A 60,948-nucleotide genomic window follows, 5' to 3' on the forward strand; every position below is an offset into this window, starting at 1 on the left:
GATCCTATACTAGCTCCTCTCACAGAACAGTATAGAGACCAGGCCTGAGCAGAATACAGAGCATACTGGAGCACAATCTGTTAAGCAGCTCTGTGTGAGCCAATACTTCTCATTTGGTCTCTTGTATATTAAGGAGACAATAATAAGGGGGCACCTGGATTTGAACCAGGGACCTCTTGATCTGCAGTCAAATGCTCTACCCCTGAGCTATACCCCCATCTGCTTCATGTATATCTCATAAACATCTCTGAAGCTGTATGGCCACTCCCAACATGTGTACTTTCCAGTACTCTGAAATCATCTGCTTTGTCCTGGTAGGCCCAGCCCTAAGCCAACTCTGCAACCTGTCTGTTCCCTCCTGATGACCAGCACCCTCCTATCCTGTTTCACAGCTGAGACAGAACACAAACACCTGGAAGTCTGCATTTATGTCATCCTGCAGACTCACCTACACAAGCCACCCTCAGAGGGCTGGGTGTTAATCAACTGATGGCTTTGAGCGAGAGAGAACTGTTTTCTTTAAGGGAGTGGCTCTTGGTAAGTCAATTTATTGCAGTAGAACACTTCTGCCCCAGAAGCAGATGGACCGCACAAGTAGGAGGACACAGAGCCTGGGGTACAAAGGTGGGATGGCTCTGCATAACGGAGATAAAATAAGGAGTTGAAGGTGAATATGATCAAAATACACTGTATGACATCTCAAAGAATTATTGAAAATATCATAAAACAAAGTTTTTTTTTTCTCAGCAATAGGTTCTTACCAGTAGGTTATGGAGAAGAACCAATAGCCTTTGGAAGAGCTTGTGAAACAATGTCATAAGTTTAACCATAACTTTTAAAAATCTGGCAAAAAGGCCTACTAAATTAGATGGTACAGATATGTAATCCTGCTGTCCTAACCTTGATCCTGGGTCTAGCTAGGTCATGGATCCTAGAAGAAAAATTTCTACTAATGTTCTGCTAAAGGAACACTGCAATAAAATGACTGCTAATGATGGACTGCTCCACCCACAGATCAGTGCTTTGGTCAGCTCACATTGGAGGAGCTTCTTCTTGCAGGAGATGGAAGTTAACAGGGAGACCCACAAATGGGCAGTGTACAGAGGGTGAGAGACTGTGCAGCACTCAGTAGTAAATGGGATCCCTTCCTCAAGCCCCTACACCCAAGGTCAGAGTGCTGTGCTGAAGAGGAGGCAGAAAGGCTGTAAGAGCCAAAGCTGGTGGATAACTCCAAGGTGCAGTGTCATCTGTTTTGTGTTTCATTTTGCCCATCTTTTCCTTTCCACTTCAGATCTGCCAAAGAGTGATAAGTCGTAACCATATGAAAGAGTCAACACTAGGTTGTCTTGAAATCTCCTCTGCTAACAATATTGATCCAAAACTGTTCTATTTAGTCCATTGTAGATATTTAAAACAAGGACAATTTCAGACTGTTATTTTGCCAAAATTTGTTAATAATGCTAATATTCTTCCCCTCTGACACATTTGTAACTATATAAAACAATCTCATTTCGATGAGCAGTACTTTCCAAGCTCCTGCTAGTAAGGCCAATTACATCACAAGTATAGCATTCAAATGTTCTTCATTACTTTCCTACTTTTTTTTTTACTTATTTATTCTATATCTCGCTCACTGCCCCCTGCTAGTCACTGCACCCCACAATCCTTATCTCCATTTTCCTTCTCCTCTGAGCAGGTGAGTGCCCCCTCTGTATCCCCCACCCTGGCATATCAAGTCTCTGCCAGGCTACATGCATCCTTTCCCACTGAGGCCAGACATGGCAGCCCACCTAGGGGAGCATATTCCATGTACAAGCAACAGCCTTTGGGATAGCCCTGTCTCCACATGGAGGCTAAGCTGAACATCTGCTGCATATGTGAGGGGAGGCCTAGGTACAGCCTGTGCCTTTAACATCTTCCTAATCTAATGTCCTGTCATCTCCCACATTCTTCCAACAAGAAGCATCGTTAGGGTCCTGTTATAATAACAACACAGGCCCCAGTATCAACTTTTCTCTAACTGTTTTCTGTTACTATAGTGGCACATACATGGTTATTATACTACACTATTGCCATGAACACACATCATGATCAAGGGAAATTATCGTCAAAGGAAGCACTTAACTGGGGGATTGCTTACACTTTTTAAGTTTAGCCCTTGATGGCCATGGTGAGAAGCATGGTAGCACGTAGGCAGCCTTGTCACTGGAGCACAAACTGAGAGTTTACATCTGACACACAAGCAGGAAGCAGAGGGTCTGGGTCTGATGGAGATTTTCAAATCTCAAATTATACACTCAGTGACAGATTTCCTCCTACACAGTCCCACCTCTCAAATGTCCCTAAATAGTTCCAGAGACTGTGGACCTAGCATTTAAATATGTGAGCTTATGGGGGCCATTTTCATTCAAACCACCATATTATTGTATGAAAAATATTTAAATTAAATGTACAGACTATCAGTATAGCATGAGGGAAGAAGTATAGGTCTTATCACACATAGAAGGGCTAGACATTTTACTTTATTCACCTCTTATCAGAAGCGTTCTCCTCCCAAAGGAAGCAATGTCATTGTGATAAGAAACATTGAAGAACTAGAAATCTGAAAAGAGACACTTCCACACAGAAGAGATGGTGGAGAGGAAGAATTACCTGGTGAAGGTGGAGGGAACCACAGTGCCTTGGCTGTGCAGGATGGTTTGTGGGAAACCAGAACAGAAGGAGCAGGAACCTGGGTCACTACAGGAAACAGAAAGTACAGATGTTTATTATTGATGGTCTGCGCTTGGAAAATTGTTCAGAAAGACATTTCATAGAAAACTCAACATGTGTGGAAGATGTTGCAAGAAATGGAAAGGTTTAAGCATGAGGCTGCCATTAACTCCAGGAAAAGCAAAAGTCCCACCAGCTATCTTGATCCTGTTTAGAATGACTGACGTCAGTGAACAAATCATTGTAATATAATCACAGAGTCATCCAACCAAAGGCTGGGACACAACTGAATCTGGAAAGTCAGAATGGAAGAGGATATGAAGTTATGATCTCATCCACAAGTCGGTTAGTTACTGATGTGTAGACAAGATGACATAAGAGACAGCACACTTTGCCTGTTTTTCCCTTAGTGCACAGGCTAGACAGCAGAGATGGCTAACCCTATGGGGAATGGATCCCATTGGATGACAGGAGCAATGAACTGGATACGTGTGGATGTTTTCCTAAAATCTTTCAAAAATAACATTGAGTTTTCAAAATAATAAAATTGTGCATACATTTTGATTAGCAAATAGATGAAAACAAGATTGTGTACTGTTGACTGGTTTGAAGGCTAAGGGAGAGGCCACAGTGTCAGGATTCTCTGTGCTTTACTCTGCTGATGTAGCTCCTCCGGAGGCCAGCTAAGTAGCCCTTGTGTTGCATGTGGGTTTACTTGAGTTGAAGGCTGAAGCAGCACCAGCTGAAGCCTCCTGCCTCAGGGAGGACCTCAGCAGGAGAGTGCTGGTCATTCATGAGGACATGGCAGTAGGATGAGCAAAGGCAGCTCAGGGCTGGGCCTCATAGGAGGAAGCAGATGATGACAGAGCACTGGCAGGTGCACATGCCAGATGGTAGCGGGCAGGGAGTGGCCATGCAGGTTCTGAGTGCCCATGAGACATTAATAAACAGGTGGGGATATAGCTCAGGGGTAGAGCATTTGACTGCAGATCAAGAGGTCCCTGGTTCAAATCCAGGTACCCCCTACAACAAGCTTGTTTTGACTCATGAAGATATCTCACACTCAGTCCAGTTTCTTCCAATCACTCCAGTCATGGACCTCACCAGACCTGGGAGCTCCTGACCAGCCCATCATGTGAATAGATAGCTTTCTTAACTCTCTTCCTTCATGCTGACTGTCCTTCCCATTCTTAGTATCTGTCTCCCCTGTTCTTGTAGAAACTTAGTTTCTCTGGTTCTGTTGACTTGTAGCTATGTAGATATGATGTGAAATAGAAGGCAGGAACTATAAGGTAGAATTAGGGAGTTTCTAGGCACAGCAGTTTTAGTGACACCCAGTCTCCCAGGAACAGAAAGGAAAGCCTAACCATAAAAATGTGTGGCTCTATGGCTCTCTGGTGAATCTGTAGTCAGAACTGAGGATGCTAGTAACAGAATCAGCTTGTCTAAGTAGGGTAGATATTTCCCTTGTGAGCTTCTCTCCCCCTTCCAGGCTGCTCACTGGTTTCATGCTTAGAGGCTAAAAACTGGCTGAACTGCTATCCCTGGAAGACAGGGATCCTGCAGTGATGCTGCTGACAATGCCAGGTAGGGTCCTAAGAGGACTCAGAGAGGCAGCTCATTTGTCTTCAGGGAAGGAAGAGAGGGGTGTCAGGGGGCTCATATTAGAAGGCAGTTGGCCAGCTCGGGAGCTAAATAAGGTCAGCAGTGTGAAGTGGGCTCAAGGTCTGCAGTGTTAGTGGGCTCTGGGTCTGGGGTTGCTCTGCTCTTTTTCTTGAGTGATGATGCTTTTCAAGGATGGGCCTGGAAAGCTGCAGAGCTGAGGAAGGCATCTCACCAATCAGGCCTGGCAACTTCTTGAAAGTAGGTCTGTGAGCATCTGTAATTTAACTTTATAGTCAGTCATAATCTATCACCACTCTGATGAAGATTATTAAGTGTGTATACTGTTACTAGTGGGGGTATAGCTCAGGGGTAGAGCATTTGACTGCAGATCAAGAGGTCCCTGGTTCAAATCCAGGTGCCTCCTTTTCATGGATTTGGAAACTATTTTCATAGTATATATCTAATTTCTCTTTTACTCAGGTGGCTTGAGCTTCACCTCCATGTGAGCTTAGCACTGTTATCACCCATCAGATCCCTTTTGTGGTAGATGGCTGTGTGTGTTCATGTGATCTCAAGTCCTCCTGGTGAACATGTCTCCAGTATTTTTAGACTATAGATTGAGTTCTCAAAACCTAGAAAAGCTATGATTTATTAGATAGGACCATCAGTGGTTCTTAGAATATAGAATTGAACATGAGTATGTATTGGGCTGCATAAAATACAGTAAATAAATGAAATGGGGGAGACTGGGATGATGTTTGCCCATAGGTTGAGACATTCAGTAGGTGCATCAGGAAATGTGGGATTCCCGGCTCTCACAGGGAGAATAAGAGCCATAGATTCCACAGATCACAGCGTTTCCAAACTACCTGTGGACCTGGATTGTGTCCAGTGGTGGCCATGACTGACATCTCTTCTATATGCTCAATATCTATTCTGTAGCAGCCATGTCTCCCTGTTTTAAGTGCTACCCCTTAGAATGAGTTTTCCAAAGAAGATCCTTACTTTCTTGGCAGCTGTTGCTACAACTCAGTGTAAAGGGCCAAGAAAAGCCTCATCTTGGTAGAACTCTGCTTTGTAACATGGACAGCTCCTCCACCTGTCCATTTACTGAAGACCCAGGGAACATGCAGACCCCCACTGTCCTCCACTGGGCTGAGCTTCTCAGCTCTTTCTACAGTGACAGAGATTCCAAACTAAACACAGATTCAAATCAGCAGAGTGATGGGGTCATAGTGTCTCTGTCCTCGGTGTGCATTGCCACATCAGTAACAAACTCCAGTGATGTTTTGGAGGATACCAGCCATTCTGCACACTTGACAAATAAGTTCCATGAGTCACTTGAGTCTTTATTGTCATATTTTTCTGTTACAAGTAACAGAAGCTAAGAAGATCCAATGTTGAATGCAAGAATCTTCTCGAATATTCAGCTGAAACCTTGTAGTGGGTTGGTGGTTAGTTCTCATAAAAACTAATTGTGTATATTTCTAAAAATACAGGTGCATGTTCTAAAAATAGGTCATATGAGCACCCCCCCCCACTCCAGTTTTCTCTCAAAACTGGATACTAAGCTTGTGCTGAATTTTGTGGTGAAGTGATCAATAGTAAACTCCTGCACAGTCTCTGCAATGCTTGTGTGAATTTTCTGTTATCTGCTAATTTATCTTTTAGAATTTACCAGTGAGGCCTCTAAGCTTGTTCTTTTTTGTGTGTAATGGTTTGACTACTTTGCAAAAGTCCTTGTCCTATGAGTAAAATATAAAGCAGATGTATATTTACTAGGTGAAATCTGAATGAATATTTTCCCAAGAAGAAGCATTCTGTGATTTTACTCATCATCTTATGCAAATTACAGAAATTGTTCTAGGGCCTCTGAGTCACCTCAGACGACCTCTTTTGTCTATGATCCTCTCTTACATATTTGTATCTGTGTGGCTTTTTGATGGTTTCTAGAAGAAGGTTTCACATGGCAGAAATTCATGTGAAGTAAACTTTCTCATTTCTTTGAAGACTGAGTTATGTCAGGAGATGTCTTGCTGAACGAGGCAGATGGGCAGATGCTTCAGTGAAACAGGTGAAGGATGCGTGACAATTAGGAAGAGAATAAATATAACCCCACAGATGAAACTGTTGCATTGGTTCACCTTGCACCACGTTTCTCACCTTTGTTTGTTGTGCCTTCATATAGAGTAACTTGCCAAAGAATTTCTCATGATACTTCTGCTGCCCTTGACACATCCAGAGACTCGTGTAGATTTGACAGAGCCTCTCAGCATTTTCTGGATCAATGTGTCCCTGCTGATTTGTGTTTTTTATTCATTGAGTATACTGGACTGCTAACACCAAAGGTTGAAATTGTCCCCAAAGAATCACTTTTAAACAAGTATACAACTCCTGTGTCCTATTACTCTCATTTTCCAATACCTCTGGTAGGTGGGCTAGAAAGGAGGTTGAAACATTTAAGAACCCTAATTAAAGTAGGTTTTGAAAAAAACCCAAGCCTACATTCTGTAGGCTATGCTCTAACTGGTCAAATAAGCAGTCTTTGTACCTGGTTCATGCTGATGCTGAGCTAATGGTTTGGGGTCAGAATGGGGTTAACACTCTCTCTCAAATTTGGAGATTTTCATTCAAATTTGGGACCAGAAAATAAAAGGCAGGAGATCAGAGGGTGAAAAATCAAGGAAAAGATGCCCAATACACAAATGTGCATTGCAGAAGGCTAGAGTAGAGTGGGGAGTGAACCAGGGTGAGGAATTTGCATGAAAAACCACAGGAGGTAAGCAGAGCAGGACTCTGGCTCTGTACACTGGTTCTCCAATTGAGACTCCACAAATGCTGACCAGCAAAGGGTTGAATGTGCTGGGCATGAACGGATTCAGGGAGTCCTGTGGTAGGTGCATGGGGAAGAAAATGGTAAATGCAAGGCTGGTGAGGCCCAGTATGAGGGAGGTGTGTCAGGTCATCTATCACCTTGGAAATCAAACATCCCCATGTATCCTATATCCTAGGGTGAGGCAGTGCAGGTGACCTGTGAGAATGAGAAATTCTGCATAGTTTACAAGAGCAGAGCATAGGAACTTTATCTGAATCTGCTCTAAGACTCTGAGTCCTGCTGATCATTTGCTATCATCATCCAGTGTCCTGTCTCATATTTCAGTTACCATATTCTCCAGATGTCCTTCATCATATCTGTAGACTCTGCTTTCCCTTGGTTATTAAGAAGGGGTGTTTTCTATGTCCCTTCTAGAGAATCTGATCAAAGAGTCCTAAGCAGATGGAGATCTTTCCATTCTGTCCACTCCTGTCTCCCAGTCACCTCCAAAGGTCAGCTTTTGGGTTTGCATATGGCTCTTTTAGTTGGGTTCTAAGTTGAAGTAGCACCAGCTGAAGCCTTCTGAATTTAATGCCCCTGCCTCAGCTAGAATCTAAGCCAGAAAATATGCCAGATGTTCATGAGGACATAGTATTCAGATGAGCAGAGGCAGCTCACGGCTGGGCCTCATATGAGGAAGCAGATGATGACAGAGAAGTGGCATATGGACATTCCAGATGTTAGCAACCAGGAAGTGGACATGAAGTTTCTGAGTGCCCATGAGACACTAATAAACATGCGGGGGTATAGCTCAGGGGTAGAGCATTTGACTGCAGATCAAGAGGTCCCTGGTTCAAATCCAGGTGCCCCCTTACCAAAAGGTTGTTTTTGTCATGGAGATATAAAAAACTTAGTCCTGTTTCTTCCATTCACTCCAGTTATGTACACACATTATACATGCAAACACATTATACATACACACCTGTTGCGGCCTGCCCGCAGTCCACAACACGAACGGTTCAACTGAGAATGGCAGTTCGAGCTGAAAAGAGAGGAATCTAGACGGGGCGGAAGAAAGAATGGAGCTAAGACAACATTCTGATCAAAGCTCAATTTTACTATTTCCAGACACTCAATTATAAAGGAAAGGGGAGGGAACCCAATTTCCCGCCAAGTAACTCAGGGTCCAGTAGCAGGACGAACACGTGTGTGCCTCCAGGCAGCAAAGGCAGGTTCCAGCAGTAGGCGTGGCAGGACGAATGAGCAGGAAGCTCCACCCTTGAGCAAGCAGGTTCCAGGCTGGGGGAAAGGAGGCCACATCTCCTCCCATTAGTTAACAAAACAAACAAACAAACAAACAAACAAAAAAAGGAGGCTGGCCTGAGACAGAAAAATTATTTATGTTCAATAGTTCTGCCTGAGTTCTTAGGGCTAAAGAAAAAACCTGTTTCCGTGGGATTCCCTAACTTTACTAATGGTAAACTGTATCTGGCTAAGACTGTCCTTATTATCTTAGTAAACCACTAACAGAATAGGCTCTGACTTTATAATGCTAATTAGTGCTGAATAGGTAACTACCTGTTTGCATTTTAAGTAGGGTGTTGGAACCCTGGCTGAGTTTAACTAAACAAATTTAGAATAACACTGAGTTGATAATCCTCCGCAATTTTGGATGGCAGGCAGGGAAACAGGGAGAAGGGGTAAGACTGGCTGGCTCCTAGTACAAGGCCAGTTGGCTTTTTTTTATTTGGGTGGGAGGCAGTGAAGGGCTTGCTCTTTCGACAGTAAGGTCTCCAACCTCTCTCCCCCCTATTAATTAAGTTTAAATAGGCAATGCTTAACAGAGGTGATCAAATGATTTTTTTCATCCATAGATGAGTGGGCCTTTAACCTTGACTTGGGTGGACATTGACCTGATTCCTCCCGTGAGCTTTATAACAACTCACATCTGTGGCTCTTGGTATCTTTTGGGGAGGGGAGGCAGAGCCTTAGGTATTTTTGGTTTTTAGCTGGAGTCAGATACCAACCTCCTTCAAATCAGGTGTGTTGCACAGGGAACTCAGAAACGGTCAAGCTGGACCTTCCCTCCGCAGTAATCTCCTGCGCCAAGCGGTACCCATACTGTATTCATATGATTATGAATCAGTAGCGCAGTTCTGAGCGATGCGCGGTCTCTATATTAGACTTGTCAACCTCAGATCTAGCAAGGCCTAGACAAGAATTATGTCAGTATTAACACCATGGATTGTGGTTAAAATAGGAGCTGGAGGTCTTTCCTCTTCATCCCTGTTATTCCCTAGCCTGAGGAACCAAGGACACCTTGCAGTAACAGCAAGGGTGAAAAGCCAGAGGCCAGCTAAGGGACTAAGCCCATCTCTATCAAAATAAGAACTAATCTCTGTAAATATATGAAATTTCTACTTCCCTAGCTCTCCTGGTAAATCTAAATCCTATCTCAGACTGAAAGCCACGTGCTGGGATGTCCTTGGAAGGGAGATTAGCAGTACCACCTGTTTGCTCTTAGGGGCGGAGAACTGGAGAATGTGGATTGACCTGCTTGAGAAAAGAAAGAAATCTAAACAATGAGAGAGTAGCACTGTAAATTTTCTGTTTGGAGAAGTAAAGGTACTTTATTTAGATGCAAATTGTAAAACTAAAGCTAATCTCCGGCCTCCTGTAGGGGAATTGGCTCAGAGGAAAACAGCGTTTCTGGGAGCTTCCACTCCCAGCTGAATTCTAAGCACAAGAGGAATTTTAGTCTTTAGAATGATACTTACGAGAAGAGACAGAATCTGTGTTTACCTGACGAATTAATCTCTCTGGTAGCCACCGTGCTCCATCTTCATCTCGTGAAAAAACACAAACCGAGCCTCTTCCCCAGATTAGAACTGGATCCGGACCCTTCCATTTATTAGTCAGGGCGTCCTTCCATTTTACCAATGCATAAGAATTAGAAGTAACTGGGTGCCAGTGGCGTTCCGCTGCAGACTGACCTTTAATGTCAGTTTGCAAAAAGTTTAGGACAAATAAGGTGAAGGCAAGATGAGCCTTTGGTGACCTTGGGGGATATAGATGCCCCTCTTTTGTTTTAAAAAGCCAATTCTTTAAGGTGCTATGAGCATGTTCAACTATTCCTTGTCCCATGGGGTTGTAAGGAATTCCAGTTTTATGTTTGATACCGAATTCTTTACAGAATGCAATAAAGTTTTTACTAGAATAAAATGGCCCGTTATCTGTCTTAATAAGTTTAGGCAACCCCATGGTATTAAAGGCTTGTAGGCAATGATCAATTACGTTTTTTGAAGCCTCCCCTGTATGCAGAGAAGCAAAGAGAAATCCTGAACAGGTATCAATGCAAACATGTATATATTTTAGTTTTCCAAATTCTGCATAATGGGTTATATCCATTTGCCAAATATGATTAGGCATACGGCCTCTAGGATTGACTCCTAGATGTGGAACTGGAGATAATGTAATACATTTAGGACATTGTTTTACAATCATTCTTGCTTGCTCCTTAGTGATCTTATGTCTGAGCCTTAGGGTATGGCTAGAGAGGTGAAACCTTTCATGATCACGTTGGGCCAGAGCAACTGGATTCGAAACTAAAGCTTCTCCTATTAGAGCTCTGTCAATGCAATCATTACCCTCGGCCAGAGGCCCAGGAAGACCAGAGTGAGACCGTATATGGCCAATATAAAACGGATTTTTCCGGGCAAGAATGATGTTTTGCAATTCTGAAAATAAGGATCCTGATGGCGTATTGAAGTTAAACGTACCACAGGTTTCTAATAAGGGTACTGACTGAGCAACATATAAACTGTCAGTAAAGATATTAAAAGCCTCATGTACAGACTGAAAGACCTTTAGCACTGCTGTTAATTCGGCTAGCTGAGCCGAGAGACCAGGAGTCTCTACGATAACCTGTTGATCATTAATAAGATATCTTAAGGTAATGGGCAATTCCTCTATCTGAGTGATTTTTGTTAAAATTCAGTCCATCATCAGAGTTTCCACATTTATCAATTTTTGAGTTAAGAAGATCTTTTTCTGAGGAGGCCTTCTCTGATAGGCACTCCTCCTGAGATACCGCAAGCTCCGCCTGAGGGCAATTTAGCCCTGGAAAAGTTGCATCTTTTATAGCATCATTTACAAGCGCCCAGAGGCCTAGGGTAAAATTATCTGTCTGAGCGATATTCAAGGCCTCACCAACTTTCTCCCAGGTTCCACAATCTATCATTTCTTCTTTCTTGAACCATGGACAACAGCTATCTATCTTATCTAAAAAATTTCTTACTAATTGTACTTCAAGCCTTACTCCTCTGGCCTGAAACAACTCCTGAAAACTAAAAACAACCGCCTGATCCATGACTTTAAACCCTTCCTTCTTCCACCTAAGCAGCTTTCTAAAAAGCTGCGGCACACCGCCTGTCTCCGTATCTAGTTCCAATTAACGAGCTGCTGACCCAAGCAGAAACAGTGTTGGGTTAGCACTGATTCAAACTTGATTCGTATCCTACCGCATCCTCAGCAACACTTTACAAAACTGAAATTTTAGGCTAGCGCTAGCATGTGTACCTGTCCGTTGCTCCGATGCTCCGATACGAAGATCCTTTCCTTTCTTGTGGAGCTCCACACAGTAGTCGTTTCTCTTAGCATCCCTCTGCCATTCTTCAGGTCCCAGTTCTGGCGCCAACTGTTGCGGCCTGCCCGCAGTCCACAACACGAACGGTTCAACTGAGAATGGCAGTTCGAGCTGAAAAGAGAGGAATCTAGACGGGGCGGAAGAAAGAATGGAGCTAAGACAACATTCTGATCAAAGCTCAATTTTACTATTTCCAGACACTCAGTTATAAAGGAAAGGGGAGGGAACCCAATTTCCCGCCAAGTAACTCAGGGTCCAGTAGCAGGACGAACACGTGTGTGCCTCCAGGCAGCAAAGGCAGGTTCCAGCAGTAGGCGTGGCAGGACGAATGAGCAGGAAGCTCCACCCTTGAGCAAGCAGGTTCCAGGCTGGGGGAAGGGAGGCCACACACACCCACAAAAAATACTCACAAATACACACACATACATTCCCAAAAGCACATACGCATTCAGAGCCACACACACAAGCAATTATATGCACACACACACACACAGATATCATCAGCATTTGGTATTTTCAGTATTCCTATCTTTCTTTAATACTAATTTTCATTAGTGGTGAGTCCGGTTTCCTAGGGCACTCGAGATGAGCACTCATAGAGCATCCCTGGTGAGGCAGTTTAGGTATGTGTTGCTAATGAGGAGAGTCTACACAGGTACCAGGGCATAAGTCACTGGCAGGGCAATTGCTTACAGTTCATGCAATCCCTGAGTAAAGGCCATGCCATGCTGGGCACACTGCTAACCATGTCACACTCCGGAGACCATCCAGTCTCTATGACTCTCACTTCTCCACAATTTTGAGGATGGAGCCATTCTTCACATTATTTCTTCTGCTGCTACATCTAGGGATTTCACAAGAGGGAGGAAGATGAGAGACAATGGAGGCTGCTCAATCCCTGCACAGGAAGACTGGCAGAAAAATCCCTGAATCATTAATGTGAACTTTGCTATGACTTGGTCACTATGAGTTGCCTGGGCCTGATTTAAGCAATGACTTTTCACATCTTTAGCATGAAGTGGCTTATATAAAATAAATAGGTATAAACAAGTATATCTGAAACATCCCTAGAGGTGTTTTGGGTCACAGGTAGGTCATCTTAAGTACTGTTTCCAGTGAGCTTGCTGTAGGTTTTCTCAAGTGGGCACTGAGGACATTTGCTCCTGGCCAACCCTATTCCACTTGCCATGTGTTCTTAGAACACATGGTGTTTTGAACCCAACAAAAGGGAGCTTTAGCCTCATAACCTGCCATGCAGGTCATCATTGCAGTTCACAGAGCCCACAGCTGGGCAAGACTGTTGGTTACTTTACAAAGCACCTTCCAGTTCAACCAAAGCTAGCCAAGAAGGAGGATGCTTCCTGGTCAGTGCCAACTTGGTTCACCCTGTCCTGTGACTAATATGTGTGGTGTCTTCATCAACAGCATTTAGTGAGCATATGCTAGAGGGCATCTGTCTTTGAGCAATGGCAATACCTGTATTGTTCTCAGAACACCAGGGTTTGACTGAAATTTCCCAACACAGGGGTTATGCTCATCCAAGAAGGCAGAGATTGCCAGAGACGATATTCTGTGCAAGGTCTGGGATATTGCCTTTGAGTTGTTGTTCCGGGGTGTCCTGGAGCCATGAAGATTTCTTATTTTCTCTTAGTGTCAAGTACTACTGTTGACAAGTTTACCACCATGATGTTAGCTTATGTTGTATATATCACCTGCTCCATGTAGGCTATGATAGACTATAAGATTTTCCCTTTGGTGTAAAATTATTTGACACTTCCTGGGACACTCATCCATTGTAAAGAGGATTTGCAGAAACTTAGGATGGAAGCCCACATCTTCCTTTATGGGAAAATTTATTATATTTTGTCCTTTCATCATTTTCTGTTTCTAATCATTGTGTAAACCTGAGGAGGGGGGTGGGTGTTGAATAGATTCAGAGTCTTGTGAGTTTGTGCCTTTGTGTGAGAATTCTGTTAAGTACTCTTAAGGCTAAGTCATACTTATGGAAGATCTCAAATTACCTTGTATTATGCAGCCCATAGAGGGAGGCTATGCAGTTTAATCAAGAAACTTCAAGTAATGGAGATCTCCCTAGGTTCATTGAAGACTCAAATAAGGTTGATGTGGCAAGGTCAGTACCAAAATCATATTTAAGAAAAGGGGCACCTGGATTTGAACCAGGTACCTCTTGATCTGCAGTCAAATGCTCTACCCCTGAGCTATACCCCCATTTTATAGCTAAGTAAGCCTCTCATTATCACCTTTTCCAACTTGGTACCACACCCATGCTTGCTCTGTATTCATGATCTACTGCTTCCTCTACTGATCTTGAACCTGGAAGGATTTTTCTACTAAAGTCTTCCCTCCACCCCTCTCCCCTTCAACTTTCATTAGCCAACCTAAATGCACCCCTCTCTCTCGGTGTGCTGCAGATCTGTTCTTGGGATCTAGGAAGACACTTAATCATAGTGGATTCCTTCAGTTCACAATTAATTTTTCATAAGTGGCCAAGACAAGAGCTGAGGGTTCTGGGTCTTCATTAGCCCAATCTGCAACCCAGAGAGAACTTTATCCTCCGGGACATCAGCAGGGTGTTCATCACTTCACTCCATCATTTATTCACTCAATGACACACATGGACCTCATTAGCTCTGGTCACTTATCAGCCACCGTGAATAGATAAAGAGAGATCAGTCACTTTCCTTTTTCCTCAGAGTCTTAGTATACATAGGAGTCAAATTCATAGATTGGTTCTAGGCTCTGATGGAGCAGGAGCCACAGCACATGTTATGGGGATGTGGAACTAAGGATCACCCTATAGGAGGCTCTCTAGGGACTTCCTGATGGGACAGCTATATAAATTCCCAGAGGATGAAGCCACTCCTCAGGTTCATAGGACTCTTCTCTGTGATCTTCTGCACAGAGTGAGACTTACAGAGCCTTGGAGTGCAACCTGTGCCACAACATATGACCGGAATGGTTCCCACAGTGGATCCTATACTAGCTCCTCTCAGAGAACAGTATAGAGTCCAGGCCTGAGCCGAATACAGAGCATACGGGAGCACAATTTGTTAGGCAGCTCTGTGTGAGCCAATACTACTCATTTGGTCTCTTGTATATTAAGGAGACAATAAGAAGGGGGCACCTGGATTTGAACCAGGGACCTCTTGATCTGCAGTCAAATGCTCTACCCCTGAGCTATACCCCCATCTGATTCATATATATCTCATAAACATCTCAAGCTGTATAGCCACTCCCCAACATGTGTACTTTCCAGTACTCTGAAATCACCTGCTTTCTTCTGTGAGGCCCAGACCTAGCCAACTCTGCACACCTGTCTGTCACCTTGTAATGACTAACACCCTCCTATCCTGTTTCACAGCTGAGACAGAACACAAACACCTGGAAGTCTGCATTTATATCATCCTGCAGACCTACCTACACAGGCCAACCTCAGAGGGCTGGGTGTTAAAAAAATTGATGGCTTTGAGGGAGAGAGAATTGTTTTCTCTAAGGGAGTGGCTTTTGGTAAGTCAATCTGTTGCAGTAGAACACTTCTGCCCCAGAAGCAGATGGACAGCACAAGTAGGAGGACACAGAGCCTGGGGTACAAAGGTGGGATGGCTCTGCATAATGGAGATAAAAGAAGGAGTTGAAGGTGAATATGATCCAAATACAGTGTATGACATCTCAAAGAATTATTGAAAATATCACAAAGCATAGGGTTTTTTTGTTTTTGTTTTTGTTTTTGTTTTTTGTTTTTTTGCTCAGCATTAGGGTCTTACCAGCAGGTTGTGGAAAAAACAATACCATTTGGAAGATCTTGTGAAACAATGTCATACATTTAACCATAAATTTTCAAAAACTGGCAGAAAGACCCCCTCCATTAGATGGTACAGATATGTAATCCTGCTGTACTAGCCTTGATCCTGGGACTAGCTAGGTCATGGATCCTAGAAGAAAAATTTCTACTAATGTTCTGCTAAAGGAACACTGCAATAAAATGACTGCTAATGATGGACTGCTCCACCCACAGATCAGTGCTTTGGTCAGCTCACATTGGAGGAGCTTCTTCTTGCAGGAGATGGAAGTTAACAGGGAGACCCACAAATGGGCAGTGTAGAGAGGGTGAGAGACTGTGCAGCACTCAGTAGTAAATGGGATCCCTTCCTCAAGCCCCTACACCCAAGGTCAGAGTGCTGTGCTGAAGAGGAGGCAGAAAGGCTGTAAGAGCCAAAGCTGGTGGATAACTCCAAGGTGCAGTGTCATCTGTTTTGTGTTTCATTTTGCCCATGTTTTTCTTTCCACTTCAGATCTGCAAGAGTGATAAGTGGTAACCATATGAAAGAGTCAACACTAGGTTGTCTTGAAATCTCCTCTGCTAACAATATTGATCCAAAACTGTTCTATTTAGTCCATTGTAGATATTTAAAACAAGGACAATTTCAGTCTGTTATTTTGCCAAAATTTGTTATTAATGCAGATTTTCTTCCCCTCTGACACATTTGTAACTATAAAAACAATATCATTTCCCTGAGCACTAGTATTTTCCAAGTTCCTGCTAATAAGGCCCATTACATCACAAGTATAGCTTTCAACTGCTATTCATTACTTTCTTACTTATTTATTTTTAAACTTATTTACTCTACATCCTGGTCACTGCCCCCTTCTAGTAACCCCACCCCACAATCCTTACCTCCATTTTTTCTCCTCTGAGCAGGTGGATTCCCCCTCACTATTCCCCCTTTGGCATATCAAGTCTCTGCCAGGGTACATGCATCCTTTCCCACTGATGCCAGACAAGGCAGCCCACATAGGAGAGCATATCCAATGTAGAGGCAATAGCCTTTGGGACAGCCATTTATCTATATGGAGACCAAGCTGCACATCTGCTGCATATGTGAGGGGAGGCCTAGGTACAGCCTGTTGTTCAACTGCTTTCCGAATCAAATATTCCATCATCTTCCACATTCCACCAACAGCAGCATCGTTAGGTCCTGTTATAATAACAACACAGGCCCCAGTTTCTTTTCTCTTACTGTTTCCTGTTACTATAGTGGCACATACACAGTTACTATACTACACTATTGCCATGACCACACATCATGATCAAGTAAATTATCATCAAAGGAAGCACTTAACTGGGGGATTGCTTACACTTTTAACTTTTAGACCGTGATGGCCATGGTGAGAAGCATGGTAGAAAGTAGGCAGGGTTGTCTCTGGAGCACAAACTGAGAGTTTATATCTGACACACAAGCAGGAAGAAGAGGTCTGTCCCTGATGGAGATTTTTCAATCCCCAAATTATGCACTTAGTGACAGATTTCCTCCTACATAGTCCCACCTCTCAAATGTCCCTGAATAGTTCCACAGACTGGGAACTTTTAAATATGTGAGCCTATGGGTGCCATTTTCATTCAAACCACCATATTATTATATGAAAAATATTTAAATTAAATGTACAGACTATCAGTATAGCATGTGGGAAGAAGTATCAGTCTTCTCATGCATAGAATGGCTAGACATTTTAGTTTATTCGCCTCTTCTCAGAAGGGTTCCCCTCCCAAAGGAAGCAATGTCATTTTGATAAGAAACGTTGAAGAACTTGAAATCTGAAAATTGACACTTCCACACAGAAGAGATGGTGGAAAGGATGAATTACCTGATGAAGGAGGAGGGATCCACAGTGCCTTGGCCTTGCAGTATGGTTTGTGGGCAACCAGAACAAAGGAGCAGGAACCTGGGTCACTACAGGAAAAAGAAAGTACAGATGTTTATTATTGATGATCTAGGCATGGAACAACTGTTCAAAAAGATATTTCATAGAGAACTCACATGTATGGAAGATGTTGAAAGAAATGAACAGTTTTAAGCATGCGGCTGCCATTAACTAGAGGAAAAGCAAAAGTTCCACCAGCTATCTTGATCCTGTTTGGAATGACTGACCTCAGTCCTACAGTGTGAACAAATCATCGTGATATAAACACAGAGTCATCCAACCAAAAGCTGGGACACGACTGGATCTGGAAAGTCAGAAAGGAAGAGGATATGAACTTATGATCTCACCCACAAGTTGGTTAGTGACTGATGTGTAGACAAGATGATATAAGAGCACACTGTGCGTGTTTTCCCTAAGTGCACAGGCTAGACTAGCAGAGATGGCTAACCCTCTGGGTAAATGCTCCCATTGGATGACAGGAGCAATGAACTGGACACATGTGTATTTTTTTCTTATTAATCTTTCAAAAATTACATTAAGTTTTCAAAAATAATCAAATTGTGCATACATTTTGATTACCAAATAGATGAAAACAAGTTCGTGTAGTGGTGACTGGTTTGAAGGCTCAGGGAGAGGCCACAGTGTCAGGATTCTCTGTGCCCTGCTCTGCTGATGTAGCTCCTCCACAGGCCAGCTAAGTAGCCCTGTGTTGCATGTGGGTTTACTTGAGTTGAAGGCTGAAGCAGCACCAGCTGAAGCCTCTTGCCTCAGGGAGGACCTCAGCAGGAGAGTGCTGGTCATTCATGAGGACATGGCAGTCAGATGAGCAGAGGCAGCTCAGGCCTGGGCCTCATAGGAGGAAGCAGATGAGGACAGAGCAGTGGCAGGTGCACATGCTAGCTGTTAGCAACCAGGAAATGGACATGAAGTTTCTTAGTGTCCATGAGACACTAATGAACATGTGGGGGTATAGCTCAGGGGTAGAGCATTTGACTGCAGATCAAGAGGTCCCTGGTTCAAATCCAGGTGCCCCCTTACCAAAAGGTTGTTTTAGTCATGGAGATATAAAAAACTTAGTCCTGTTTCTTCCATTCAATCCAGTTATGGATACACATTATACATGCAAACACATTATACATACACATCCACTAAAAATAATCACAAATACACACACACTCACAAAAGCACATACACATTCATACCCACACACACATGCAATTATAAGCACACACACACACATCACCAGTGTTGGGAATTTTCAGTATTCCTATTTTTAATACTAATTTTCATTAGTGGTGAGTCAGGTTTCCTAGGGCAGTAGAGATGAGAACTCACAGAGCATCCCTAGTGAGGCAGTGCAGGGATGTGTTGCTAATGAGGAGAGTCTACACAGGTACCAGGGCATCAGTCATTGGTAGGGCTTACAGTTTCATGCAATCCCTAAGTAAAGGCCTTTCCCTGCTGGGCACACTATTGGCCATGTCACACTGGAGACAATCCAGTCTCTCTGACTCTCACTTCTACACAATTTTGAGGAGCCATTCTTCAGGTTATTTCTTCTTCTGCTACATGGAGGGATTTCACAAGAGGGAGGAAGATGAGAGACAATGGAAGCTGCTCAATCCCTGCTCAGGAAGGCTGGCACAAGAGTCCCTGAAACGTTAATGTGAACTCTGCTATGACTTAGTCACTATGACTTGGGTCTTGCTTGGGCCTAATTTAAGCAATGATTTTCCACATCTGTAGCATGACGTGGCTTATATAAAATTAATAGGTTTAAAAACAAGTATAACTAAAACATCCCTAGATGTTTTTTGAGACCCAGGTAGGTCATCTAAGGTATTGTTTCCAGTGAACCTGGTGTAGGTTTTCTCCATTGGGCAGTGAGGATATTTGTTTCTGGCCTCCCCTATTCCACTTGCCATGTGTTCTTAGAATACATAGTGTTTTGAACCAAACAAAAGGAGGTTTCAGCTTCATAACCTGCCATGCAGGTCATCATTGACGTTCACAGAGCCCACAGCTGAGCAAGACTGTTGGTAACTTTACAAAGCACCTTCCAGTTTCCCCCAAAGCTAGCCAACAAGAAGGATGCTTCCTGGTCAGTGTCAACTCGGTTCACCATGTCCTGTGACTAATATGTGTGCTGTCTTCATCAACAGCATTTAGTGCTAGTGGGCATCCATCTGTGAGCAATGGCAATACCTGTATTTTCCTGGGGGTCTCAGAACACCAGGGTTTAACTGAAATTTCCCTACACAGGGGGTTATGCTCATCCAAGAAGCCATAGATTGCCAGAGATGATATTTCTGTGCCAGGTCTAGGGTATTTCCATTTGAGTTGTTTGTCCGGGGTGTCCTGGAGCCACAAAGATTTCTCATTTTCTCTTAGTGTCAAGTGATACTGTTGACAAGGTTACTACCATGATGTTAGCTTGTGCTGTATATATCACCTGCTCCTTGTAGGTTAGGGTAGACTATAAGATTTTGCCTTTGGTGTAAACTTCTTTGGCACTTCTTGCGACACTCATCCGTTGTAAAGAAGATTTGCAGAAACTTAGGATGGAAGCCCACATCTTCCTTTATGGGAAAATTTATTACATTTTGTCCTTTCATCATTTTCTGTTTCTAATCATTGTACAAACCTGAAGAGGGGGATGGGTGTTGCACAGATTTGGAGTCTTGTGAGTTTGTGCCTTTGTGTGAGAATTCTGGTAAGTACTCTTAAGGCTAAGTCATATTTATGGAAGATCTCAAATTACCTTGTATTATGCAGCCCAGAGAGGGAGGCTATGCAGTTTACTCAAGAAACTTCAAGTAATGGAGATCTCCTAGGTTCATTGAAGACTCAAATAAGGTTGATGTGGCAAGGTCAGTACCAAAATCATATTTAAGAAAAGGGGCACCTGGATTTGAACCAGGTACCTCTTGATCTGCAGTCAAATGCTCTACCCCTGAGCTATACCCCCATTTTATAGGTTAGGCAGCCTCTCATTATCACCTCTTACCACTTGGTACCACACCCATGCTTGCTCTGTGTTCATGATCTACTGCTTCCTCTACTGATCTTGAACCTGGAAGGATTTTTCTACTAAAGTCTTCCCTCCACCCCTCTCCCCTCCAACTTTCATTAGCCGATCTAAATGCACCCCTCTCTCTCTCTGGGTGTGCTACAGATCTCTCCTTCAGATCTAGAAAGATACTTAATCATAGTGGTTTCCTTCAGTTCACAATTAATTTTTCGTAAATGGCCAAGACATGAGCTGAGGATTCTGGGTCTTCATTAGCCCAATCTGCAACCCAGAGAGAACTTTATCCTCCAGAGCATCAGCAGGGTGCTCATCACTTCACTCCATCATTTATTCACTCATTAACACACATGGAGCTCATTAGCTATGGTCACTTATCAGCCACAGTGAATAGATAAAGAGAGATCAGTCACTTTCCTTTTTCCTCAGAGTCTTAGTATACATAGGAGTCAAATTCATTGATTGGTCTTTCCTCTGACTGAGCAGGAGCCACAGCACAGGTTATGGGGAAGTGGAACTAAGGATCACCCTATAGGAGGCTCTCTAGGGACTTCCTGATAGGACAGCTATAAAAATTCCCAGAGGAAGAAGCCACTCCTCAGGTTCATAGGACTCTTCTCTGTGACCTTCTGCACCAAGTGAGCCTTGGAGTGCAACCTGTGCCACAACACATGTCCTGGATGGTTCTCACAGTGGGTCCTATACTAGCTCCTCTCAGAGAAGAGAACAGAGGCCAGGCCTGAGCAGAATACAGAGCATTTGGCAGCACAATCTGTTAGGCAGCTCTGTGTGAACCAATACTTCACATTTGGTCTCTTGTATATTAAGGAGACAATAAGAAGGGGGCACCTGGATTTGAACCAGGGACCTCTTGATCTGCAGTCAAATGCTCTACCCCTGAGCTATGCCCCCATCTGCTTCATGTATATCTCATAAACATCTCTGAAGCTGCATGGCCACTCCCCAACATGTGTACTTTCCAGTACTCTGAAATCATCTGCTTTGTCCTGTGAGGCCCAGCCCTAAGCCAGCTCTGCACACCTGTCTGTCACCTCCTGATGACCAACACCCTCCTATCCTGTTTCACAGCTGAGACAGAACACAAATACCTGGAAGTCCATATTTATCTCAATCTTCAGACCCACCTATACAAGCCTCACTCAAAGTGCTGCAGGTTAATGAATTGATGGCTTTGAGGGGAGAAAACTGTTTTCTTTAAGTGAGTGGCTCTTGGAAAGTCAATCTTATTGCAGTGGAACACTTCTGCCCCAGAAGCAGATGGACAGCACAAGTAGGAGGACACAGAGCCTGGGGTACAAAGGTGGGATGGCTCTGTGTAGAGGAGATAAAAGGAGGACTTGAAGGTGAATATGGTCAAAATACACCATATGATATCTCAAAGAATTATTGAAAACATCATAAAACAGTTTTTTTTCCAGCAATAGGGTCTTACCCTCAGGTTGTGGTGAAGAAACAATAACATTTGGAATATCTGGTGACACAATGTCATAAGTTTAACCATAACTTTAAAAAATGGCTGAAAGATCCATTCCATTAGATGGTACCCATATATAATCCTAGTATTGTAGCTTTGATGCTGGGACTAGCTAGGTCATGGGTCCTAGAGGAAAACCTACTACTAATGTTCTGCTAAAGATGCACTGCAATAAAATGACCGCTAATGATGGACTGCTCCACCCACAGATCAGTGCTTTGGTCAGCTCACATTGGAGGAGCTTCTTCTTGCAGGAGATGGAAGTTAACAGGGAGACCCACAAATGGGCAGTGTACAGAGGGTGAGAGACTGTGCAGCACTCAGTAGTAAATGAGATCCCTTCCTCAAACCCCTACACCCAAGGTCAGAGTGCTGTGCTGAAGAGGAGGCAGAAAGGCTGTAAGAGCCAAAGCTGGTGGATAACTCCAAGGTGCAGTGTCATCCGTTTTGTGTTTCATTTTGCCCATCTTTTCCTTTCCACTTCAGATCTGCAAAAGAGTGATAAGTCGTAACCATATGATACAGTCAACACTAGGTTGTCTTGAAATCTCCTCTGCTAACACTATTGATCCAAAACTGTTCTATTTAGTCCATTGTAGATATTTAAAACAAGGACAATTTCAGACTGTTATTTTGCCAAAATTTGTTAATAATGCAAATATTCTTTCCCTCTGACACATTTGTAACTATATAAAACAATCTCATTTCGATGAGCAGTATTTTCCAAGTTCCTGCTAGAAAGGCCAATTACATCACAAGTATAGCATTCAAATGTTCTTCATTATTTTCTTACCTTTTTTTTTACTTATTTACTCTACATCCTGCTCACTGCCCCTCATAATACCCCACCCCACAATCCTCATCTTCATTTTCCTTCTCCTCTGAGCAGGTCTGTGCCCCCACTGTATCCCCCACCCTGGCATATAAAGTCTCTGCCAGGCTACATGCATCCTTTCCCACTGATGCCAGACATGGCAGCCCACCTAGGGGAGCATATGCTATGTACAGGCAATAGCCTTTGGGATAACCCTGTCTCTACATGGAGGCCAAGCTGAACATCTGCTGCATATGTGAGGGGAGGCCTAGGTACAGCCTGTGTGTTCAACTGCTTTTTAATTTAATTTCCAGTCATCCCCCACATTCCTCCAACAACAGCATCGTTAGGTCCTGTTATAATAACAACACAGGCCCCGGTATCAACTTTTCTCTTACTGTTTCCTGTTACTATAGTGGCAATACACCGTTATTATACTACACTATTGCCATGAACACACATCATGATCAAGGGAAATTATCATCAAAGGAAGCACTTAACTGGGGGATTGCTTACACTTTTTAAGTTTAGCCCTTGATGGCCATGGTGAGAAGCATGGTAGCACGTAGGCAGCCTTGTCACTGGAGCACAAACTGAGAGTTTACATCTGACACACAAGCAGGAAGCAGAGGGTCTGGGTCTGATGGAGATTTTCAAATCTCAAATTATACGCTCAGTGACAGATTTCCTCCTACACAGTCCCACTACTCAAACGTCCCTAAATAGTTCCAGCGACTGGGGACCTAGCATTTAAATATGTGAGTCTATGGGGGCCATTTTCATTCAAACCACCATATTATTGTATGAAAAATATTTAAATTAAATGTACAGACTATCAGAATAGCATGTGAGAAGAAGTATAGGTCTTATCACGCATAGAAGTCTAGACATTTTAAGTTATTCCTTTCTTCTCAGAAGGGTTCCCTTCCCAAAGGAAGCAATGTCTTTGTGATAAGAAACGTTGAAGAACTTGAAATCTGAAAATCGACACTTCCACACAGAAGTGATGGTGGAAAGGATGAATTACCTGGTGATGGAGGAGGGATCCATAGTGCCTTGGCCTTGCAGTATGATTTGTGGGCAACCAGAACAAAGTCTGTTCAGATGTGTATGTTTTCCTAGTAATCTTTCAAAAATAACATTGAGTTTTCAAAATAATCAAATTGTGCATACATTTTGATTAGAAAATAGATGAAAACAAGTTCGTATAGTGTTGATGGGTTTGAAGGCTCAGGGAGAGGCCACAGTATCAGGATTTTCTGTGCTCTGCTCTGCTGATGTATCTCTTCCAGAGGCCAGCAAAGTAGCCCTTGTGTTATATGTGGGTCACTACAGGAAAAAGAAAGTACAGATGTTTATTATTGGTGATCTGTGCATGGAACAACTGTTCAGAAAGATATTTAATAGAGAGCTCAACATGTATGGAAGATGTTGAAAGAAATGAAAAGGTTTAAGCATGAGGCTGCCATTAACTCGAGGAAAAGCAAAAGTTCCACCAGCTATCTTGATCCTGTTTAGAATGACTGACCTCAGTCATATAGTGTGAACAAATCATCGTGATATAAACATAGAGTCATCCAACCAAAAGCTGGCATATGACTGTATTGGGAAAGTTGGAATGGAAGAGAATATGAAGTTATGATCTCGTCCACAGTCGGTTAGTTACTGATGTGTAGACAAGATGACATACAAGACAGCACGCTGTGCGTGTTCTTCCCTAAGTGCACAGGACAGACTAGCAGAGATGGCTAACCCTCTGGGGAATGGATCCCATTGGATGACAGGAGCAAAGAACTAAACAGCAGAAGTCTGTTCAGATGTGTATGTTTTCCTAGTAATCTTTCAAAAATAACATTGAGTTTTCAAAATAATCAAATTGTGCATACATTTTGATTAGAAAATAGATGAAAACAAGTTCGTATAGTGTTGATGGGTTTGAAGGCTCAGGGAGAGGCCACAGTATCAGGATTTTCTGTGCTCTGCTCTGCTGATGTATCTCTTCCAGAGGCCAGCAAAGTAGCCCTTGTGTTAGATGTGGGTTTAGTTGAGTTGAAGGTTGAAGTAGCCCCAGCTGAAGCCTCCTGCCTCAGGGAGGACCTCATCAGGAGAATGCTGGTCATTCAAGAGGACAAGGCAGTCAGATGAGCAGAGACAGCTCAGAGCTGGGCCTCATAGGAGGAAGCCGATGATGACAGAGCACTGGCAGGTGCACATGCCAGATGTTAGCAAGCAAGGAGTGGCCATGCAGGTTCTGAGTGCCCATGAGACACTAATAAACAGGTGGGGGTATAGCTCAGGGGTAGAGCATTTGACTGTAGATCAAGAGGTCCCTGGTTCAAATCCAGCTGCCCCCTACCACAAGATGGTTTTTACTCATGGAGATATCACACACTCAGTCCTGTTTCTTCACATACTCACTCCTGTTTCTTCCATTTACTCCATTCATGGACCTCACCAGACCTGGGAGTTACTGACCAGCTCATCGTGTGAATAAATGGCTTTCTTAAATGTCGTCTGACATGCTGACTGTCCTTCTAATTCTTATTGTCTTTCTCCTCTGTTCTTGTAGAAACTTAGTTTCTCTGGTTCTGTTGACTTGTAGCTATGCAGATATGATGTGAAATAGAAGGCAGGAACTATAAGGTAGAATTAGGGAGTTTCTAGGCACAGCAGTTAGAGTGACAACCAGTGTCCGAGGATCAGAAAGGAAAGCCTAACCATAAAAATGTGTGGTTCTGTGGCTCTCTGGTGAATCTGTAGTCAGAACTGAGGATTCTAGTCACAGAATCAGATTGTCTGTGTAGGGTAGATATTTCCCTTGTGAGCTTCTCTTCCCCTTCCACACTGCTCACTTGCTTCATGCTTAGAGGCTAATACTGGCTGAGCTGTTATCCCAGGAAGACATGGATCCTGCTGACAATGCCAGGTAGGGTCCTATGAGAACTCAGAGAGGAGGCTCATTTGTCTTCAGGGAAGGAGGAGAGGGGTGTCTGGCGGTTCATATTAGAAGGCAGTTGGCCAGTTCAAGAGCTAACTGAGGACAGCAGTGTGAAGTGGGCTCAAGGTCTGGGGCTGCTCTGCTCCTTTTCTTGGGTGATGATGCTATTCAAGGATGGGCCTGGAAAGCTGCAGAGCTGAGGAAGGCATCTCACCAGTCAGGCCTGGCAACTTCTGGAAAGTGGGTTTGCAAGCATCTGTAATTTAACTTTATAGTCAGTCATAATCTATCACCACTCTTATGAAGATTATTCACTGTGTATACTGTTACAAGTGGGGGTATAGCTCAGGGGTAGAGCATTTGACTGCAGATCAAGAGGTCCCTGGTTCAAATCCAGGTGCCCCCTTTTCATGGATTTGGAAACTATTTTCATAGTATATATCTACTTTCTCTTTTACTCAGGTGGCTTGAGATTCACCTCCATGTGAGCTTAGCACTGTTATCACCCATCAGATCCCTTTTGTGGTAGATGGCTGTGTGTGTTCATGTGATCTCAAGTCTTCCTGGTGAACACGTCTCCAATATTTCTAGACTATAGATTGAGTTCTCAAAACCTAGAAAAGCTACGTTTTACTAGAGAGGACCATTAGTGGTTCTTAGAATATAGAATTGAACATGAGTTTGTATTGGGCTGCATCAAATACAGTAAATAAATGAAATGGGGGAGACTGGGATGATGTTTGCCCATAGGTTGAGACATTCGGTAGGTGCATCAGAGCTGGAAATGTGGGATTCCAGGCTCTCACAGGGAGAATAAGAGCCACAGATTCCACAGATCACAGCGTTTCCAAACTACCTGTGGACCTGGATTGTGTCCAGTGGTGGCCATGACTGACATCTGTTCTATATGCTCAATATCTATTCTGTAGCAGCCATGTCTCCCTGTTTTAAGTGCTACCCCTTAGAATGAGTTTTCCAAAGAAGATCCTTACTTTCTTGGCAGCTGTTGCTACAACTCAGTGTAAAGGGCCAAGGAAAGCCTCATCTTGGTGGAACTCTGCTTTGTAACATGGACAGCTCCTCCACCTGTCCATTTACTGAAGACCCAGGGAACATGCAGACCCCCACTGTCCTCCACTGGGCTGAGCTTCTCAGCTCTTTCTACAGTGACAGAGATTCCAAACTAAACACAGACTCAAATCAGCAGAGAGATGGGGTCATAGTGTCTCTGTCCTCGGTGTGCATTGCCACATCAGTGACAAACTCCAGTGATGTTTTGGAGGATACCACCCATTCTGCACACTTACAAAGAAGTTCCATGAGTCACTTGAGTCTTTATTGTCATATTTTTCTGTTACAAGTAACAGAAGCTAAGAAGATCCCATGTTGAATGGAAGAATCTTCTCGAATATTCAGCTGAAACCTTGTAGCGGGTTGGTGGTTAGTAGTCATAAAATCTAATTGTGTATATTTCTAAAAATACAGTCACATGTTTCTAAAAATAGGTCATATGAGCACCCCCACCCCCACTCCAGTTTTCTCTCAAAACTGGATACTAAGGTTGTGCTGAATTTTGTGGTGAAGTGATCAATAGTAAACTCCTGCACAGTCTCTGCAATGCTTGTGTGAATTTTCTGTTATCTGCTAATGTATTTATTTTTTAATTTTTAATATTTTTTATTACATATTTTCCTCAATTACATTTCCAATGCTATCCCAAAAGTCCCCCATAGCGCCCCCCACTTCCCTAACCACCCATTCCCATTCTTTTGGCCCTGGCATTCCCCTATATTGGGGCATATAAAGTTTGCAAGTCCAATGGGCCACTCTTTCCATTGATGGCCGACTAGGCCATCTTTCGATACATATGCAGCTAGAGACAAGAGCTCCGGGGTACTGGTTAGTTCATCATGTTGTTCCAACTATAGGGTTGCAGATCCCTTTAGCTCCTTGGGTACTTTCTCTAGCTCCTCCATTGGGAGCCCTGTGATACATCCAATAGCTGACTGTGAGCATCCACTCCTGTGTTTGCTAGGCCCCTGCATAGTCTCACAAGTGACAGCTATATTTGGGTCCTTTCAGCAAAATCTTGCTAGTGTATGCAATGGTGTCAGCGTTTAGAAGCTGCTTATGGGATGGATCCCTGGATACGGCAGTCTCTAGATGGTCCATCCTTTCATCACAGCTCCAAATTTTGTCTCTGTAACTCCTTCCATGGGTGTTTTGTTCCCAATTCTAAGAAGGGGCACAGTGTCCACATTTTGGTCTTCATTCTTCTTGAGTTTCATGCGTATAGCAAATTGTATAATGTATCTTTAAGAATTTACCAGTGAGGCCTCTAAGCTTGTTCTTTTTTGTGTGTAATGGTTTGACTACTTTGCAAAAGTCCTTGTCCTATGAGTAAAATATAAAGCAGATGTATATTTACTAGGTAAAATCAGAATGAATATTTTCCCAAGAACAAGCATTCTGTGATTTTCCTCATCATCTTATGCAAATTACAGAAATTGTGCTAGGGCCTCTGAGTCACCTCAGATGACCTCTTTTGTCTATGATCCTCTCTTACTTATTTATATCTGTGTGGCTTTGTGATGGTTTCTAGGATAAGGTTTCAGATGGCAGAAATTCATGTGAAGTGGAACTTTCTCATTTCTTTAAAGACTGAGTTATGTCAGGTGATGTCTTGCTGAAAGAGGCAGATGAGCAGATGCTTTGGGGAAGCAGGTGAAGGATGCATGACGATTAGGAAGAGAACAAATATAACCCCACAGATGAAACTGTTGCATTGGTTCACCTTGCACCACGTTTCTCACCTTTGCTTGTTGTGACTTCATATAGAGTAACTTGCCAAAGAATTTCTCATGATACTTCTGCTGCCCTCAACACTTCCACAGACTCGTGTCGATTTGTCAGAGCCTCTCAGTATTTTCTGGATCAAAGTGTCCCTGCTGATTTGTGTTTTGTATTCATTGAGTACGCTAGACTGCTGACACCAAAGGTTGAAACTGTCCCCAAAGAATCACTTCTAAACAGGTCTACAACTCCTGTTTCCTATTAACTCTCATTTTCCAATACCTCTGGTAGGTGGGCTAGAAAGGAGGTTGAAACATTTAAGAACCCTACTTAAAGTAGGTTTTGAAAAAAACCCAAGCCTACATTCTGTAGGCTATGCTCTAACTGGTCAAATAAGCAATCTTTGTACCTGGTTCATGCTGATGCTGAGCTAATGGTTTGGGGTCAGCATGGGGTTAACACTCTCTCTCAAATTTGGAGATTTTCATTGACATTTGGGACCAGAAAATAAAAGGTAGATCAGAGGGTGAAAAATCAAGGAAAAGATTCCCAATACACAAATGTGCATTGCAGAAGGCTGGAGTAGAGTGGGGAGTGAACCAGGGTGAGGAATTTACATGCAAAACCACAGGAGGGAAGCAGAGCAGGACTCTGGCTCTGTACACTGGTGCTCCAATTGACGCTCCACAAATGCTGACCAGGTGGAGTGTGCTGGTCATGAAGGGATTCTGGGAGTCCTGTGGTAGGTGTATGGGGAAGAACATTGTAAATGCAAGCCTGGTAAGGTCCAGTCTGTGGGAGGTGGGTCAAGTCATCTAGCACATTGCAAATCAAATATCACCACGTATAATATATCCTTGGGTGAGGCAGTACAGTGAGAATGAGAAATTCTGCATAGTTTACAAGATCAGAGCACAGGAACTTTATCTGAATCTGCTCTAAGATTCTGAGTCCTGCTGATCATTTGCTATCATCCAATGTCCTGTCTCATGTTTCAGTGACCATGGTCTCCAGATGTCCTTCATCATATCTGTAGACTCTGCTTTCCCTTGGTTATTAAGAAGGGGTGTTTTCTATGTCCCTCCTAGAGAATCTGATCAAAGAGTCCTAAGCAGATGGAGATCTTTCCATTCTGTCCACTCCTGTCTCCCAGTCACCTCCAAAGGTCAGCTTTTGGGTTTGCTTATGGCTCTTTTAGTTGGGTTCAAAGTTGAAGTAGCACTAGCAGAAGCCTTCTGAATTTAATGCCCCAGCCTCAGCTAGGATCTAAGCCAGAAACTATGCCAGACGTTCATGAGGACATAGTGTTCAGATGAGCAGAGGCACCTCAGGCCTGGGTCTCATAGGAGGAAGCAGATGATGACAGAGAAGTGGCATGTGGACATTCCAGATATTAGCAACCAGGAAATGGACATGAAGGTTCTGAGTGTCCATGAGACACTAATAAACATGTGGGGGTATAGCTCAGGGGTAGAGCATTTGACTGCAGATCAAGAGGTCCCTGGTTCAAATCCAGGTGCCCCCTTACCAAAAGTTTGTTTTAGTCATGGAGATATAAAAAACTTAGTCCTGATTCTTCCATTCACTCCAGTTATGTACACAGATTATACATGCAAATATATTATACATACACACCCACACAAAAATACTCACAAATACACACACACACACACACACACTCCCAAATGCACATACACATTCATACACCCACACACATGCAATTATAAGCACACACACATATCATGAGTGTTGGGAATTTTCAGTATCAATATCTTTCTTTAATACTAATTTCATTAGTATTGAGTCAGGTTTCCTAGGGCACTGGAGATGAGAACTCACAGAGCATCCCTGGTGAGGCAGTGCAGGGATGTGTTGCTAATGAGGAGAGTCTACACAGGTACCAGCTCATAAGTCACTGGCAGGGCAATTACTTACAGTTCATGAAATCCCTGAGTAAAGGTCGTGCCATGCTGGGCCCAGTGCTGACCATGTCACACTCCAGAGACCATCCAGTCTCTCTGACTCTCACTTCTCCACAATTTTGAGGATGGAGCCATTCTTCAGATTATTTCTTGTGCTGCTACATTGAGAAATTTCACAAGAGGGAGGAAGATGAGAGACAATGGCAGCTGCTCAATCCCTGCTCAGGAAGGCTGGCACAAGAGTCCCTGAATCATTAATGTGAACTCTGCTATGACTTGGTCACTATGACTTGGGTCTTGCTTGGGCCTGATTTAAGCAATGATTTTCCACATCTGTAGCATGAAGTGGCTTATATAAAATTAATAGGTATAAACAAGTATAACTGAAACATCCCTGGAGGTTTTTTGAGACACAGGTAGGTCATCTAAGGTACTGTTTCCAGTGAACCTGGTGTAGGTTTTCTCATGTGGGCACTAAAGACATTTGCTCCTGGCCTACCCTATCCCACTTGCCATGTGTTCTTAGAACACATGGTGTTTTGAACCCAACAAAAGGTGGTTTCAGCCTCATGACCTGCCATGCAGGTCATCATTGACGTTCACAGAGCCCACAGCTAGGCAAGACTGTTGGTAACTTTACAAAGCACCTTCCAGTTCCCCCAAAGCTAGCCAACAAGGAGGATGCTTCCTGGTCAGTGTCAACTCGGTTCACCATGTCCTGTGACTAATATGTGTGGTGTCTTCATCAACAGCATTTAGTGCTAGTGGGCATCCATCTGTGAGCAATGGCAATACCTGTATTTTCCTGGGGGTCTCAGAACACCAGGGTTTAACTGAAATTTCCCTACACAGGGGGTTATGCTCATCCAAGAAGCCATAGATTGCCAGAGATGATATTTCTGTGCCAGGTCTGGGGTATTTCCATTTGAGTTGTTTGTCCAGGGTGTCCTGGAGCCACAAAGATTTCTCATTTTCTCTTAGTGTCAAGTGATACTGTTGACAAGGTTACTACCATGATGTTAGCTTGTGCTGTATATATCACCTGCTCCTTGTAGGTTAGGGTAGACTATAAGATTTTGCCTTTGGTGTAAACTTCTTTGGCACTTCTTGCGACACTCATCCGTTGTAAAGAAGATTTGCAGAAACTTAGGATGGAAACCCACATCTTCCTTTATAGGAAAATTTATTACATTTTGTCCTTTCATCATTTTCTGTTTCTAATCATTGTACAAACCTGAAGAGGGGGGTGGGTGTTGCACAGATTTGGAGTCTTGTGAGTTTGTGCCTTTGTGTGAGAATTCTGGTAAGTACTCTTAAGGCTAAGTCATATTTATGGAAGATCTCAAATTACCTTGTATTATGCAGCCCAGAGAGGGAGGCTATGCAGTTTAATCAAGAAACTTCAAGTAATGGAGATCTCCTAGGTTCATTGAAGACTCAAATAAGGTTGATGTGGCAAGGTCAGTACCAAAATCATATTTAAGAAAAGGGGCACCTGGATTTGAACCAGGTACCTCTTGATCTGCAGTCAAATGCTCTCCCCCTGAGCTATACCCCCATTTTATAGGTTAGGCAGCCTCTCATTATCACCTCTTACCACTTGGTACCACACCCATGCTTGCTCTGTGTTCATGATCTACTGCTTCCTCTACTGATCTTGAACCTGGAAGGATTTTTCTACTAAAGTCTTCCCTCCACCCCTCTCCCCTCCAACTTTCATTAGCCGACCTAAATGCACCCCTCTCTCTCTCTGGGTGTGCTGCAGATCTCTCCTTCAGATCTAGAAAGATACTTAATCATAGTGGTTTCCTTCAGTTCACAATTAATTTTTCGTAAATGGCCAAGACATGAGCTGAGGATTCTGGGTCTTCATTAGCCCAATCTGCAACCCAGAGAGAACTTTATCCTCCAGAACATCAGCAGGGTGCTCATCACTTCACTCCATCATTTATTCACTCAGTGACACACATGGAGCTCATTAGCTATGGTCACTTATCAGCCACAGTGAATAGATAAAGAGAGATCAGTCACTTTCCTTTTTCCTCAGAGTCTTAGTATACATAGGAGTCAAATTCATTGATTGGTCTTTCCTCTGACTGAGCAGGAGCCACAGCACAGGTTATGGGGAAGTGGAACTAAAGATCACCCTATAGGAGGCTCTCTAGGGACTTCCTGATAGGACAGCTATAAAAATTCCCAGAGGAAGAAGCCACTCCTCAGGTTCATAGGACTCTTCTCTGTGACCTTCTGCACCAAGTGAGCCTTGGAGTGCAACCTGTGCCACAACACATGTCCTGGATGGTTCTCACAGTGGGTCCTATACTAGCTCCTCTCAGAGAAGAGAACAGAGGCCAGGCCTGAGCAGAATACAGAGCATTTGGCAGCACAATCTGTTAGGCAGCTCTGTGTGAACCAATATTTCACATTTGGTCTCTTGTATATTAAGGAGACAATAAGAAGGGGGCACCTGGATTTGAACCAGGGACCTCTTGATCTGCAGTCAAATGCTCTACCCCTGAGCTATACCCCCATCTGCTTCATGTATATCTCATAAACATCTCTGAAGCTGCATGGCCACTCCTCAACATGTGTACTTTCCAGTACTCTGAAATCACCTGCTTTCTCCTGTGAGGCCCAGCCCTAAGCCAACTCTGCACACCTGTCTGTCACCTCTCCATGACCAGTACCCTCCTATCCTGTTTCACAGCTGAGACAGAACACAAATACCTGGAAGTCCATATTTATCTCAATCTTCAGACCCACCTATACAAGCCTCACTCAAAGTGCTGCAGGTTAATGAATTGATGGCTTTGAGGGGAGAAAACTGTTTTCTTTAAGTGAATGGCTCTTGGAAAGTCAATCTTATTGCAGTGGAACACTTCTTCCCCAGAAGCAGATGGACAGCACAAGTAGGAGGACACAGAGCCTGGGGTACAAAGGTGGGATGGCTCTGTGTAGAGGAGATAAAAGGAGGACTTGAAGGTGAATATGGTCAAAATACACCATAAGATATCTCAAAGTATTATTGAAAACATCATAAAACAGTTTTTTTTTCCAGCAATAGGGTCTTACCCTCAGGTTGTGGTGAAGAAACAATAACATTTGGAATATCTGGTGACACAATGTCATAAGTTTAACCATAACTTTAAAAAAATGGCTGAAAGATCCATTCCATTAGATGGTACCCATATATAATCCTAGTATTGTAGCTTTGATGCTGGGACTAGCTAGGTCATGGGTCCTAGAGGAAAACCTACTACTAATGTTCTGCTAAAGATGCACTGCAATAAAATGACTGCTAATGATGGACTGCTCCACCCACAGATCAGTGCTTTGGTCAGCTCACATTGGAGGAGCTTCTTCTTGCAGGAGATGGAAGTTAACAGGGAGACCCACAAATGGGCAGTGTAGAGAGGGTGAGAGACTGTGCAGCACTCAGTAGTAAATGAGATCCCTTCCTCAAACCCCTACACCCAAGGTCAGAGTGCTGTGCTGAAGAGGAGGCAGAAAGGCTGTAAGAGCCAAAGCTGGTGGATAACTCCAAGGTGCAGTGTCATCCGTTTTGTGTTTCATTTTGCCCATCTTTTCCTTTCCACTTCAGATCTGCAAAAGAGTGATAAGTCGTAACCATATGATACAGTCAACACTAGGTTGTCTTGAAATCTCCTCTGCTAACACTATTGATCCAAAACTGTTCTATTTAGTCCATTGTAGATATTTAAAACAAGGACAATTTCAGACTGTTATTTTGCCAAAATTTGTTAATAATACAAATATTCTTCCCCTCTGACACATTTGTAACTATATAAAACAATCTCATTTCGATGAGCAGTATTTTCCAAGTTCCTGCTAGTAAGGCCAATTATATCACAAGTATTGCATTCAAATTCTCTTCATTATTTTCTTACCTTTTTTAAACTTATTTACTCTACATCCTGCTCACTGCCCCTCATAATACCCCACCCCACAATCCTTATCTCCATTTTCCTTCTCCTCTGAGCAGGTGCGTGCCCCCACTGTATCCCCCACCCTGGCATATAAAGTCTCTGCCAGGCTACATGCATCCTTTCCCACTGATGCCAGACATGGCAGCCCACCTAGGGTAGCATATGCTATGTACAGGCAATAGCCTTTGGGATAACCCTGTCTCTACATGGAGGCCAAGCTGAACATCTGCTGCATATGTGAGGGGAGGCCTAGGTACAGCCTGTGTGTTCAACTGCTTTTTAATTTAATTTCCAGTCATCCCCCACATTCCTCCAACAACAGCATCGTTAGGTCCTGTTATAATAACAACACAGGCCCCAGTATCAACTTTTCTCTTACTGTTTTCTGTTACTATAGTGGCACATACACCGTTATTATACTACACTATTGCCATGAACACACATCATGATCAAGGGAAATTATCATCAAAGGAAGCACTTAACTGGGGGATTGCTTACACTTTTTAAGTTTAGCCCTTGATGGCCATGGTGAGAAGCATGGTAGCACGTAGGCAGCCTTGTCACTGGAGCACAAACTGAGAGTTTACATCTGACACACAAGCAGGAAGCAGAGGGTCTGGGTCTGATGGAGATTTTCAAATCTCAAATTATACGCTCAGTGACTGATTTCCTCTGACACAGTCCCACTTCTCAAATGTCCCTAAATAGTTCCAGGGACTGGAGACCTAGCATTTAAATATGTGAGCTTATGGGGGCCATTTTCATTCAAACCACCATATTATTGTATGAAAAATGTTTAAATTAAATGTACAGACTATCAGTATAGCATGTGAGAAGTATAGGTCTTATCACGCATAGAAGTCTAGACATTTTACGTTATTCCTTTCTTCTCATAAGGGTTCCCTTCCCAAAGGAAGCAATGTCTTTGTGATAAGAAACGTTGAAGAACTTGAAATCTGAAAATCGACACTTCCACACAGAAGAGATGGTGGAAAAGATGAATTACCTGGTGAAGGAGGAGGGATCCACAGTGCCTTCTCCTTGCAGTATGGTTTGTGGGCAACCAGAACAAAGGAGCAGGAACCTGGGTCACTACAGGAAACAGAAAGTACATGTTTATTATTGGTGATCTGTGCATGGAACAACTGTTCAGAAAGATATTTCATAGAGAGCTCAACATGTATAGAAGATGTTGAAAGAAATGAAAAGGTTTAAGCATGAGGCTGCCATTAACTCGAGGAAAAGCAAAAGTTCCACCAGCTATCTTGATCCTGTTTAGAATGACTGACCTCAGTTCTACAGTGTGAACAAATCATCGTGATATAAACATAGAGTCATCCAACCAAAAGCTGGGATATGACTGTATTGGGAAAGTTGGAATGGAAGAGACTATGAAGTTATGATCTCATCCACAAGTCGGTTAGGTACTGATGTGTAGACAAGATGACATACAAGACAGCACACTGTGCGTGTTCTTCCCTAAGTGCACAGGACAGACTAGCAGAGATGGCTAACCCTCTGGGGAATGGATCCCATTGGATGACAGGAGCAAAGAACTAAACAGCAGAAGTCTGTTCAGATGTGTATGTTTTCCTAGTAATCTTTCAAAAATAACATTGAGTTTTCAAAATAATCAAATTGTGCATACATTTTGATTAGAAAATTGATGAAAACAAGTTCATGTAGTGGTGATGGGTTTGAAGGCTCAGGGAGAGGCCACAGTATCAGGATTTTCTGTGTTGTGCTTTGCTGATGTATCTCTTCCAGAGGCCAGCAAAGTAGCCCTTGTGTTAGATGTGGGTTTAGTTGAGTTGAAGGTTGAAGTAACCCCAGCTGAAGCCTCCTGCCTCAGGGAGGACCTCATCAGGAGAATGCTGGTCATTCAAGAGGACAAGGCAGTCAGATGAGCAGAGACAGCTCAGAGCTGGGCCTCATAGGAGGAAGCCGATGATGACAGAGCACTGGCAGGTGCACATGCCAGATGTTAGCAAGCAGGGAGTGGCCATGCAGGTTCTGAGTGCCCATGAGACACTAATAAACAGGTGGGGGTATAGCTCAGGGGTAGAGCATTTGACTGTAGATCAAGAGGTCCCTGGTTCAAATCCAGCTGCCCCCTACCACAAGATGGTTTTTACTCATGGAGATATCACACACTCAGTCCTGTTTCTTCACATACTCACTCCTGTTTCTTCCATTTACTCCATTCATGGACCTCACCAGACCTGGGAGTTACTGACCAGCTCATCGTGTGAATAAATGGCTTTCTTAAATGTCGTCTGACATGCTGACTGTCCTTCTAATTCTTATTGTCTTTCTCCTCTGTTCTTGTAGAAACTTAGTTTCTCTGGTTCTGTTGACTTGTAGCTATGCAGATATGATGTGAAATAGAAGGCAGGAACTATAAGGTAGAATTAGGGAGTTTCTAGGCACAGCAGTTAGAGTGACAACCAGTGTCCGAGGATCAGAAAGGAAAGCCTAACCATAAAAATGTGTGGTTCTGTGGCTCTCTGGTGAATCTGTAGTCAGAACTGAGGATTCTAGTCACAGAATCAGATTGTCTGTGTAGGGTAGATATTTCCCTTGTGAGCTTCTCTTCCCCTTCCACACTGCTCACTTGCTTCATGCTTAGAGGCTAATACTGGCTGAGCTGTTATCCCAGGAAGACATGGATCCTGCTGACAATGCCAGGTAGGGTCCTATGAGAACTCAGAGAGGAGGCTCATTTGTCTTCAGGGAAGGAGGAGAGGGGTGTCTGACGGTTCATATTAGAAGGCAGTTGGCTAGTTCGAGAGCTAACCGAGGACAGCAGTGTGAAATGGGCTCAGGGTCTGGGGCTGCTCTGCTCCATTTCTTGGATGATGATGCTATTCAAGGATGGGCCTGGAAAGCTGCAGAGCTGAGGAAGGCATCTCACCAGTCAGGCCTGGCAACTTCTGGAAAGTGGGTTTGCAAGCATCTGTAATTTAACTTTATAGTCAGTCATAATCTATCACCACTCTTATGAAGATTATTCACTGTGTATACTGTTACAAGTGGGGGTATAGCTCAGGGGTAGAGCATTTGACTGCAGATCAAGAGGTCCCTGGTTCAAATCCAGGTGCCCCCTTTTCATGGATTTGGAAACTATTTTCATAGTATATATCTACTTTCTCTTTTACTCAGGTGGCTTGAGATTCACCTCCATGTGAGCTTAGCACTGTTATCACCCATCAGATCCCTTTTATGGTAGATGGCTGTGTGTGTTCATGTGATCTCAAGTCTTCCTGGTGAACATGTCTCCAATATTTCTAGACTATAGATTGAGTTCTCAAAACCTAGAAAAGCTACGTTTTACTAGAGAGGACCATTAGTGGTTCTTAGAATATAGAATTGAACATGAGTTTGTATTGGGCTGCATCAAATACAGTAAATAAATGAAATGGGGGAGACTGGGATGATGTTTGCCCATAGGTTGAGACATTCGGTAGGTGCATCAGAGCTGGAAATGTGGGATTCCAGGCTCTCACAGGGAGAATAAGAGCCACAGATTCCACAGATCACAGCGTTTCCAAACTACCTGTGGACCTGGATTGTGTCCAGTGGTGGCCATGACTGACATCTGTTCTATATGCTCAATATCTATTCTGTAGCAGCCATGTCTCCCTGTTTTAAGTGCTACCCCTTAGAATGAGTTTTCCAAAGAAGATCCTTACTTTCTTGGCAGCTGTTGCTACAACTCAGTGTAAAGGGCCAAGGAAAGCCTCATCTTGGTGGAACTCTGCTTTGTAACATGGACAACTCCTCCACCTGTCCATTTACTGAAGACACAGGGAACATGCAGACCCCCACTGTCCTCCACTGGGCTGAGCTTCTCAGCTCTTTCTACAGTGACAGAGATTCCAAACTAAACACAGACTCAAATCAGCAGAGTGATGGGGTCATAGTGTCTCTGTCCTCGGTGTGCATTGCCACATCAGTAACAAACTCCAGTGATGTTTTGGAGGATACCAGCCATTCTGCACACTTACAAAGAAGTTCCATGAGTCACTTGAGTCTTTATTGTCATATTTTTCTGTTACAAGAAACAGAAGCTAAGAAGATCCAATGTTGAATGCAAGAATCTTCTCGAATATTCAGCTGAAACCTTGTAGTGGGTTGGTGGTTAGTTCTCATAAAAACTAATTGTGTATATTTCTAAAAATACAGGCACATGTTTCTAAAAATAGGTCATATGAGCACCCCCACCCCCACTCCAGTTTTCTCTCAAAACTGGATACTAAGGTTGTGCTGAATTTTGTGGTGAAGTGATCAATGGTAAACTCCTGCACAGTCTCTGCGATGCTTGTGTGAATTTTCTGTTATCTGCTAATGTATCTTTAAGAATTTACCAGTGAAGCCTCTAAGCTTGGTCTTTTTTGTGTGTAATAGTTTGACTACTTAGCTAAAGTCCTTGTCCTATGAGTAAAATATAAAGCAGATGTATATTTACTAGGTAAAATCTGAATGAATATTTTCCCAAGAAGAAGCATTCTGTGATTTTACTCATCATCTTATGCAAATTACAGAAATTGTGCTAGGGCCTCTAATTCATCTCAGACGACCTCTTTTGACTATGATCCTCTCTTACATATTAGTATCTGTGTGGCTTTGTGATGGTTTCTAGGAGAAGGTTTCACATGGGAGAAATTCATGTGAAGTGGAACTTTCTCATTTCTTTGAAGACTGAGTTATGACAGGTGATGTCTTGCTGAAAGAGGCAGATGAGCAGATGCTTGGGTGAAGCAGGTGAAGGATGCGTGACAATTAGGAAGAGAATAAATATAACCCCACAGATGAAACTGTTGCATTGGTTCACCTTGCACCACGTTTCTCACCTTTGCTTGTTGTGACTTCATATAGAGTAACTTGCCAAAGAATTTCTCATGATACTTCTGCTGCCCTCGACACTTCCACAGACTCGTGTCGATTTGTCAGAGCCTCTCAGTATATTCTGGATCAAAGTGTCCCTGCTGATTTGTGTTTTGTATTCATTGAGTACACTGGACTGCTAACACCAAAGGTTGAAATTGTCCCCAAAGAATCATGTCTAAATAGGTCTACAACTCCTGTTTCCTATTAACTCTCATTTTCCAATACCTCTGGTAGGTGGGCTAGAAAGGAGGTTGAAACATTTAAGAACCCTACTTAAAGTAGGTTTTGAAAAAAACCCAAGCCTACATTCTGTAGGCTATGCTCTAACTGGTCAAATAAGCAGTCTTTGTACCTGGTTCATGCTGATGCTGAGCTAATGGTTTGGGGTCAGCATGGGGTTAACACTCTCTCTCAAATTTGGAGATTTTCATTCACATTCGGGACCAGAAAATAAAAGGCAGGAGATCAGAGGGTGAAAAATCAAGGAAAAGATGCCCATTACACAAATGTGCATTGCAGAAGGGTAGAGTAGAGTGGGGAGTGCACCAGGATGAGGAATTTACATGCAAAACCACAGGAGGGAAGCAGAGCAGGACTCTGGCTCTGTATACTGGTGCTCCAAATGAGGCCCCACAAATGCTGACCAGCAAAGTGTGGAGTGTGCTGGTCATGAAGGGATTCTGGGAGTCCTGTGGTAGGTGTATGGGGAAGAACATTGTAAATGCAAGCCTGGTAAGGCCCAGTCTGTGGGAGGTGGGTCAAGTCATCTAGCATATTGCAAATCAAATATCACCACGTATAATATATCCTTGGGTGAGGCAGTGCAGTGAGAATGAGAAATTCTCCATAGTTTACAAGATCAGAGCACAGGAACTTTATCTGAATCTTCTCTAAGACTCTGAGTCCTGCTGATCATTTGCTATCATCCAGTGTCCTGTCTCATGTTTCAGTGACCATGGTCTCCAGATGTCCTTCATCATATCTGTAGACTCTTCTTTCCCTTGGTTATTAAGAAGGGGTGTTTTCTATGTCCCTTCTAGAGAATCTGATCAAAGAGTCCTAAGCAGATGGAGATCTTTCCATTCTGTCCACTCCTGTCTCCCAGTCACCTCCAAAGGTCAGCTTTTGGGTTTGCATATGGTTCTTTTAGTTGGGTTCAAAGTTGAAGTAGCACTAGCAGAAGCCTTCTGAATTTAATGCCCCAGCCTCAGCTAGGATCTAAGCCAGAAACTATGCCAGACGTTCATGAGGATATAGTGTTTAGATGAGCAGAGGCACCTCAGGCCTGGGTCTCATAGGAGGAAGCAGATGATGACAGAGAAGTGGCATGTGGACATTCCAGATATTAGCAACCAGGAAATGGACATGAAGGTTCTGAGTGTCCATGAGACACTAATAAACATGTGGGGGTATAGCTCAGGGGTAGAGCATTTGACTGCAGATCAAGAGGTCCCTGGTTCAAATCCAGGTGCCCCCTTACCAAAAGTTTGTTTTAGTCATGGAGATATAAAACACTTAGTCCTGATTCTTCCATTCACTCCAGTTATGTACACAGATTATACATGCAAATATATTATACATACACACCCACACAAAAATACTCATAAATACACACACACACACACACACTCCCAAAAGCACATACACATTCATACACCCACACACATGCAATTATAAGCACACACACACACACGCATATCACCAGTGTTGGGAATTTTCAGTATCCCTATCTTTCTTTAATACTAATTTCATTAGTAGTGAGTCAGGTTTCCTAGGGCACTGGAGATGAGAACTCACAGAGCATCCCTGGTGAGGCAGTGCAGGGATGTGTTGCTAATGAGGAGAGTCTACACAGGTACCAGGGCATAAGTCACTGGCAGGGCAATTACTTACAGTTCATGAAATCCCTGAGTAAAGGCCGTGCCATGCTGGGCCCACTGCTGACCATGTCACACTCCAGAGACCATCCAGAGTCTCTGACTCTCACTTCTCCACAATTTTGAGGATGGAGCCATTCTTCAGATTATTTCTTGTGCTGCTACATTGAGGAATTTCACAAGAGGGAGGAAGATGAGAGACAATGGCGGCTGCTCAATCCCTGCTCAGGAAGGCTGGCACAAGAGTCCCTGAATCATTAATGTGAACTCTGCTATGATTTGGTCACTATGACTTGGGTCTTGCTTGGGCCTGATTTAAGCAATGATTTTCCACATCTGTAGCATGAAGTGGCTTATATAAAATTAATAGGTATAAACAAGTATAACTGAAACATCCCTAGAGGTTTTTAGAGACACAGGTAGGTCATCTAAGGTACTGTTTCCAGTGAACCTGGTGTAGGTTTTCTCATGTGGGCACTAAAGACATTTGCTCCTGGCCTACCCTATCCCACTTGCCATGTGTTCTTTGAACACATGGTGTTTTGAACCCAACAAAAGGTGGTTTCAGCCTCATGACCTGCCATGCAGGTCATCATTGACGTTCACAGAGCCCACAGCTAGGCAAGACTGTTGGTAACTTTACAAAGCACCTTCCAGTTCCCCCAAAGCTAGCCAACAAGGAGGATGCTTCCTGGTCAGTGCCAACTCGGTTCACCATGTCCTGTGACTAATATGCGTGGTGTCTTCATCAACAGGATATAGTGAGCATGTGCTAGTGGGCATCCATCTGTGAGCAATGGCAATACCTGTATTTTCCTGGGGTCTCAGAACAGGAGGGTTTAACTGAAATTTCCCTACACAGGGGGTTATGCTCATCCAAGAAGCCATAGATTGCCAGAGACGATACTTCTGTGCCAGGTCTGGGATATTTCCCTTTGAGTTGTTAGTCAGGGGTGTCCTGGAGCCACAAAGATTTCTTATTTTCTCTTAGTTTCTAGTACTACTTTTGACAAGTTTTCTACCATGACGTTAGCTTGTGCTGTATATTTCACCTGCTCCTTGTAGGTTAGGGTAGACTATAAGATTTTGCCTTTGGTGTAAAATTCTTTGACACTTCCTGGGACACTCATCCATTGTAAAGAGGATTTGCAGAAACTTAGGATGGAAACCCACATCTTCCTTTATAGGAAAATTTATTACATTTTGTCCTTTCATCATTTTCTGTTTCTAATCATTGTGTAAACCTGAGGAGGGGGGTGGGTGTTGAATTGATTCAGAGTCTTGTGAGTTTGTGCCTTTGTGTGAGAATTCTGTTAAGTACTCTTAAGGCTAAGTCATATTTATGGAAGATCTCAAATTACCTTGTATTATGCAGCCCATAGAGGGAGGCTATGCAGTTTACTCAAGAAACTTCAAGTAATGGAGATCTCCTAGGTTCATTGAAGACTCAAATAAGGTTGATGTGGCAAGGTCAGTACCAAAATCATATTTAAGGAAGGGTGCACCTGGATTTGAACCAGGTACCTCTTGATCTGCAGTCAAATGCTCTACCCCTGAGCTATACCCCCATTTTATAGGTAAGGAAGTCTCTCATTATCACCTCTTCCAACTTGGTACCACACCCATGCTTGCTCTGTGTTCATGATCTACTGCTTCCTCTACTGATCTTGAACCTGGAAGAATTTTTCTACTAAAGTCTTCCCTCCACCCCTCTCCCCTCCAACTTTCATTAGCCGACCTAAATGCACCCCCCTCTCTCTCTGGGTGTGCTGCAGATCTCTCCTTCGGATATAGGAAGACACTTAATCATAGTGGTTTCCTTCAATTCACAATTAATTTTTCGTAAATGGCCAAGACAAGAGCTGAGGGTTCTGGGTCTTCATTAGCCCAATCTGCAACCCAGAGAGAACTTTATCCTCCAGGACATCAGCAGGGTGCTCATCACTTCACTCCATCATTTATTCACTCAATGACACACATGGAGCTCATTAGCTCTGGTCACTTATCAGCCACCATGAATAGACGTGGAGAGATCAGTCACTTTCCATTTTCCTCAGAGTCTTAGTATACATAGGAGTCAAATTCATAGATTGGGTCTTTCCTCTCACTGAGCAGGAGCTACAGCACAGGTTAGGGGGAAGTGGAACTAAGAATCACCCTATAGGAGGCTCTCTAGGGACTTCCTGATAGGACAGCTATAGAAATTCCCAGAGGAAAAAGCCACTCCTCAGGTTCATAGGACTCTTCTCTGTGACTGTCTGCACCAAGTGAGCCTTACAGAGCCTTGGAGTGCAACCTGTGCCACATCGCCTGGATGGTTCACAGTGGTCCTATACTAGCTCCTCTCAGAGAACAGCATAGAGACAAGTCCTGAGCAGAATACAGAGCATAAGGGAGCACAATCTGTTAGGAAGCTCTTTGTGAACCAATACTTCACATTTGGACTCTTGTATATTAAGGAGACAATAAGAAGGGGGCACCTGGATTTGAACCAGGGACCTCTTGATCTGCAGTCAAATGCTCTACCCCTGAGCTATGCCCCCATCTGCTTCATGTATATCTCATAAACATCTCTGAAGCTGTATGGCCACTCCCCAACATGTGTACTTTCCAGTACTCTGAAATCATCTGCTTTGTCATTTGAGACCCAGCCCTAAGCCAGCTCTGCACACCTGTCTGTCACCTCCTGGAGACCAGCACCCTCCTATCCTGTTTCACAGCTGAGACAGAACACAAACACCTGGAAGTGTGCATTTATCTCATCCTGCAGACCCACCTACACAAGGCACCCTCAGAAGTCTGGGTGTTTAACAACTGATGGCTTTGAGGAAGAGAGAACTGTTTTCTTTAAGGGAGTGGCTCTTGGTAAGTCAATTTATTGCAGTAGAACACTTCTGCCCCAGAAGCAGATGGACAGCACAAGTAGGAGGACACAGAGCCTGGGGTACAAAGGTCGGATGGCTCTGTGTAGAGGAGATAAAAGGAGTTGAAGGTGAATATGATCAAAATACACTGTATGATATCTCAAAGAATTAATGAAAAGATTATAAAACATAGTTTTTTCCTCAGCAATAGGGGCTTACCAGTATGTTGTGGAGAAAAGACAAAAACCTTTGGAATAGCTGGTGACACAATGTCATAAGTTTATCCATAACTTTTTTCAAAAAAGGCAGAGATGCCTGCCCCATTATACGGTACCCATATCTAATCCTGCTGTCGTGGCCTCGATCCTTGGACTAGCTAGGTCATGGGTCCTAGAAGAAAACCTACTACTAATGTTCTGCTAAAGATGCACTGCAATAAAATGACTGCTAATGATGGACTGCTCCACCCACAGTCCAGTTCTTTAGTCAGCTCACATTGGAGGAGCTTCTTCTTGCAGGAGATGGAAGTTAACAGGGAGACCCACAAATGGGCAGTGTAGAGAGGGTGAGAGACTGTGCAGCACTCAGTAGTAAATGGGATCCCTTCCTCAAACCCCTACACCCAAGGTCAGAGTGCTGTGCTGAAGAGGAGGCAGAAAGGCTGTAAGAGCCAAAGCTGGTGGATAAGTCCAAGGTGCAGTGTCATCTGTTTTGTGTTTCATTTTGCCCATCTTTTCCTTTCCACTTCAGATCTGCAAAAGAGTGATAAGTCGTAACCATATGAAAGAGTCAACACTAGGTTATCTTGAAATCTCCTCTTATTACACTAATGATCCAAACCTGTTCTATTTAGTCCATTGTAGATATTTAAAACAAGGACAATTTCAGACATATATTTTGCCGAAATTTGTTAATAATTCTAATATTCTTCCCCTCTGACAGATCTTAATCTATATTACACAACCTCATTTCTCTGAGCAAAAGTTTTTTCCAAGCTCCTGCTAGTAAGACCCATTACATCACAAGTATAGCTTTCAAGTGCTCTTCATTAGTTTCTTTATTTTACTTATTCACTTTACATCCTATTCACTGTCCCCTCCCAGTATCCCTCCCACAACCCTTCCTCCCATCCCCCCTTCTCCTCTGAGCAGGTGGGGGCTCCCTCTGTATTCCCCTCCCTGGCATATCAAGTCTCTTCCAGGCTACATGCATCCTTTCCCACTGAGGCCAGACATGGCAGCACACCTAGGAGAGCATATCCAATGTACAGGCAATAGCCTTTGGGATAGCCTTGTCTCCACATGGAGACCAAGCTACACATCTTCTGCATATGTGAAGGGAGACCTAGGTACAGCCTGTGTGTTCAACTGCTTTTCTAATCTAAAGTCCAGTCATCTCCCATATTCCTCCAACAAGCAGCATTGTTAGGTCCTGTTATAACAACAACACAGGCCCCAGTATCAACTCTTTTCTTATTGTTCTCTGTTACTATAGTGGTACATATATGGTTAGTATACTACACTGTTGCGACCAACACACATCACAATCAAGGTAAATTATTATCAAAGGAAGCACTTAACTGGGGGATTGCTTACATGTTTTACTTTAAGTCTGTGATGGCCATGGCAAGAAGCATGGTAGCAAGCAGGCAGGTTTGTCACTGGAGCACAAACTGAGAGGTTACATCTGACACAGGAGCAGGAAGCAAAGTGTCTGGGCCCAATGGAGAATTTCAAACCTCAACTTATATGCTCAGTGACATACTTTCTTTACACAGTCACACCCCCCAAGCCTCCCTAAATAGTCTTACTGACTGGGGACCTAACATTCAAATATGTGAGCCTATGGAGACATTCTCATTAACACCACCAAATTGTTGTATGAAAAATATTTAAAATAAATGTACAAACTATTAGTACAGCATGTGGGAAGAAGTATCATTCTTATCACACATACAAAGGCTAGACATTTTACTTCATTCACCTCTTATCAGAAGGTTTCCACTCCCAAAGGAACAAATGTCATTGTGATAAGAAACATTGAAGAACTTTAAATCTGATAAGAGACACTTTCACACAGAAGAGATGGTGGAAAGGAAATATTACCTGGTGAAGGCGGAGGGATCCACAGTGCCTTGACCATGCAATGTGGTTTGTAGGAAACCAGAAGAAAGGAGCAGGAACCTGGGTCACTACAGGAAACAGAAAGTATAGATGTTTATTTTTGATGATCTGTGCATGGAAAATTGTTCAGAAAGATATTTCATAGAGACCTCAACATGTATAGAAGATGTTGAAAGAAATCAAAAAGTTTAAACATGAGGCTGCCATTAACTTGAGGAAAAACTAAAGTTCCACCAGCTATCTTGACCCTGTTTAGAATGACTGACATCAGTCCTACAGTGTGAACAAATCATCATGATATAAACACAGAGTCATCCAACCAAAAGCTGGGACACGACTGTATCTGGAAAGTCAGAATGGAAGAGGAGGTGAAGTTATGATCTCATCCACAAGTCGGTTAGTTAGACATGGTGTAGACAAGATGACATAAGAGACAGCACGCTGTACGTGTTTTTTCCTAAGTGCACAGGCTAGACTAGCAGAGATGGCTAACCCTCTGGGGAATGGCTCCCTTGGATGACAGGAGCAATGAACTAAACAAAAGATTTCAGGATACATGTGGTTGTTTTCTTAGTAACATTTTACAAAACAATATTGATTTTTCAAAATAATTTAATTGTGCATATATTTTTATTAAAAATATATGAAAACAAGTTTGTGTAGTGGTGACGGGTTTGAAGGCTCAGGGAGAGGCCACAGTGTGAGGTTTCTCTGTGCCCTGCTCTGCTGATGTAGCTCCTCCAGAGGCCAGCTAAGTAGCCCTTGTGTTGCATGTGGGGTTTTGTTGAGTTGAAGGTTGAAGAAGCACCACCTGAAGCCTCCTGCCTCAGGGAGGACCTCAGCAGGAGAGTGCTGGTCATTCATGAGGACATGGCAGTCAGATGAGCAGAGGCAGCTCAGGGCTGGGCCTCATAGGAGGAAGCAGATGATGACAGAACAGTGGCAGGTGACCATGCCAGATATTAAGAGTCAGGGAGTGGCCATGCAGGTTCTGAGTGCCTAGAAGACACTAATAAACAGGTGGGGGTATAGCTCAGGGGTAGAGCATTTGACTGCAGATCAAGAGGTCCCTGGTTCAAATCCAGGTGCCCCCTACCACAAGATTGTTTTTACTCATGGAGATATAAAACACTCATTCCCATTTCTTTTATTCTCTCCAGTCATGGTCCTCATCAGAGCTGGAAGCTAAAGACCTGGGCATCATGTGGACACATGGCTGTCTTCCATCTCTTTTTACATGCTGACTGTCTCTCCCATTCTGAATATCTTTCTCCCCTGTTCCTGCATATACCTAGTTTCTCTGCTTCTGTTTGCTTCTAAATAGAAGAAAAGTGTATTGAGGGAGAATTTAGGGACTTTTTAAGCCCAGCAGTTATAGTGACAGCAAGTGTCCGGGGACCAATAATAAAGCCTATTCATAAAAGGATGTGGTTCTGTGGCTCTCTGGTAAATCTGTAGTCAGAAGTAAGGATGACAGTCACAGAATTGGACTGTCTGTGTAGGGTGTACATTTCCCCTGTGAGCTTCTCTTTCCGTTCCAGAGACCACTGTTCACTGGCTTCACCCTCAGATGCTAAAGACTGTCTGAGCTGCTGTCCCAGGAAGAGAGGGATCCTACAGCAAGCTGCTGCTGGTTCCAACTAGGGTCCTGTGAGAACTCTGAGAGACAGTCCATCTGTCTTCAGAGAAGGAAGAGAGGAGTATCTGGGGGCTCATGTAGAAGGCAGTTGGCCTGCTCAGGAGCTAATTCAGGATAGCAGTGTTAGTAGGCTCAGGATCTGCAGGCATCCCACTCCTTTTTTTGACTGGTTATGCTTTCCAGGGATGGGCTAGAAAGCTGCAAGGCTGTAAAAGGCATCTCACCAGTCAGGCCTGGCAACTTCTGGAAAGTAAGTCTGTGAGCATCTGTAATTTAACTTTGTAGTCAGTCATAGTTTATCATCACTCAGATGAAGATTATTAACTGTGTATACTGTTACTAGTCGGGGTATAGCTCAGGGTAGAGCATCTGCAGATCAAGATGTCCCTGGTTCAAATCCAGGTGCCCCCTTTTCATGGGATTTTGGAATAACTGTCCACATTCATGGTATAGATGCACTTTCTCTCTTGACTCATGGCTGGAGACTCAACCCATTGATGCTACAGCTGTGTTATTACTCATCAGATCCTTCATGCGACAGCTGGTACTGTGTGTTCATTGAATCTCAAGTCTTTCTAGTTAGCAAGTCTTCAGGGTTTTGAGAATGTATAGTGAGTTTCCTAAATACATAAAAGCTAGGTTTTACTAGAGAAACCCATCAGTGGTTCTCAGCATATGGAATTCAACACACAGATGCACTGGGCATCAGGAAAAGACCCTCAAGAAAATGGAGTAGGGGATAGTGGCCTGGTAATACATTAAATTGGAGATGCCCAATTGGTCTATCAGAGCTGGAAATGTGTGAATCCAGGCTTTCACAGGGGATGGGGATCATAAGATCATATGGATTTCATAGATCACAGGTTTCCTAAGCTGCTCATTGGCCATTGGTGGCTCATGACTGACATCTGTTCTAATGGCTCAGCATCTGTGCTATAGCAGCCATGTGTCCCTATTTTAAGTGTTACCTCCTGGAATAAAGTTCCCAACAAGGACCCTGACAGCTGTTGCTACAGCTCAGTGTGAAGGGCCAAGCTGACATTAACCATACTGGATCTGTGATTTATACCATGGATAGCTCCTCTGCCTGTCCCTTTTGCTGAAATCACAGATTAAACATGTAGACTCCACCCTCCTCCACTGTACTGTTGGTCAACTGCATGTGTATATTTCTAATAGCATGACTACATTTTCCTATAAATAGTTCATTTTTCCGTTTTTGCCACAATTCAAGCAAACTGCAGTTGGAAGTTCTTTAGTGTGCATTTTCTGATTTGAAGATGAATGGGGGTGCTGCCTGTTTGACTCTCTGAAAAGCCTTTAATTATTAAAATATGCTAAATGTCAGATCCTTCAGCTCTATGAAGAATTTGAGGACCATCTTTTAAAAATACATATAAATAGACAAACTTTGCTTGTTTCTAGATATTTACTTATTACTGAACTTTAAAACTTTATGTCGGAGGCTAAATAAGCTTATTTCTGTAATTAACTAATACCTAACATTATTTATAGGTTTGTTTATAGGTGACTGACTACTAACTTGCATTTCTCAATTATTCTAAACAGTTGGAACTAGTAGCTTTCCTAAGTCTAGAACTTTACTTTTAAAATGTGTTGCATATGCACAATACTTTAAATAAGAGTTAAAAGATACACTATGTTGTAAAACAATTTTAACTTTGAATTTCTGTCAGTATAAAAAAATCCATACCAAATGTAAAATATTTGAGACTTGTTGCTTTTTAGTTTAAAAGTAGATAAATAATCCTCTCCATTTTCCTTTTATCCCCTTTCCCCTCGGTTCCTCTAATACTAGATAGGAGAGAAAGAAAACTAGAGTCAAGAATGAGAAAGAAAGAAAGAAAGAAAGAAAGAAAGAAAGAAAGAAAGAAAGAAGAAAGGAGGAAGGAAGGAAGGAGGAAGGAAGGAAGGGGGAAGGGAAGGAAGGAAGGGAAGGAAGGAAGGAGGAAGGAGGGAGGGAGGGAGGGAGGGAGGGAGGGAGGGAAGAAGGAAAGAAAGAAAGAAAGAAAGAAAGAAAGAAAGAAAGAAAGAAAGAAAGAAAGGAGATCCCTGATTTTAACCTCCTTTCCTTTGTTTCCTCCCTGATCAAGATGGATGACAACTTGTAACTGACCCCCCTAAACAGCAAAAAACATCTATAACCCAAGGAGTGACTCACCCCACCTCTCAGTAATGGGGACATCATGTCTTTAAAATTGCTTCCTTTTGTCTGAGAGTAAAGATATCTTTTGGGGATCCTAAGAAAATTGGGCTATTGGCAAAGTCCTGGGAGAGCTAGCTGTATTCATTCTGAGAAAAATGTGTAGAGCTTAACTGAAGTCCTGGCTGAAGCAGTCTGTAATGCTGGACATCTGAGCTAGCTGCTTTGAAATAGTTCTGGATGCAAATTTTGAGGAAATGGCAGTTCAGGAAGTTTGTGAGGCTTAAATCCCCTGGGTTCCTTCGTTTGTCTTTCTTGCTTTCTCTTCATTGGTGTCTGATCTTCATTGGTGTCTGAAAACACACAAACTTCTAAAGGTAATAGTTAGGTACATTTCTGCATTAACATAGGAGTTGCCTGGAACTGGTCCTCTGCCACAGGGCCCCATACCCAGGTGGTGCTGGGAGAGAGCTAGCCTCCCAGGAGTGCAGACAGGCCTTTGAGTACAGGTAGGACCACCACTGCTGCTCAGAGGAACCCGCCCGAAACCCTCAGGACATAGGAGCCAAGGGGCAGCCTGAAATGGGAGCCTTCCTGATCATAGGAACCCTCCCAGAACCCTCAGGACACCTGAAGGGGTACCCTGGGAAGGGAGCATTCCTGTGTCTCTCTGCACAGAGCTGATCCTTTGCCACAGAGCTTCATACACAAATACCTCCAGGAGAGAGCTGGTCTCCCAGGAGTGCCTACACACCTGCAAGCACAGGTATGACCACTTATCTTCAAATTTCTGGCCTGAGAGGAACCTTCACAGAGCCATCAGGACACAGGAACCAAGGATCAGCTGGGGACAAGATCCTTCTAGTTTCTGTCTGTACCCCAGAGCTGACCCTGTACCACAGCTCTCCATACCTAATATCCTCCCAGAGAGAATGGGTCTCCCAGGAGTACTGACACACAGTTTGTTTATATAGTGGATTACATTGATGGATTTCCATATACTGTACCATCCCTGCATCTCTGGGATGAAGTCTACTTGATCATGATGGATGATCATTTTGATGTGTTCTTGGATTTGGTTTGTGAGAATTTTATTGAGTATTTTTACATCGATATTCATAAGGGAGATTGGTCTGAAATTCTCTTTGCTTGTTGGGTCTTTGTGTGGTTTAGGTATCCGAGTAATTGTGGCTTCATAGAATGAGTTGGGTGGAGTTCCTTCTGCTTCTATTTTGTGGAATAGTTTCAAGAGTACTGGGATTAGGTCTTTGAAGGTCTGATAGAATTCTGCACTAAACCCATCTGGTCCTGGGCTTTTTCTGGTTGGGAGAATATTAATGACTGTTTCTATTTCTTTAGGGGATATGGGACTGTTTAGATCATTTATGTGATTCTGATTTAATTTTGGTACCTGGTATCTGTCTAGAAAATTGTCCATTTCATCCATATTTCCCAGTTGTGTTGAATTTAGACTTTTGTAGTAGGATCTGATGATTTTTTGGATTTCCTCAGTTTCTGTTGTTATATTTCCCTTTTCCTTCCTAATGTTGTTAATTTCCATACTGTCTCTGTCCCCTCTGGTTGGTCTGGCTAAGATTTATCTATCTTGTTGATTTTCTCAAAGAACCAGCTCCTGGTTTTGTTAATTCTTTGTATAGTTCTTTTTATTTCTACTTGGTTGATTTCAGCCCTGGGTTTGATTATTTCCTGCCATCTACTCCTCTTGGGTGTATTTGCTTCTTTTTGTTCTAGAGCTTTCAAGTGTGCTGCTAAAATGCTAGTATATACTCTCTCCAGTTTCTTTTTGGAGGCACTCAGAGCTATGAGTCTTCCTCTTAGCACTGCTTTCATTATGTCCCATAAGTTTGGGTATGTTGTACCTTCATTTTCATTAAATTATAAAAAGTCTTTATTTTCTTTCTTTATTTCTTCCTTGACCACATTATCATTGAGTAGAGCATTGTTTAGTTACCATGTGAATGTGTTTCTTCTATTGTTTTTTGTTGGAATTTAAGACGAGCCTTAATTCACAGTGATCTGATAGGAGGCATGGGGTTATTTCAATCTTCTTATATCTGTTGAGGTCTGTTTTGTGACCATTATATGGTCAATTTTGGAGAAGGTACCATGAGGTACTGAGAAGAAGGTATATCCTTTTGTTTTAGGATGTAATGTTCTATAGATATCTGTTAAATCCATTTGGCCCATGACTTCTATTAGTTTCACTGTGTCTCTGTTTAGTTTTTGTTTCCCTGATCTGTCCATTGATGAGAGTAGGGTGTTGAAGTTCCCCACAATTATTGTGTGAGGTGCAATGTGTGCTTTTAGCTTTATCAAAGCTTTTTTTTTTTTTGAATGTGGGTACCCTTGTGTTTGAAGCATAGATGTTCAGAATTGAGAGTTCTTCTTGGTAGACTTTTTTCTTTGATGAGTATGAAGTGTCCTTCCTTATCTTTTTCTATGACTTTTGGTTGAAAGTAAATTTTATCCGATATTACAATAGCTACTCCAGCTTGTGTCTTGGGACCATTTGCTTGGAAAATTGTTTCCCAGCCCTCTGAGGCAGTGTCTGTCTTTGACACTGAGGTGCATTTCCTGTATGCAGCAAAATTCTGGGTCCTTTTTCCATATACAGTCTGTTAGTCTTTGTCTTTTTTATTGAGGAATTGAGTCCATTGATGTTAAGAGATATTAAGGAATAGTGATTGTTGCTTCCTGCTTATTTTCTATGTTATTTTTATGTTTGTGTGGTTCTTCTTTTGGGTTTGTTGAAAGAAAGATTACTTTCTTGCTTTTTCTAGGGTGTAGTTTCCCTCCCTGTTTTTGTGTTTTCTATTATCATTTGTAGGGGTAGATTTGTGGAAAGATACTGTGTAAATTTGGTTTTGTCATGTAATATCTTGGTTTCCCCATCTATGGTAATTGAGAGTTTTGCTGGGTTTAGTAGTCTGGGCTGGCATTTATGTTCTCTTAGGATCTGAATGAGATCTGCCTGGGATCTTGTAATTTTCATAGTCTCTGATGAGAATTCTGATATAATTCTGATAGCTCTTCCTTTATATGTTACTTCACCTTTTTCCCTTACTGCTTTTAATAGTCTTTCTTTGTTTAGTGCATTCAATGTTTTGATTATTATTTGATGAGAGGAATTTATTTTCTGGTCCAATCTATTTGGAGTTCTATAGGTTCCTTGTATGCTCATGGAGAACTCTTTAGGTTAGGCAAGTTTTCTGCTATAATTTTGTTGAAGATATTTACTGGCCCTTTAAGTTGGGAATCTTCACTCTCTTCTTTACCTATTATCCTTAGGTTACATCTTCTCATCCCATCCTGGATTTTCTGGATGTTTTGAGTTACGATCTTTTGGTCTTTTGTGTTTTCTTTGACTCTTGTGTTGTTTTTTATGGTATCTTCTTACCTGAGATTCTCTCTTCTATGTCTTGTATTCTGTTGGTGATGCTTGCATCTATGACTCCTGGTCTCTTTCCTAGGTTTTCTATCTGCAGGGTTGTCTCCCTTTGTGATTTCTTTATTGTTTCTATTTCCATTTTTAGATCCTGTATGGTTTTGTTCAGTTCTTTCACCTGTTTTGTTATGTTTTCCTGTAATTCTTTAAGGAATTTTTGTGTTTCCTCTTTAAGGTCTTATACCTGTTTACCTGTGTTCTCCTGTATTTCATTAAGGGAGTTATTTACATCCTTCTTAAATTCCTCTATCATCACCATGAGATGTGATTTTTCTTTTAGCATCTTGCTTTTCTGGTGTGTTTGGGTAACCAGGGTTTGATGTGGTGGGAGAACTGGGTTCTGATGATGCCAAGTAGTCTTGGTTTCTGTTGCTTATGTTCTTGTGCTTGCATCTTGCCATCTCCTTATCTCTGGTGTTAACTAGTCTTGCTGTCTCTGACTGTGCCTTGTCCCTACTGTAAGCCTCTGTCTGTACTACTGGGAGACCCATTCTCTCTGGGAGGAATTTGGGTATGTAGAGCTGTGGTACAGGGTCAGCTCTGGGGTGCAGACAGAGACCAGAAGGATTCTGTCTCCAGCTTATCCTTGGTTCCTATGCCTGATGGCTCTGTGAGGATTCCTCTCAGGCCAGAAATTTGAAGAGACGTGGTGGTCATACCTGTGCTTGCAGGTGTGTAGTCAGTCCTAGGAGACTAGCTTTTTCCTGGTGGTATTTGTATATGTAGCTCTGTAGCACAGATTCAGCTCTGGGTGCCAGTAGCGACTAGAATTCTCCTGTCCCAGGCAGTTCCTGTGTCCTAAGGGTTCTGGGCAGATTCCTAGGAATGGCAGTGCTGGTCTTACCCGCACTCACAGGCCTGTCCACACTCCTGGGAGGCTTGTTCCCTCCCAGTGCTATTTGGGTATGGAGCCTTGTTTTACAAGAAATTTGTAAAGGCTTCCCTCAGCATTGTATAATCTTTGTGAACGTAGTAGGTCTATGCCTGGGCTCTGCGACTTTGTTCCAAGCTCTTAAAATCACCAAGTGACACAGTTCTGTAATGTCATCAAATCATCAAGTCGAATTTGTTCTTGTAAGTCAGAATAGTGCCCTTCACCAACCAGTTGATCTTTAATATTTTTTCTTCTTACTCTATTTCATTGTTCAATATTAACTGCTTCCTCTGTCCTCCACGTTAACCATTGTAACTGCTGACTAGCCTCTACAACAGCTGTTACAAATGTTTGAAGTCTTGGGGAATGGAGCCTTGTTTTACAAGAAATTTGTAAAGGCTTCCCTCAGCATTGTATAATCTTTGTGAACGTAGTAGGTCTATGCCTGGGCTCTGCGACTTTGTTCCAAGCTCTTAAAATCACCAAGTGACACAGTTCTGTATATAACTCTATTGTGGGTAGCCTAGTTACTTAATATTTGTTTAACATAAGGGGAAATGCATTTTGTAGGAAATAATAGCCTCTTTAAAAAGCCTAAAATCTATCATTTCTATTGGACACCACATTTTCTCATCACAGTCGTGATCAGAACCATTAGCAGGCATGTGCTGCACAATTCCTGGGAAAACTGATGGTGATTTCATCATTCCAGGGTGTCCTCTGGTGCTACACTTGGCTCATGATTAACACTTCCTCTCCAGATGGACTGTTTCTTCTTAACTCTGTCATCTTGCATGGGCTTATTATCTTTCCAGCTCCCTGCCCCACTCAGGAACTTCTGGGACTTGGAACTTAAAATGCCTGGCAAAGGGTGGGACAGCGATCTGCCTTCTAGTGACGTCTGCTTCCCCCTTTCATCCTGCTGGAAGCTCCTGCTTGCAGTCGCCAGCTCTTAACCTTTTTCTTCCATCTTTCTGGTGCTACTCACTTCTCAAGTGCTTCAATCTCTACCCATAACTCCACAGTTGCATAGTCAATTCTGCAATGCTTTTAAAAATGAGAGAATAGGGCAACCCTTCTGTTTTTCCTATTACATCCAGTTTTTGTTTCTCAGACCCCTCCATATCCTCTCACAACTTTTCCAATTGTTGATCTATTCTCTCAACCTTTTTGAGCCATAATATAGCAAGAAAGAGAAGAGATAGAAAATTCCCTCTGGGAGAAAAGTGAGAGAGAACCTAGAGACAGCAGCACTGATAAACCTTTTTGCGACATCCTGAAACAGGATATTCATTTCATTCTACCCTGCCATCCCCTCTACAGCAATAGAAATCAGATTTCCATTATGACAAGCCCCACATTTGGCACTACTTATAGGCATGTTTTTCTTGACTGCTTTAAACCTTCCAACCCTCATTCCAGCCCAATCCCTTCCAACCTGCAAACTCTAGGTAGAAGAGAAATAAGGTTAGAGGGAAAGGGAGACTCTTTAGACTACTGGGATCTGGTTAGGGCCTTGGGACCAAACAAGAAAATTGTTACGAGAATATGTCTAACCAGCAAATCAGCAATAGCAAAAGCAGTAGCACAAACCAGCAGCAGCTGGGGCAGCAGCTGCTGCAGGCCCTCTCTGAGCTCACACATTTGTATGCTCTCAAGACTCCCCAGAATTCCAAGCATAAACTATCTGTAGCTGTCGAATACCAAGCCCCTCCTCGAAGCTGAGGCAATTGTATTTAGTGGCTGGGGACAATCTGAAGCAGCTCCATATCTCACATCTGGGATTTAAAAAAAAAGCATATTCACATAAAAAATGTTTTTTTTTAAAGAAACCAAAGTTCTCACTACACTGAGCACCAAAGCCTGCAGTATGCTGGACATGGAGGGATTCTGCATGTCCTGGGGTAGAAATATGGGGAAGGACATGGTAAATCTATGCCTGATAGAGTCCAGTCTGAAGCACATTGGACATCAAACATCGCCATGTATACTATATCCTGGGGGTGAAACAGTGCCAATGACATGTGTTAATGAGGGAGTCTACATAGGTTCAATAGCAATACTCAAGAACTTTATGTCAATCAAGTTGTGCTTGAAGACTCTGATCCCTGCTGATAACATGTTATCAACCACTGTACTGTATCAAGCTTCAGTGATTATGGTCTCCAGACTTTCTTCATCGTATCTATAGACTCTTCATGACTTGGGTATTAAATAAGAGTATTTTATTTGTCAATCCTAGAGATCTGAATAAGGAGTTCTCAGTGGATAGATAACTTTCTAATCCATCAGTTTCTGCCTCCCACTTACCTGTAAGGTCAACAAAACAGCCATTGGGTTTATATATGGCTTCTTTTTGGAATAAAAGAGTTTGAAGCAACATCACCTGAAATCACTGGAATTTAATGCCCTTGCCTCAGCTAGAATTAAGGATGGAGAATTGTGGCGTGGTGGGCTGTACACAAACAGCCTGGTCCCTGGTAGAGCAAAGGTCTGGAATCCCGGAGGCCAGGCTGGCAGTGATTTCCACCTGCATGGGACTGCAGTAGTTTGGCCACGCCTCCTGGGTACCTGGCTCCTGTCACTTAGCTACAGCCTCCCACAGCCCCACTGCAGAGAGTTATGTGGCATCAATTACATAGTAGTTGTACCAAGCCCTCCTATGGGCAAATAAGGTTTCCCTAAACTCTCAGTCGAAGCCAATGAGAAGTACCTGCTGTCAAACCCTGAATCGTGCCCAAAACTGTATATAAGTCCTATCCAGGGAATAAAGGTGTGTAAGAACTACTCTATTGTCTGAAAGTCTTGTCCTAAGAGCTGTAACACTTGGGAAGAGATCTGCTCTCCCAAGTGCCACCTGAGGCTCTGCGGCGCTCCTCACTGACTAGTCAGCTTCTCTTTGGGCCAGCCCAACCCAACTCACTGCAGTGTTGCACGGAATTACAGAACTGCAGAGACAGAGGTGAAGCTGACCAGCACAGCCAAAACAGAGAAGTGACTTTGCTCTTTGCCCAAATTTGCTTTCTTCGCTGTAACCTTCACGCCAGGCCTGACCAGAGATTTCCTTGGAAAGCCTCTGGTACTCGGGCCCAGAGAATAATGGTCATTAATGAGGACATGGCAGTCAGATGAGCAGAGGCAGCTCAGGCCTGGGCCTCATAGGAGGAAGCAGATGATGACAGAGCACTGGCAGGTGCACATGCCAGATGTTAGCAGGCAGGGAGTGGCCATGCAGGTTCTGAGTGCCCATGAGACATTAATAAACAGGTGGGGGTATAGCTCAGGGGTAGAGCATTTGACTGCAGATCAAGAGGTCCCTGGTTCAAATCCAGGTGCCCCCTACCACAAGATTGTTTTTACTCATGGAGATATCACATACTCAGTCCTGTTTCTTCCAATCACTCAAGTTATGTACCTCAACAGATCTGGGAGCTACAGACCAGGGCATCATGTGAAGAGATGGCTGTCTCCCATCTCTTCTTACATGTTGACCTCCCTCTCATTCTTATTATCTGTCTACCCTGTTCCTGCACATGCATAGTTTCTCAGGTTCTGTTGTACAGTAGATATGTAATCTGATATTAAATAGAAAGCAGGAGCTATAAGGGAGAATTAGGGACTTTCTAGGCACAGCAGTTACAGTGAAAAGTGTCCAAGGACCAGAAAGAAAAGCCCAACCATAAAAGGATGTGGCTCTGTGGCTTTCTGGTGAATCTGTAGTCATAATTAAGGAGGCCAGTCACAGAATTGGGCTGTCTATGTAGGGTGGACATTTCCCCTGTGAGCTTCTTTCCCCCCTCCAGAGCCCACTGCTCACTTGCTTCACCCTTAGAGGGTAAAGCCTGGCTGAGCTGCTGTCCCAGGCAGAGAGGGATCCTGCAGTGATTCAGCTGACAGTGCCAGCTAGGACCCTTCGAGAACTCTGAGTGACAGCCCATTTGTCTTCAGGGAAGAAAGAGAGGGATGTCTGGGGGCTCAGGTGAAAGGCAGCGCCCATCACAGAGCTAACCCAGGACAGCAGTGTGAAGTGGATCAGGGTCTGCGGCTGCTCTGCTCCTTTTCTTGGGTGATGATGCTATTCAAGGATGGGCCTGGAAAGCTGCAGAGCTGAGGAAGGCATCTCACCAGTCAGGTCTGGCAACTTCTGGAAAGTGGGTTTGTGAGCATCTGTAATTTAACTTTATAGTCAGTCATAATCTATCACCACTCTGATGAAGAGTATTAACTGTGTACACTTGTACCAATGGGGGTATAGCTCAGGGGTAGAGCATTTGACTGCAGATCAAGAGGTCCCTGGTTCAAATCCAGGTGCCCTCTTCCTCAGATTTCTTTTAGATGCTAGACAGTAAAATGCCTTCCCAAATAAAACCCCTATTACCACATTGTCAACAATAAAAGAACCTCTGGTGGAATCACCATTCCAGATCTCAAGTTATACAACAGAGCAATTGTGATAAAAACTGCATGGTACTGGTACAGCAACAGACAGGTAGATCAATGGAATAGAATTGAAGACCCAGAAAAGAACCCACATACCTATGGTCACTTAATCTTTGACACAGGAGCTAAAACCATCCAGTGGAAAACAGACAGCATTTTCAACAAATGGTGCTGATTTAACTGGCAATTAGCATGCTGAAGAATGCAAATCGATCCATTCTTATCTCCTGGTACAAAGCTCAAGGCTAAGTGGATCAAAGACCTCCACATAGAACCAGAGACACTGAAACTTATAGAGGAGAAAGTGGGAAAGAGCCTCGAAAATATGGGCACAGGGGAAAAATTCCTGAACAGAACACAAATGGTTTAAACTCTAGAAGAAGGATTGACAAATGGGACCTCAGAAAATTGCAAAGCTTCTGTAAGGCAAAGTACACTGTCAATAAGACAAAAAGGCCACCAACAGATTGGGGAAAGACCTTTACCAATCCTACATCTGATAAAGGGCTAATATCCAATACATAGAAAGAACTCAAAAAGTTGGGACTCCAGAGAACCAAATAACCCTATTTAAAAATGGGATACAGAGCTAAACAAAGAATTCTCAACTGAGGAATACTGAATGTCTGAGAAACACCTAAAAAATGTTCAACATCCTTAGTCATCAGGGAAATGCAGATCAAAACAACCCTGAGATTCCACCTCACACCAGTCAGAATGTCTAAGTTCAAAAACTCAGGTGACAGCAGATGCTGGCAAGGATGTGGAGAAAGAGTAACACTCCTCCACTGCTGGTGGGATTGCATGCTGGTACAACCACTCTGGAAATCAGTCTAGCAGTCCTTCAGAAAATTGAACATAGTACTACAGAGGATCCAGCAGTATGACTCCTGGGCATATACCCAGAAGATGTTCCAACTTGTAATAAGGACACATGCTCCACTATGTTCATAGCAGCCTTATTTATAATAGCCAGGAGCTGGATAGAACCCAGATATCCCAGATGTCCATTCAACAGAACCCAGATGACCATTCAACAGAAGAATGGATACAGAAAATGTGTTACATTTACACAATGGAGTACTACTCAGCTATTAAAAACAATGTATTCATGAAATTCTTAGACAAATGGATGGATCTGGAGGATATCATCCTAAGTGAGGTACCGAATCACAAAAGAACACACATGATATGCACTCACTGTAGAGTGGATATTAGCCCAGAAGCTTGGAATACCCAAAATACAATTTACAAAACACATGAAACTCAAGGAGGAAGACCAAAGTGTGGATACTTCAGTCCTTCTTAGAAGGGGGAACAAAATACCCGTGGAAGGAGTTACAGAGACAGAATGTGAAGCAGAGACTGAGGAATGACCATCCAGAGACTGCCCCAGCCAGGGATCCATCCCATAGACAACCAGCTAAACCAGACACTATTGTGGATGTCAACAAGAGCTTGCTGACAGGCACCTGATATAGCTCTCTCCAGAGAGGCTCCTCCAGTGTCTGACAAATACAGAAGTGGATGCTCACAGCCATCCATTGGATTGAGCACAGGGTTGATCCCCAATGAAGGAGTTAGAGAAAGTACCCAAGGAGCTAAAGGGATTTGCAGCTCCATACGAGGAACAACAATATGAACTAACCGGTACCCCCAGACTTCCTGGGACTAAATCACCAACCAAAGAAAACATATTGTTGGACTCATGGCTCTAGCTTCATATGAAGCATAGGATGGCCCAGTCAGTCATCAATGAAGGAGAGGCCCTTGGTCTTGTAAAGGTTCTATGCACCAGTATAGGGGACTACCAGAGCCAGGAAGCTGGAATGGGTGGGTTGGTGAGCAGGGAGAGGAGGGAAGGGATAGTGGGCTTTTGGACAGGACACTAGGAAGGGGATAACATTTGAAATGTAAATAAAGAAGATATCTAATAAAAAATTTTAAAAATGAATTAGGATAATGTATATAATTTTGTTTTAATCCCAGATGTGGGATATGAGCCGGCTTCAACATCTGCTAACTATAACTGTCTTGAGCTCTTGATTTTCATTAGCTGCTGTGGACTCTTGAAAGGATATAAAAATGAAATTTCACAGAGGGCTTTTGGTAGCTGTTGTTTCCTGTGCTGTTTCAGGTTCATGCTGGTGCTATTGCTAATGCTATTTATAGATGG

At 43.0% G+C, this 60,948-nt stretch overlaps 1 long non-coding RNA gene and 7 other non-coding genes across 8 annotated transcripts; 2 read left to right on the plus strand and 6 right to left on the minus strand.

Moving 5' to 3' along the window:
* Positions 1–145: 145 nt before the first annotated feature.
* Trnac-gca (transfer RNA cysteine (anticodon GCA)) lies at positions 146–217 on the minus strand. The gene has a single exon. It is a non-coding gene; the product is annotated as a tRNA-Cys (tRNA).
* A 14,696-nt stretch (positions 218–14,913) lies between these two features.
* Positions 14,914–14,985, minus strand: Trnac-gca (transfer RNA cysteine (anticodon GCA)). Its single transcript has one exon. It is a non-coding gene; the product is annotated as a tRNA-Cys (tRNA).
* A 6,381-nt stretch (positions 14,986–21,366) lies between these two features.
* Trnac-gca (transfer RNA cysteine (anticodon GCA)) lies at positions 21,367–21,438 on the minus strand. The gene has a single exon. It is a non-coding gene; the product is annotated as a tRNA-Cys (tRNA).
* Positions 21,439–25,117: 3,679 nt separating this feature from the next.
* Trnac-gca (transfer RNA cysteine (anticodon GCA)) lies at positions 25,118–25,189 on the plus strand. The gene has a single exon. It is a non-coding gene; the product is annotated as a tRNA-Tyr (tRNA).
* A 7,757-nt stretch (positions 25,190–32,946) lies between these two features.
* Trnac-gca (transfer RNA cysteine (anticodon GCA)) lies at positions 32,947–33,018 on the minus strand. Its single transcript has one exon. It is a non-coding gene; the product is annotated as a tRNA-Cys (tRNA).
* A 3,461-nt stretch (positions 33,019–36,479) lies between these two features.
* On the plus strand, positions 36,480–36,551 carry Trnac-gca (transfer RNA cysteine (anticodon GCA)). Its single transcript has one exon. It is a non-coding gene; the product is annotated as a tRNA-Tyr (tRNA).
* A 7,122-nt stretch (positions 36,552–43,673) lies between these two features.
* Positions 43,674–43,745, minus strand: Trnac-gca (transfer RNA cysteine (anticodon GCA)). The gene has a single exon. It is a non-coding gene; the product is annotated as a tRNA-Cys (tRNA).
* Positions 43,746–44,649: 904 nt separating this feature from the next.
* Positions 44,650–50,319, minus strand: LOC147003995 (uncharacterized). The gene is made up of 3 exons (XR_015047647.1): positions 50,167–50,319; positions 46,172–46,257; positions 44,650–44,818 (listed from the first exon to the last, which is right to left on the minus strand). It is a non-coding gene; the product is annotated as an uncharacterized LOC147003995 (long non-coding RNA).
* Positions 50,320–60,948: the final 10,629 nt, after the last annotated feature.

This window comes from Mus caroli, unplaced genomic scaffold, assembly GCF_978045245.1.
Source record: "Mus caroli unplaced genomic scaffold, Mus_caroli_1 scaffold_7, whole genome shotgun sequence".
Taxonomy (NCBI): Eukaryota; Metazoa; Chordata; class Mammalia; order Rodentia; family Muridae; genus Mus; species Mus caroli.